The sequence below is a fragment of the Rosa rugosa genome, chromosome 2 (genome assembly GCF_958449725.1).
Source record: "Rosa rugosa chromosome 2, drRosRugo1.1, whole genome shotgun sequence".
Classification (NCBI taxonomy): domain Eukaryota; kingdom Viridiplantae; phylum Streptophyta; class Magnoliopsida; order Rosales; family Rosaceae; genus Rosa; species Rosa rugosa.
In genome coordinates this window covers 35,020,396-35,081,343 of record NC_084821.1, presented here as the reverse complement: position 1 = coordinate 35,081,343, position 60,948 = coordinate 35,020,396, and the positions used below count along the sequence as shown (strand labels likewise).

General features: G+C 37.1%; 3 protein-coding genes and 2 long non-coding RNA genes across 21 annotated transcripts; 4 read left to right on the top strand and 1 right to left on the bottom strand.

Moving 5' to 3' along the window:
- Positions 1-2,517: 2,517 nt before the first annotated feature.
- On the top strand, positions 2,518-5,035 carry LOC133733932 (aluminum-activated malate transporter 2-like). The gene is made up of 6 exons (XM_062161590.1): positions 2,518-2,868; positions 2,971-3,111; positions 3,201-3,473; positions 3,781-3,893; positions 4,043-4,186; positions 4,278-5,035. Exons 1-6 carry the CDS (start codon positions 2,607-2,609, stop codon positions 4,674-4,676), a joined length of 1,332 nt encoding a protein of 443 aa, XP_062017574.1. The 5' UTR covers positions 2,518-2,606; the 3' UTR covers positions 4,677-5,035.
- Positions 5,036-21,984: 16,949 nt separating this feature from the next.
- Positions 21,985-24,196, top strand: LOC133734748 (uncharacterized). The gene is made up of 2 exons (XR_009858548.1): positions 21,985-22,538; positions 22,693-24,196. It is a non-coding gene; the product is annotated as an uncharacterized LOC133734748 (long non-coding RNA).
- A 2,383-nt stretch (positions 24,197-26,579) lies between these two features.
- LOC133730543 (uncharacterized) lies at positions 26,580-27,277 on the top strand. Its single transcript, XR_009856660.1, has 3 exons — positions 26,580-26,625; positions 26,706-26,848; positions 26,921-27,277. It is a non-coding gene; the product is annotated as an uncharacterized LOC133730543 (long non-coding RNA).
- A 6,945-nt stretch (positions 27,278-34,222) lies between these two features.
- On the bottom strand, positions 34,223-37,212 carry LOC133730678 (aluminum-activated malate transporter 2-like). Its single transcript, XM_062158226.1, has 6 exons — positions 36,912-37,212; positions 36,186-36,329; positions 35,811-36,083; positions 35,554-35,669; positions 34,771-34,914; positions 34,223-34,669 (listed from the first exon to the last, which is right to left on the bottom strand). The coding sequence occupies exons 1-6, from the start codon at positions 37,210-37,212 to the stop codon at positions 34,223-34,225; spliced, it is 1,425 nt and encodes a 474-aa protein (XP_062014210.1).
- Positions 37,213-53,229: 16,017 nt separating this feature from the next.
- LOC133734662 (uncharacterized) lies at positions 53,230-57,719 on the top strand. Of its 17 annotated transcripts, none has more exons than XR_009858498.1 (11): positions 53,240-53,680; positions 54,085-54,207; positions 54,289-54,323; positions 54,414-54,525; positions 55,083-55,165; positions 55,814-55,867; positions 56,082-56,166; positions 56,439-56,516; positions 56,652-56,761; positions 56,958-57,102; positions 57,355-57,719. XR_009858498.1 is itself a non-coding variant. In XM_062162275.1 (6 exons), the coding sequence occupies exons 2-6, from the start codon at positions 54,221-54,223 to the stop codon at positions 56,092-56,094; spliced, it is 333 nt and encodes a 110-aa protein (XP_062018259.1). In that variant the 5' UTR covers positions 53,233-53,821; positions 54,085-54,220; the 3' UTR covers positions 56,095-56,208. The 17 variants fall into 17 exon arrangements, 2 of the variants coding, with proteins under 2 accessions (XP_062018260.1, XP_062018259.1); XR_009858500.1 differs by having other exon boundaries at positions 53,240-53,821; positions 54,414-54,493; XR_009858496.1 differs by having other exon boundaries at positions 53,240-53,821.
- The last annotated feature ends 3,229 nt before the right edge of the window (positions 57,720-60,948 follow it).

The window sequence follows — 60,948 nt, the reverse complement described above, 5'->3', positions numbered from 1 at the left end:
GGCTACTCTCCATTCTTGTTTGTCCTCGACTTTTTATTTCAACCATTGATTTCAAAATATAATGATTTCTAATGATCCACGTAAGCAAATAACTCTTAAGGGCTCAATTTTTGGCTTTTCGAATACTAACGATGTGGATCATTAGCAAATTAAGAACCCTTAAGAGTTATTTGCTGACGTGGATTGTTAGGAACCATTAGATTTTGAAATCAATGGTTGAAATAAAAGTTAAGGACAAACAAGGATGGAGAGTAGTCAAGGAAAGGATCCGAATTTGTATCGAGAATCTAAACCTAGCGGATCATTTCTTGAAAAAAAAAAAATTTAATAATTAATCTTGAATTGGGTCAATTCTTGCTGAAAAACACGTCCCCCACATTCCTAGTAGTTTCTTATTATCTCAGAAGAAAATATTCTGCAAAAATCAGCGAAGTGCATGACAGCTGAAATTATGATCGTTTCTTCAATTATTATTGATTTTCATGTTTGACCACATGTGGTTAGTGGCAGAGACCAAAATTTAAGCTTATTGGGTACACCCAAAATATAATATCAAAATAATTGATTGAGAATCGTTATTTAACTAGTATATATTATTGATGTTAATAAATTATAATAATTCTATGGCTGATATTAAAAAAATTTGGGATTTGGGGATATTGTGTGTGTATATTACTATATTATATGTTATTGATAATGATTACTAGAAATTGGGTCCAAATAAGGGGAGCACGTCATCAGAGCTTGGGTCCAAACTTGGGTCCATGCATCAAGTTTGAATTCCCAAAATTATTTATCTGATCGAATTAGTTTAAAAATTCTCTATTACCCCAGCGGTGAATGAACAGTACCCTCCAAGTGATTGGACGATTTCACCGCTTAGTCGCATTGCCTGCATAAATATCTCAACTCAAAACCTGATCTCTAGTCATTCATTCTAGTTAATATATGATATTAATATATTATTCTTTTCCAAGGATCTCAACTGGTCATATATATTAGATTAGTACACCGCACTGAAACGAAAATGCAAGCAGTAAGACTCGGATTCTAGCTTCTGGCTTCTTTTATACCTTCATCAATTATGATTGTAGAATACTAATCACATAACTCTTCTAGAATAATACTAATCATATTCTAAGATCATAATGGAGAAAGGAATAGAAGTAGTGTAATACTGGAATATTGGGGTTTCTCTTCACAAACAAACGAGCTAACATCATAATAGAGAAAGCCAGAAATGAATAGAAGTACTGTTGTAATAGTGAACTATTAGGGTTTCACTTTATATGCAAATGAGCTAGCTATACAAGCATATACACTTGCATATTTCTTTGTAATGGTACGTTTAAGCACTTTTACAATCCCGTTTTTCTGTTATTTTTATTTTCACTTCTCCTTTCCAACATGAAGATGGAAACTTTATTATTATTATTATCATTTTTTAAGGTGTTAAATGGAAAAATTGGGTGATCAGAAGTTGTCTAATTAATGTATGACTTTGTTTTAAGCTTTGAAGTTTAATCTCAAAGATGTGCGGGAGGTTCTACAATGAAAGAAAAAAACAAAGAGAGTAGTGAGACAGGATGGACTTGAAGACAAAACTCCCTACACAAAGTGACAAAACAAAATAATTAAAAGTCAATTAATTAAATAGCAAGCGCAATTTCCAGTAAACTGTAAAAAAAAAAAATTTATCATCGAAGACACATTTTTTTTGAAAGAGAAGTTGATATCATTAGATCAAACAGCAAAAAGGCTGTAGTCTATCATTATCAAAGACACAGGCATCATCACCCAGTACCATTTGATTTTGATTATTGTGTATTCTCAGTTGTTATGTGGTAAGAATAAGTTATGTGATAAGAATAAAATCAAAAATAAAAACCGCACTGCCCTTTCATGCCAAATACAAGCAAACTGACCCTCAAACTATCCTTGAGATGTTTCCATTGGCAAAGGAGTGCAGTCAAGGAGCTCAATTTCAACTATGTCATGCATAACAACCTCAATATATTATGCAGAATCAATTGATAATACCAGCTTGTATCATAATCTGTATAAACTAATGATGATCTACAAGTCTGTAACACAAAACATTAGTTTATATACCAAGGATAGAAATATAAAAGAGAAAACTGCATTTAGAAATAGTGGAGGAAGGTACATGTTGACTAGGGTCAAAACCCTAAAACAATGAGTAGTAATATGTGGGTTTTGAACGGCTGATGGGTAGCCTTGTTTGTCTCTCCTTGAGTCGATCAGATGAAGAACGCGCTTAGCTTGTGCTGGGTTAATAATTCATTGACAATTGAGAAGAATGTTTCTGGAACCTAGAAATATTTAAGCCGCCGAACTCGATTAATTGCTATCTTATATGCTTGTACCTGATCGAGTGGGAAGTGTATCATATTTTATGTGTGACATTTTGGCCTATAGCGTACCACGTACACACTTCTCACTTATAAATAGAACACATCTTTGCTCTGTTAAACCACTCTCTCTAATTCCTAGACATCTCACCCACCATTTACTTTACTAGCTAGAGAGCTGTCTTCTCTATCTTCTCCTGCGGCTCGCTTCCGGTAGCTATAGCACTGACATCCATGTCATCTTCAAATAATGACCATGATCAGGTTAAATCTGCAGGACTCTTCGAGAGGTTATGGGGGAAGATAGTTAAGTTTGGCTTGATGTTAAAAAAACTAGGGCAAGATGATCCAAGAAGAATTGTTCATTCTCTTAAAGTGGCACTTGCTGTTACATTAGTCTCCATGTTATTCTACTTTGAACCACTATATGACGGTTTTGGGCTTGCTGCTATGTGGGCTATTCTGACTGTTGTGATCGTTTTTGAATTTACTGTTGGTCAGTTCATACTTCATACATATAATCAACCATATTTCTATTCGTATAAGGATTTAAATTAATCTCAAAGAATCCATATTAAATCATTTGAAAAAATTTCAGGAGCGACGATAGGACGAGGTTTGAATAGAATGATGGCAACTTTAGTAGCTGCTGCTCTTGGCATTGGAGTCCATCGATTAGCAACTCTTTCTGGAAAGCAAGGAGAGCCAATACTTATTGCTCTCTTTGTCTTCGTAGAAGGTACATAATATAAGGATGATAAATACTAATTAGGTTATGTATGCTTCCATTTTATTCTATGTTTCATCTTGGTTTTGAATTTGGTGCAGCTGGAATAGTGACATTCTTCAGATTTATTCCCCAAATGAAGGCAAGATACGATTTTGGTCTGCTGGTATTCAACTTGACATTCTGCCTGATATCGGTGTCTGGCTATCGCGACGATGAGGTTATACGAATGGGATTCGAGAGAACAAATACCATCATCATTGGAAGCTGTACTGCTGTTGCTGTTTGTGTTTTCATTCGTCCAGTATGGATTGGCGTGGAACTTCACAATCAGATTGCTACCAACATGGAAAAGCTTGCCAACTTCTTAGAAGGTACATCTATCCAGCTATAAGCAATCAATAATTATGCTTTTTTAGTTCTATTATCACTTTTGTACGTGTTTTTATTATCACGCACATAGATATATACATGTAAATTAATATTATGTGCACTTTGTATTTAAAAAGTATCTAACTTTATTATTATTATTATACATATATTACATATATATGGTCTTGCATTTATATTTAACTTCGCCAAAACGATTCATGTATTATTTTTAGTTCGTTTTTACTACTACCAAGAAACTTCAAAGTAATTATCTAACAAGTTCTTGCATGTATAATTACTTAATTACAGGATTTGGAGATGAATACTTTATAGTATCTGAGAATGGCCAGACCAGAGACAAGTCATCTTCTCTTCAGGGATATAAAAGTGTTCTAACTTCAAAAAGCAGTGAAGACACCATGGTAAGAACAAATATTCAAATTAACTGAGAATATAAATTCCACATTGCATTAAAGCTAGTTTGCATGGTCCTATTAGGGTTGCTTTACTCATTGCAATCGGATTTCAATTAGGTTTTATGTTCTAACTTAATTTTTTTATTATTCTCCAGGCTAATTTGGCAAGATGGGAACCGGGCCATGGGAGGTTCAGGTTTCGTCATCCATGGAAACAATACTTGAAAGTTGGAACCCTAACTCGACAATGTGCGTTCAAAATTGAAGCTCTCAACAACTACCTTACCTCTGAAACCCAAGTATGATAAGCAAGCACTTTTACCAATTTACGTTGTTATTATATATACCATACATATGATCTGACTTATCTTTTGCTATAAATCCTTGTAGACACCTCAGGACGTTAAAAGCATAATACAAGGGCCAAGCGTGGTTATCAGCTCAGAGTGTGGGAAAGCATTGAAGCAGTTAGCAACCTCAATGAGGAAAATGACCAAATCACCCTCAAACGATCCCCACATTGCAAAGTCTAAAGATGCCGCTGAAGAACTCAAAGCTGTTATAAGATCAAGCTTGTGTAAACACCAAGATGATTCCCTAAATATAATAAAAGATGGTGCAGTGGCATTACTACTCTTTGAAATTATCACATGTACAGAGAAAATTTCTGAGGCTGCGCATAAACTAGCATCCCAAGCACATTTTAAGGATGTAAAACCTAGAGTGACACCGGTCCAGGAAAACTCGGGGAATGATGGGCCGCACCATGTTATTACGATTGAGGGATAATCACGCAGTTTACCCGAAACTGCTAACTCGCGATCGTCATTCACACCGTCAATGAGAAGTTCAAGAATGGAAGGGTAGATTGTGGATGCTTGAGCAGTTCTTTGTCAATAAATAAATTTGCTGGAAGCGCTTATTTAGCTTTTTTTGAATTTTCTTTCTCTCTCCCGTAGATGCATTTAGCATCTTTTCCACTGGAAGCTCAGAGGTTCAGTTCGAAGCGTTTCGTATTTGTACTCTCTGCAAATGATAAAATGTCACCTTTTGTGATCACAATAATCTGTCCTCCTTCCCAAATTAAATAAGAAAAAAAAAAAAAAAAAAGATAGAGTGGAACAATTCTTTTGTACTCTCATGCTTGGATACAGAAAATTATTGCACTTACTGTCTTACTGATAAATTAAGCATGCCCTGCTAGACCTGAAAGTTGAGAGGTGTTTAATTAACACCTAATTCCTCTCTCTTTCTTTTCTAATCCCAGCTCACCCATGCATGTCTGTAACTTTCACTGTGTTGGATTTTCCAAAAAACCAACAGACCACAATTCATAAGCACATCTAACCCCCTATCTATTATCATGATCTCTTAACAAGATAGAAGACGCAGGAAACTAATAATTAGATTGCAATCCTTGAATCACTTACTCTTTTCATTAAACTAAAGGGTTAGATTTGATGTTGATCTTTTATTTGGTAGATTGTTGTGAGCACGTTTTGATACTATCTAGAAGCTGCACTTTCTTCCTCGAACTGCTTTCATATATAGCATAGGTTAGTTAGTAATTATTCTTCGCCTGCAAGCTTTCATTAATTAACTTAGTATAGGGTTTCGTCAGTGAAGTTTATACTAGGGTTTTGTAAGTGAATCTTAAACTTCTCGATCATATGCGTGACTGCATGAGTAACGACTTTCTATATATATTGGTAAATGGTTTAAATTTCTAGGCGGTTATTTACCGTTAATGGATGCTCCTGATATGATACTGTTTAATACGTCAAAACTAAAATTGAGAGTACTTAACGTGTAACCACGATCATAGTCAATGTTCAACTGCTGCCTCATTAACTAATTCATTTTCCTGTCCTCTCGTAAGAGCTACCATACATAGTCCACCTCTGTCCCCACTCCCCACAATAGAAAAACATTGTCATTAAGCTAGCTAGGTTCCTTTCTGGCTTTGTTTATGCCATATTGTTCAATTCCAATTACAAATCTAATAATTTTTGTTGGAGAGAAATAGTATAAGATTCTTGAAATCCAACAAATAATTCTGTCAAGTAATAAAGAAATTGAACTTTGTGATATCCCCAACCTTACCCATTTAATTATTCAACGTCTAGAATGTAGATGATTTCTTTCTTATAAACCATAGGTCCATAGCTTACATCCAAATCTTGGGAATAAAGGTTCTCACTATTTGTTGTTGTTCCATTCCCAAGGAATAATTTGAAATCTCTTCCAGTTTTGATTTGTTGTCATGATTCGTAGTATGCATATCGACACGTATCAGATGCATCTGGAAATGTATCTTTTGACGATGTTTTTGATAGGAACAACTGCGCAGATACGGCCTGATCAAGAGATTAATTAACCCTTTAAAAAAGGAGTTTCATTTAAATCCTTGTCTCTTTGTTTTGGCAAGAATCTTGTCATGGTTGTTAAGAAAATTAAATATTTGCTGGTTTTATTTTGAGCACATTATATAAGGTAGTTCCCCAAAAAAATAACAAAAAATGTAATTATAGAAACCAGCAAATATCCTATAATTACGTACATTTACAAAAAATTGTACAATGTAATTATAGAAACACATGTTCGAGATATCTACAAGTTTAACAGCTGATTCTTCTGGGGTGGATTTCGTGATCCTATGAGACATTTGTTTCCTCTACTGATTTATTTTTGGTCAGTCATGCGCGCTATGTCATGACCGTTGTTCTCAAGTTATCCACGATTCATATCGGGAATATGTGGTCTTTGAGGAGTGGTTCACTTTCAACTTTAGGCTTTTCGTTTTTTACGAAGGCATGATATATACTTGATATGGAAAAGGTTCCCCTGCTTTCTTTAAAGGTGTGGGTGGCTGGGTGCAGATTCATGGTTTCTCCAGAGTTGCAGCTCGAGCAAGTTATGCTACTTTGTATAAGTTTTTTTTTTTTTTTTTTCTCACTTAGATGTAACTATATATATATATAGAGAGAGAGAGAGAGAGAGAGAGAGTCCGGATTATGTGACGCTATATTTACACATATTTTACATCTCTTGTGAGCAATTAGATGTAAAAACGTTTAATAGTTTGGATTTGTTGTTTGAATGATGTCAACATAACACCAAATGGTGTGGAAAATGACGTATATATTTTCAATCAAAAAGTTATAATAGATTAAACTTTCCATTATTAAAAGAAAAAACAAAATCAAAATTTGGAGAATACTGTTCTTATATATAGAACTGCTCACGATCAAAAGAAAAAGAAGAAGAAGAATAGCAGAAGAATAAGGACGCCAAACACCAAATAGTACCAAGAAAATAGACTGTAACCTTGAAGTACAGATAGTACCAAGCTATGCAATGTGTAATAGTGCAGAAGACCATCTCACATAAAGTAGATAGACCATCTCGTATCATTCAGGATGGATTACACAACTCGGTTTGCTGAAAAAGAAAACGGAAGCAAAACTTAGAAAGTGAATCATGTCAGATGCATATTACTTCGTTTTCAAAAGCAATGCTCCTCAGAAATTACAATTAATAAGATGGAGGACAAGAGCCAGTATGAATGTCAATTGTATGTGAGATCAGTAAAGATATGAAATACAATTTAAGCAAATTAACATTGCTTATGGAACAAGACATTGCTTAGAACTTGTGTTATGTATATACACTTAATTTATGTAATTAATCTAAGTTTAGACTACAATAAGCTTATGATATAATTCATTTTAAGACAAACTTATACGTTATTTAAATTCACATCAAGTTGCAGTTGAAAGAGCAGTTAAGGTTTGATAAGCAGTTGAGGAATTGTGGTAGTTTCTTTATGGATGAAACTGATTTGCAAGTTTGCTATACATATGTCAAATTGGTCCCTTCTGATGCACGTATGGTTCTTGTTTTAGTCCCATATACTAAGAGAACATAAGGGGTGAAATCAGGAGAAGGCTATCATGGACTATGGAAGTGCATAGAGTAAGTTTCTGTATTTCATGTTATTGTATTCTTGTTTTCTGCAGATTTAGGATTGATACAACATCTTCAATCCCAATATCAAAATATATGTTATGTTAAAATGCAGTAATTATATTAACAATGATTTGATCTAGTATAGGTTTCAGTTCATGTGTTTTGATTGAGAGCACAGTTTCTTCTAACAATTGGTATCAGAGCCACCATATTTAGATCAATTACATATAGAAGGAACTAACTGTATTAAAATTATGAATTCTGGGAATTTAATTGCTTTAATCTGCATCAAGTGATTCATATAATTTTGGTATATTCATGATCACAATGACTTGATCTGGAAATATACATTGATTTTATGAAATTTATGTGTTCTTATATATTGATTCATCAAAATATATACATGAGCTAGGTTTACATGTTTATGACTGAAATGTCAAGATTTAAAGATCTACATACAGACTCATATCAGTTTCATATTAAAAGCATACATACATATGTTCATTCATCTGTTATTTTGATTTTGTGATAATTGATGTTGACTTGATACACATTTACGCAAGCATACGTATCATTGTCAAGATAGGGAAATATTATGCCCAAAGTTATCGTACCACGGGGATTAGTGGCTAACCCACAATCCTTGGGGAATCGGAAATAAAGACACTTAGCAAACAAAGAAAAAGAAAATAAATAAAAATGCTACTCTAAGGCACCAAGCCTTAGCAATGCTCGACTTTGGTTTGCACCAAAGCCTAATCAAAACTAAGACCTAGTGATGACTATTTACAATGAGAGGGAAATTGTCACCGAAAATAGTAATTTGAATGTCTAATAACTAAAGTGCAAGAATTTAAATAGAAACTTTAACTAACAACTAAACTAGATAAAGAAAGCAAAGTAAGAAATGATATAAAGATGTGATTGGTAGTTAGGGGTGATTCCTAACCTAATTCAATGCTCTAGATGCTAATTTGATTTACATGCAATTTATTAAAGATGATAGAAGCCGTACCCAAGGCTTTTCAAGGCTCAAGGGCTGAAATTCCCTTTCATGGTATTCCTACTCCGGTTCAAGAGCCGAAGGAACTCACTTGACATGAATCAGAGCCGGTTCAAGGGTCACTAATTCACATAAAGAGGCTTAAAGTTCGAGGAATTAGGCAACCAAACTCACCATAATTGCGATCAAGCTAATCATGTAGTGAACCATGCTTGTACTTCCCACGAATATTAAATCGGGGTTCTAGCTCTAAAATCTAAGGATGTCATCCCCTAAATTTTAATCTAGAATTATTAAAACACATACCCAAGAGTTGACAATTCCTAAGCATGCATTCTAACCAATTATCACAAAACACAAGCATCCAATAATTAACAAATTTCATATATAAATTAAATTAAGCATCTATTACATCAAATTTGGATTAGGGCACGCAACCCTAACCCTCAACAAAATTTCTACTCACTACCCATAAATATATACATCATCAATTCCATCAATTTCATACAAATAAAAGAGGGAAAGGTATAGAAGAGGGAGAACAACCAAGACAAGTTACAAATGCTAAAAAGCAAACATAACAAGCCTTGGAATTATAATTTCTCCTTTTTACCCAAGTGGTGATTAAACCCCTTATGCTTGAAGTGTTTTCCCTTTGAATCTTGTGAAATTGATGAGAAGATGGAATTTTGGTGAGGTGGATCTTGGTGAGGAGGTGTGGATCTTGGTGAGGAGAAAAAATGGAGAAGGAGAGGATTTGTGGTGAGATGAGGTTTTCGGCAGAGGAAGAGAGAAATGAAATTTGGAATGAAAAATGGTGAGGTCTGGGCGTGGTGTGTAGGGTGTGTGTTAGGAAGAAGAGAGGAATAAGGATAAGGGAAAAATTCACCAACGGTGTCTGGACACTTAGGGGACTTTCAGAATGATACCTGAACTTACAAAGTTATCAATGTGATACCTGGACTCATTTTTTCGTATCAACGTCGTACCTATGACCAATTTCTGTAACGGCTCCGTGACGGAAATTGGCCGTAGGTATCACATTGATACGAAAAAATGAGTCCAGGTATCACATTGATAACTTTGTAAGTTCAGGTATCATTCTGAAAGTCCCTAAGTGTCCAGACACCGTTGGTGAACTTTTCCCAATTTTGCACGTGCGATGCACGTGAGTCACTTAATGAAGACAAAAGGACCGATTTACCCTCAAATTCTTTCTTTCTTTTCTTTTCTTTTTTTCTTTATTCTTCTTTCTTTCTTTCTTTCTTTCTTTCTTCTTTCTTTCTTTCTTCTTTCTTTCTTTCTTTCTTTCTTTCTTTCTTTCTTTCTTTCTTTCTTTCTTTCTTTCTTTCTTCCTTCTTCTTGTTTTCTGGTTTCTTCTTCCCCTTATTTGAATCATCAAGATTCAAATCATCTTGCTCGTCCGATTCCCACCGCCGATCGCCGATCAAACACCGCCGCTGCGTCTGAATCCACCTTCATGCACCACAAATGTTTTTGGTTCCCCCAACTTCAAATCCTATAGCAAATTGAAATTGTGCATTGAGGCTTCACCGCTCACTTCGAGTTTATCCCCGCCGCCGTCGCCAATGACTTGACCATAACAACCTCCACCACCGCACAACAACGTCGTCCTCCGCTGCTTCTCGATTGGGTTTGGGGATAAGGACTGCTTCTTCCTCCACCGCTAGCGAAATCGTGGAGGCTCAAGGCCACATTCTAAGGACCACCGGCCGGAAGGACCGCCACAACAAGGTTTGCACCACCAAAGGCCCCAGGGACCGCAGCATCAGGCTCGTCGCCCACACCGCCATTCAATTCTACGACATGCAGGACTGGCTTGGATACGACAAGCCTAGCAAGGTCGTCGATTGGCTAATCAAGAAAGCCAAGGCCGAAATCAACGAGCTCGACTAGCTGCCACCGTGGAACCCAAACTAAATTTATGTTCATACAACATTTTCTCCGACGATGCCGATATCCACCGCGCAGGACACGCAGAACGTGAGCCTCAATTTCTCGATGGTGGATGCCTCCGAGTTCTTTGTCTACTAATCGGCGAGGCATAATGGTGGGTAGCAGCGGAGTGGCGAAGCTGGTGAATAAGAACAGCTCGAATTTTTTGCAGGTGAGGATGGTGTGGAGGCCGAAGTTGTTAATCTTTGTCTGCCTAAAATTGCCTCTGATCGAAGTTGGGCTGGAGGCCGAAGTTGTCGGCTAAACCGATGAAATTGCAGGTGAGGATGGTGTGGAGGTGGTGTTGCATGTTGGGAACGAAGGAGAGGATGGAGGGGTGGGATTGGAGCTGTGATTTGAGAGTGGAGGGCTAGCGGGGTCTGAGTTTCTGATCAATGGTGTATAAAAGGGGGTCGGAGGAGAGAACGAGAGTGGTGGTGGTCAAGTCATTGGCGGTGGCGGCGGGGATGAACTCGGAGTGAGCGGTGAAGCTTCAATGCACAATTTCAATTTGATATAGGATTTGAAGTTGGGGGAACCAGAAACATCTGTGGTGCATGAAGGTGGATTGAGACGCAACGGCGGTGTTTGATCGGCGATCGACGGTGGGAATCGGACGAGCAAGATGATTTGAATCTTGATGATTCAAATCAGGGGAAGAAGAAACCAAAAAAGAAGAAGAAGAAAGAAAGAAAGAAAGAAAGAAAGAAGAATAAAAAAAGAAAAGAAAAGAAAAGAAAGAATTTGAGGGTAAATCGGTCATTTTGTCTTCATTAAGTGACTCACGTGCATCGCACGTGCAAAATTGGGAAAAGTTCACCAACGGTGTCTGGACACTTAGGAACTTTTAGAATGATACCTGAACTTACAAAGTTATCAATGTGATACCTGGACTCATTTTTTCGTATCAATGTGATACCTACGGCCAATTTCCGTCACGGAGCCGTTACGGAAATTGGTCATAGGTACGATGTTGATACGAAAAAATGAGTCCAGGTATCACATTGATAACTTTGTAAGTTCAGGTATCATTCTGAAAGTCCCCTAAGTGTCCAGACACCGTTGGTGAATTTTTCCCTAAGGATAATTATATGTGGCTGGACGTGGGAGGAAGGGATAGGATAATCAGCTTATGAGAGGAAGAGAGAAAGTAAAAGCTGGGCACATGAGATGAAGAGGAAAGGGTCAGCTGCTGACGTCATCATGATGTCAGCAAAATCAGATTTTTTTTTTCTTTTCTTCTTTCATTGATTCATTCACCTTTCTTCTTTCTTTCTTTTCCCAATTTTTCTTCCTTCTTTTCTTCCTCAATGTACTTCCACACATATTATTAGAGGTGGTTGGATTCTGGTCCCTTGATGGTGTTGACCACGGTTGACCCCCATTGACTATTTCGTCCTTTTATCGGAAACTCTAATTTTGCACAATTTTCTCACGTTTCTGCAATTCAGCTTATGTTCTATAAAATAAATAAAAATAGATTAATTAATATTAATTGACATGGGGATTTGCTTATTAATAGTGTTTTAGATATAATTACACGCATATAAATGCATATAATCAGATGTATGAACATGCCAATGCTATGACTGATATTAAGATAAATGCATCATGTGCTGCCAAAGTAGCCTAAGAATGCATTAAATGGAATTATCTGCATCATTCTGTCAATCTTTTGAACATATATGTGCTGTCAAAGTGGCTTTATGTCAAAAGAAAAGATGTCAAAGTTATGTTATTAATATTGCAGGTTTTGAAACTTAAAATTAAATTTGTACTGATTTCCAAAGAAATGCAGTTGCAGACATTTGGTTTTAAACCTGTTATATGTATATTGAGTGAATGAACATTCATATATCAATAGAGATTAGTACACCACAAAGGTTGTCAAAGTATTGAAATTGATAAAGCTTCATGTTGCTGCATATATACACTACATTATATATATTTGGGACATTCAGTTTATTCTAGTATTGAGTTACACTATATTAATATGTTTGATCATTTCACATGCAGCTATGCACTTTCCTATGAGCTAGCATCAATCAGATTGAACTTCTGAATGGCTTAAACTTTAAGAAATGGAAAGGAGACATAGAACTAAATATGGGGATATTGGATTATGACATGTGTTGAAAGAAGATCCACCAGTAGCATTAACTGAGAGTTCTAGCAGAGATGCAAGGGAGAAACATGACAAATGGTACAAGCATAACAAGATGGCATTGATCATGATCAAGAAAAGCATGTATGAGAATGTGAAGGGCAGTATACCTGATTCAGAATTGGCTAAGGAGTTCTTAATTGTATTGCAGAAAAGTTTAAAATTTCTGACAAAGCTGAAGTGCAAAACCTTGTGAGGTCCCTTGCAAGAATGAAGTTCAATGGCAAGACTAGTGTTAGAAAATACATTATGAGAGGTTCAGATATTGCTGCAAGGCTCAGAGGACTGAATATGGCAATTGATGACTCATTTCTTGTGTACATGATTCTCGACTCACTCCCAAATGAATACTCTCAACTCAAGACACTGTACAAGACTCAGAAGGAGAAATGGAATATCAATGAGTTGATTTCACTGTGTGTAGAAATTGAAGATGAAATGAAGAAGCAAGAAGGAGCAGAAGTGGCTGTGAATATGATGTCCAAAATCAAGTACAAGAAGAAATTTGGAACAGCAAGAACTTCAAACCTGGTACCACTGTAAGCACCTCTAAATCCATTGTGAAATCTGATCATGATAAAATGAAAAACAAACCTATAGGTGGCATTAAGTGTTTCTTTTGCAAGAAACTTAGTCACTTTAAGAAAGATTATGAAGGTTTCAAAGCTTGACTGAAAAAGAAAGGTAGTTTTCTTTCAAAATCTGTTTTCAATTTTGAGTCAAATGCTTTTGTAAATGACAACTCTTGGTGGTTTGACATTGGTTCCCCTATTCATATTGTTAACTCATTACAGGGATTGTCAGATATTTCAATCCCAATAAGGAATGAGACAAGGGTGTGTACTGGAAGTTGCCAAAGAGTGGCTGTGAAGGCTATAGGAATTGCCAAACTTAAGTTTAGGAATAATTATGTACTAGTATTAAACAATGTGTATTGTATTCCAAGTATATGTAGGAATTTGATTTATGGTTCCCAATTTGTAGCAAACAATGGTTTTAGCTTTTCAAGTAATAATAAATTTATGAATTTGATACGCTTTGAGCAAGCGCATAATTTAACCCTGAAAATATCGTTAGTAGTATAAGCAAATAGGGATCGTTCTATTCCGGGGATTGAGGGTACACCTGTCATTTTCAAACAATTAAACAATTGAAATTAAAACAAAGTATAATATTCACACATATATACACTATTTACGAAAAGGGGGTTATTTTTGATTTTTGTTTTCGAAAAATAAACTAAGTTAAGAAAACAAATAAAATACAAAAACATAAAAACACGAATGGAATGAGAGAACAAAGATTAAAACCAAAACTATGATTAAAATCGATTCAATTTCTAACATTGTTCATCAAAGTCATGCAAGAGGAGTTGATCATGTGAAACGTTAAAAGCAAACAATTTCCCATATTTTACTTTTCAATGCTAATTAATCTAAGTGAAAGCACAAAGACTAATCCTATCAAACATGCATTCAAGCCCTAGAAAGCTAGTCAATCATAACATGTTCAACGCAATAAACACCTAGAAAGGCTATCAACTCAAGTGTGCAACTTAGTATGAAAAAGTCCACCTAATTGCAATTCTCTTTGATTAAATCCGATTTTTGCACAAAACCTTTACTACTTATCGATTTAAGAACACAAAACTAAAAAGTTGATTTATGTTCTTAAATTCGTAGCACCAATCATATAAAAACCCTAAAAGTTTCGAACCATTTAAGATTAAAATACAAAAGAAATCTATCATGCAAATTTAATCAAACACTCACACAAAAGCAACAATGAATCGCAATATAAGAATCTGAAAATTCTCAATTAATCATAAAAATTCCAGAAATAATACTTTGTTCAAACATATATGTCAACTAGTTCATAACCAACGAAATTCAAAGCAAAGGTTACAAAGGAGAATCGGATTACACCGTGGATGATGATGAAGATGGATGAACGTTGTGGTCTCTTGAATCTCGAAAGCAAGCTTCAAGGATGGATATGGATGGTGATGCTCACGGCTTCTCTTCTTCTTCTTTGGCCTTGCTTGAACTCGTGGAGATGACTAGAGGATGGAGAGAGGGATGAACAAACTCACGGCAACACTAGGTATTTTTCTGATTTTCTAAAGTTTAAACGCAAAGGAGGGGAACCCTAGACGTCTTCATTGAGAGAGTATATATAGGGAATGAATTCCTTGCTCTCTAAGCCGTGCACATCTCTAAGAATCCTCACGGAAATTGCTTGACAACTCCACATAATTTCCTCCAATGGTAGCTTGCCACATAAGCCATATGAAGTAGTCCAACCAATCACAAAATTCCAATGTTAATTCCCTAAATAATCTTGCCGAAATATATAGAGATATTTTCTGATTTTCTTCACCAATTTCGGCAACAATATATTTAGAGAATATAGGGGACGAATCTAGACTCCTTTGAGAGCTTTTTGTGTTCAACACATATTCTCTTTCCTTTAAAAGCTCCCTAAGAAATCTCCATCGAAATCTCTTCTTATTTTCTGATTTTTCTCACGGCAAACCCTAGTTTCTCTCTTGCTTTGGACGGCAAACTCCTTCTAGGGTTAGTCTCCAAGTATATTTCTTTCCATAAAAATAGCCCTAGAAAATCTCAACCGAAATCTTCTAGGTTCTTCTTGATTCTCACGCCACTTTCTCTCTCCTTCTTTGTATTTTCACGGCAAACTCTCTTTAGGGTTTCTTCATTGCGTCACAAACCCTAAATCCATGGGCTTTTGTGGGCCTTTGATCCATTTGCCGAAAATCCACTTCATTCTTGAGAGTTCTTAGACCTTGTTGCTTCAACTTCAAGCCTTGTCATCTTCCAACGCCATAACACTTTATTTTTCCATTTCTTTTTCATAGTAACGTTGGAAACTTCATTGGTAAGCTTTCCTCCTTTTCGCAGGGTTTCCTGGTTGAAGCAGGAAAACTTCTTTTCTTCATTTCTGCTCATTTCTGTGGCTCATTGTTCCTCATTTTTGCTCCCCTTAACGTTTGCAAGCTCCTCTTTCCATTTGTGAGTTCATTTCCACTTTTTAGCTCCGAGGTCCTGAAAATAGAAACTAGTAAGAAAAATAGAAACTTTCCTAAAATGAAAAATGGCAACTTTCCTAAACTGAAAATGGAAACTTTCTAAAAATGAAAAATAGAAACTACAAAATAGAAACTTTCTACAAATAGGAACTTTCCCAATCGAAGAATGGAAACTTTCCTAAACAGAGTTTTATTAAGGAAATAACGCAAGAAATGTAGGGAAAAGCAAGTAAAACGTCGCATTAAAATGCTCGTATCAGAATTTCATTGGCTACTGTGAAAAATAAAAAAGTTTCAAATTTTATTGCCCAAACAGAAGCACAAGGATTGTGGAGTCATATAGAGCTACATTTTATGATGAACAGTTTGACAATGCAAGAAAAGATGCAGAAAAAGAAATGGTAGCAATCCAAAACACCAACAAAGTCTTTGAAGAATGGTTTGTGTACTAGGATTGCAAGGATTGCAGTGTCTTATCAATCCTCAACCAAGACTGCAACAACAATTCAGTTCCAGAAAATGAAGTACTTTTGAATCCCATTCAAGAATCTGACATTGTAGCACATCAAGTTGGAGATGAAGTGCAAGACATTGTTGAAGGTGTTAATGCAGCCATAGTTGCTCAAAATGAACATAGTGTAAACAATGAAGTGCACGTGTAGCAAGTTGATCAACAAGATGAGATTAATGCAGCACCAAATGTAGAAGTGTCTCAACTACAGCCTTGAAAAAATATATAAGGACCAGAAAATCAGCCATACCAGATGATTATAAAGTGTATTTAACTGTAAAAGAAACTTACATTGGAGATGAGGATGATCCATCCTCAGTTGCAGAAGTTGATCCAGCCTCAGATGCAGAAGCTATGCAGTCACTGAACAGCGCAAAGTGGAGTTCAGCAATGGAGGATGAACTTCAAAGTATGGCACAGAATGGTGTATGGATCTTGGTTGATAAGCCAAATGATTCTAAGCCTATTGGATGCAAATAGGTGTTCAAAACAAAAAGAGATGCAGATGGGAAGATTGAGAGATACAAAGCCAGATTGGTGGCTAAGGGCTACAATCAAAAGGAAGGAATTGATTATAATGAGACTTTCTCTCCAGTCTCAACCAAAGATGCATTCAGAGTTGTCAGGGTCCTAGTAGCACACTTTGATCTTGAGTTACACCAGATGGATGTCAAGACTGCATTTTTGAATGGTGATTTACATGAAAAAATTTATATGTTGCCGCCAGATGGATTTGCAGAAGATGAAAGCAAGGTTTGCAAGCTCAAGAAATCAATATATGGTCTTAAGCAAGCTTCCAGGCAATGGTACCACAAATTTGATAAGGCAATCACTCAATTTGGATTTTTGGAAAATAAATTAGTTGAGTGTATTTATCTTAAGACCAGTGGGAGCAATTTTATTTTGCTCATTCTGTATGTTGATGATATTTTGCTTGCAAGCAGTGACATTTATTTGTTGAAAGAAACAAAAGCTTTTCTGTTAAGTCAGTTTGACATGAATGACATCGGAGAAGCACATTATGTGCTAGACATTGAGATAACCAGAAATAGAAAGCAATATGCTCTAGGTTTATCTCAGAAAAATTATGTTGACAAGATATTGCAGAGATTTGGGATGCAAGGCTGCAAATCAGGTGATGCACCAATGTCTAAAGGAGATAGGCTACACAAGGGACAATGTCCTAAGAATGTGTTGGAAGCAGAAAGCATGAAAAATGTGCCTTATGCAAGATTGGTGGGGAGCTTGATGTATGCTTAGATTTGTACAAAGCCTGACGTATCATTTGCAGTAAATATGCTTTTAAGGTTTCAATCAAATGTAGGTCATGAACATTGGATAGTAGGAAATAAGGTATTAAGGTATCTGAAGAAGACTAAAAATCATATGTTGATTTACAGAAAGATTGATGAGCAAGAACTTGAGGTGGATTAAGGTATCTGAAGAGGACTAAAAATCATATGTTGATTTACAGAAAGATTGATGAGCAAGACCCTGAGGTGGAGGCCTACACAGATGCATCTTACAAATCAAACATGGATGATTTGAAGTCAACATCAAGTGACATCTTTCTTCTAGAAGTTGGAACTATTTTATGGAAAACTGCAAAACAGACCTTGACAGCAACATCAACTTTTTAGGCTGAGTATATTGGTATTTTTGAAGCAACAGAACATGCATTGTGGTTGAGAAATTTTATCTCTCATTTGAAGCTAATATGTTCTGTAGAAAGGCCTATGGTAATTTATTGTGATAATGCATCAGCAGTTTTCTTCTCAAAGAATAAAAAGAGGTCTTCAGGTTCAAGGAACATAGATGTCAAGTACGTACTTTGTAGTGAGAGAAAGTGTTAGAGATGAAGAGATTGAAGTTGTAAAGATTAGAACAAAAGATCAGTTGGCAGATCCATTGACAAAAGCCTTACCAGTAGCTGATTTTGTTAAGCATGCTGCAAGTATGGGAATTACAGACATCATCTAGTGTTGAATTACATGTCAGAATCATCACCAGTTAAGCGCGTTCTTCATCTGATCGACTCAAAACTAATAATTTGTTACAACTCACTACCCAGCGGAAGACTTAAAACTAAGAGCACCCTTCCACGTCCACGCCATCGAACGTACACCTCAGCTTTGATAATGATCACTCGATATTCAAACCTGCACAATAACCCCTACACCATAGAATAGTGCACCGGGAATGTAAACAACAAACCCGGTAAGCCTTTCAGCCCGTATGAGTAAACTCAAATAAAGTGACTCACGTCACGCATGCTTATAATCTCTCAATTCGTGAGATGAATTAAAGCAACAATATTTAATTCCACAAAACACAACCAAACATCAAGTTCATATCATATCATATCATCTCAACGACAAATCACACTCACTTCCCCTCAACATAAAGCATTTGTCAAAACGATAACCTCACAACTCATTCACAACTCACTACAAGTCTCAAACCACAACCGCACTTACAATTGAATTAAGTAAAATTAGTAATCCCTGCATTGAAACTTAGTTCAGGAGATCACATTAAAACAACAAAATAATTCATAGTAATCCCTGCATATAACTTAGTTAAGGAGATCACATGAAAACAAACAAAAGAATTCATAGTAATCCCTGCATATAACTTAGTTCAGGAGATCACATGAAAACAAACAAAAGAATTTATAGTAATCCCTGCATATAGTTTAGTTCAGGAGATCACATAAAAACAAACAAAAGAATTCATAGTAATCCCTGCATATAGTTTAGTTCAGGAGATTACATTAAAACAAACAATACAAAATGCAGTAATCCCTGCGTAGAAATTTAGTTCAAGAGATTACTTAAAAATCAATCATAGAAGAGAAAAAGAAACCAAACAATAGAAATGAAAAAGGAAATTAATTAAAGAAATCAACAACTCATGCTAAAACCAAGACTTCACCCTTCATCTCCGAATACACCATCTCACAAAATAACTCATTTCAAAACTCGACATCGTTACCTCAATCGTAGCCCGTCACCGCCTAGGGTTATGGCATCCGATACACTCAACCAATCGTAGCCCGTCATCCGCCTAGGGTTAGAGCATCCGATTCCCTCAACTAATCGTAGCCCATCATCCGCCTAAGATTAGAGCATCCGATTCCTCAACTAATCGTAGCCCATCATCCGCCTAAGATTAGAGCATCCGATTCCCTCATACCGGTCACTACGTCGACCCTAAATCCAAAATTCGTAACATACAGGATAACTTTCTCACCCCATGTTCAACAATTCATTATTCAACATCTTACGTGCGGAAATAAAAGCTTGAATAATAATCAATCCATTCCAATCATCTCATCACTCGATAACACGCCAATCAATATATATATTCCACGTAAATATATATATACGTAGTCATTCACGCAGGAATGACCACTAATACCAACTATAGTTTTATAAATTATACTTCTCAAAAATCATTTTATAACAAAACATTGTTTTAACTTACCCATGAACCGTTGTCGATCAAGTTCATATATTTTAAAACAAACAATTTGTTTTGAAAATGACTTAACAATTAAACAAGTAATTCCGAGTAATAAATAAATCCGTTCGTAAATGAACCACGTGAGATTTACTCACCTCCCAATCCTGCTGCGTCTTCACACAAAACCAAGACAAGCACAAAATCATCCATACTCCGCTCACACAATTCTGTCAATCACCTAATCACATCAAGGTCACACTCAATACCACACAAAACACACAATTCACAAAACACAATTATACGACGATCCACAGTCGGATCCTCATCCGAGACCATCCAACGTCTTCGGAACACATCTACGATCACTATAACAAAACTACAAGTCGATCGGACAGCCGAATCCTCGCGGATAGAAAGCCGATCGAACCGAAAACCCTAAAACCCTAAAACTTGGAAAATTCATAACATGCTCATACGATTTCCAAAAATTACAAACTATATATCGAAATGTTCGACGAGTAGATCGCACTGAGGAGCCGAAACTGCCCCAGAGGTGGCCGGAAGCCGCCGGAAACCACCGCCACCAAACCAAAGTCTAAATTTGACAAAACTTCCAACATCAAAGTTCTTCATCTCAACTCCAATTGAAACATTCATAACTAGCACAAAGTCAGAATCAAAGCCATTTGGCTGGAATTTACCTCGCAAGTTCAGAAATTCGAAGAACCCTAGATTCCCAATCTTCAAAATTCTAGCTCCACAGGTTGAATCGTTGCAAGCCGCTTGGAGGGAAGCATCAAGGTCCTATGGGCTGCAAAAGCCCTCAAGAATCACCGGCTATGGTGGCCGGAAACGTGATCTCCGATCTGGGTTCGAAGCATCGCCGCCGCCAAACTTCCCGGCCTTGCACCGCCCTCCACAGCTCGTTTCATGCTCCAATTCTTCCACAGACCTCAAGAGGGGACTGAGGAGAGCAGGATTCCCTTTGGAATCGAAGCAAAAGGTGGTCGGAGGAGGAAGAACGACACCGGCGAAGGTGAGGGGGCGAACTGAGGTCGGGACCGAAGAGAGAGAAAAAGTTTCCCTTTTCGGAAACTTCTGATTTTTCTGATTTTTTTCCTATTTAACCAAAATGGAAACTTTTTCCAAAGGTCATAACTTCTTCATACGAACTCCGATTTTCGCGTTCCACATGTCCACGAACTCGTATCGACGCGCTCTACAACTTTCGTGAAGGAAGTTCTCACAAAATCTAAACGTATAAAAAGTCAAACTTCGTAATCCCCTAAAACGTGCACTTCGAATAATTATTCGTCCGAAAATAATTCCACTCCACCCTCGAACTACGAAATCGTACAAACGAACACTTTATTAATCCCAGGAAATATTTAGGAATTAAAAACAAATTTCCGAAGTCTTACACCTCTCAAGAGTTACACCTCTCAAATGTCCACGAACTCGTATGACTCCAACTGAGCTCGTATTATGTTACCTATATGGAATACCATTGCATATATTGGTGATGAAATTTCTACCTAACTTATGTTGTATTAATCAACCATAAGTATACTACTTATACTGTATCATGAACTAAAAATTTCATTGAGACAAATAAAAATATTTTAGCGTGACCAACGTGTCATAGTATGTCATGTAGAATTATCTACATACTTTACATTGTTGTATGATAGAACAATAATTGCAAACCTTCCTAACAAGGAAATGATAATTTTTCGCATATTTGAGAGTTGTCAGTTTAATCGGACAATCCTCCCTCCATTAGGGGGAGAAATATCGTTTGAAAAATGTGAATTGGTGTGAGATTTTGGCTTAGTTTGGCATTGATTCCTGACCTGCTTTTAGAACTGCTTCTGCTTTTGGGTCTACTCTAGAGTGTTTGGTAAAATTTTCAAAAGCAGCTTTAGGTCCAACTAGCTTCTCCCCACAGCTGATTTTGAGAAGCTACCAATTGGTTGCTTTTGGAGCTGCTTCGGGGAAAAACACGGAGCAACAGTAGAAACTTAATGAAATTTGTTAAACTACCAATTTTGTCCTCCTCCTTTCCGGAAAATTACATTGAAACAAATAGGGTTCAGCTTTGATCTTCATCCCCTCTTTGCCGTCAAAACTACATTGCAACATCTGTTGCTCATCGAACTTCTCCTCCTTCTCTCTCTGCAAATTGTTGTGCTTGAAATTCCGGGGCAAGATAAGCCTCGCAAACTCCACAGGGTCCCAAACCACGAAGCTTCTTCCAGTAGAACCCCACGATATGATCAAATCCAGCGACGGGTCGTCCACCAAATCAAATGTCTTTGCACAAAAACGGCGGCACCGGAGTCTCCTGCAGACACTGAAGCGGCTGCGGCACTCCAATTTGGGATATGAAGTATATAGGTTTAAACCTCTTTAGTTTGGGATATGAAGTATAAAGGTTTAAACCTCTTTAGTTATGCAGTCACTCCAATTATATGTAGAGTTTGGCAGAGAGTGAACACTGCAAACTCTTGAAAGGTCGCCCATTTCAGTTTCAGGTAATTAAGCTCCTTCCTTTTCATCACTTCGACTTCCAAACTGGTTTTCTCTCTCCAATTCTATTTCATTTATTTTTTATGCATTTTGGGTTACGAAGAGCTTTCCTTTGTATAAAGATTGTTTTATTGAAACTGTTTGTATGTGCTGTTGCAGGTTGAACTCGCCTAGCACATTTATAATGGATTTGGAAGTTTTGGGATTGTTTGCTTGTTTCTGGGTTATTAGTATTTACGTTAGGAAAGATTTTAGAATCAGAAGTGATGAAGTTAGTGCTCGTAAAGTAGATTCTTCTAATATTGGCAAAGTAGAGAGATATGTATGATTCAGTATATGGTGGTGGTAGAATGGACCTAAAATACTTATTCATTTGATCTGTTTACCAATCTACCTGTACATGTTTATTGCATTACCATGGCTAATAATAAACTACAGCATACCTACTAGGCTAAGTAGGCATCCTGTATCAGTTGCATGAGTTAGCCATTATAGTTTTTCTTTAATCCTATATATTGTAATAGTTTCTTCCCTGACTGTAGCAAGTTCGTACCATCTTCCGCAGGATCCTAATTCAAAGCATCTAGGAACTATGGTTTGGGATGCATCACTGGTATTCGCCAAGTTTCTGGCAATGACTGTAACACTCTAGAGACTCTTGTAAAGTTCCCATGATTTTAGCTTTCACATGTTGCTATGTTCTTCTGGTGTATGAATCGTGTAGGTTTACGGTTTGAGTTGAAACTTTATGGGTCCATTTGAGTCCAATATTTGGATGACGAACGAAGAGCAAGATGTACTCATCCTTGAAATAGATCTATTATGCATTGATGACTTTGAATGTGATTACCAGAACATAAAAGCTATAAAGTCTTTACAAGTTAGGTCATAAAAGTCTCAGAATTATTGTTCTCATTAGACAATCTACAATTCTTTCTACAAGGTTGATGTACTTAATAACAAACATATAGTAACATAAAACAATGACAAACATATTTTGTAAGTAAATAATCAGAAATATTTTGCTTCCTAGGAATTATTAAGGTTATTCAGTTCACTAGTTTGGGGGCAAAAGGTAACAGTCATACTTCTTTGAAATTCAGATTGGGGATCCTGTTTGGATTGACAGAGCTATGTATGCGCTGAAGAAGTCGGATGGGATTATGGAGGAGGTGACCGAGGAGGAGTTGATGGATGCCCAAGTGGATTCTACTGGCATGTTTATATTTCCTCACACTGGTGTGGTGCTGGCGGCGTTGATTAAGCTCCAGATTTGGCCTGCCGGTTTGCCAACCCACCGGTTCAAGTGGGGCTGATTTTGGGTCGATATGGATGTTTTGAAGAAATACTTGAGTAATTCAGAGGCTCCAAAGCATTAGTTTTGTAGAGGGCATTGTGAGTGTGTTCTGCTCTACTGCTTCATGTACTCTAAATTTTATTCGTTATTTTTGCTTAAAGCGTTTAGGCATTGGTATTGTTCTCTGTGCGCTTTTTACTTTGGTGATTCAATGTAGGATGAGGAACTGTTTTAGCTTGTAGTGCTCAGAATATGGTGGAGAAGGGAGTCATTTATAAGGCAGCATTGCCAAATTTTGTGTATGAGTTCATTATCATATGAATTTCACCACATTTTTCCTTATAACAAGTTTTCTTTAGCTTCCAAGTCTCTACTTGCATTCTGTATACCACAGATTTCTCCCTTTCACATATTTTGCTGTGAATTGCTTGTTCCTTGCTTTGTTCGGTATCTGATAGTAAGGAGGAGAAAACTTCTGATTGCTTCCTTGCTTGCTGGAAGAGCAGTGCAATTGTTAGCCCCTTTGCCAATGGCAGCTAAGGCCTTGGCAATCAGGGAGGCAATTTACCTAGCAGGATCCTTTTCCAATGTAGACATTGTTTAGGGAGGATAATAAACATGAAGGAGATGGTTCGGGAAGACAAGAAATGGAGATGTTAAGAAATACAATTGCACTACTTAATTAGCATTTAGTTGCAAATTTCAAGTGAATTTAATGGTTCCCGTTGAACTATGGTTGGGAAATTAATCTAAATATTCTTGACTTATTTTGTGTAATAGTAAAACATAATATGCATATTGAAGGGTTTAAAGTAAATCTTTTATTTAGTCCAAGCAAAGATACAAGGATAATACATGGGAAATTTCTTATTTGGTATGGTTATATAATCAAAAGATAAAATTATGTATTTTAGTAGCATACCGTAGCACGTATGACCATTTTGGTAATTATACCCAGCTAAAGCACTTTTGTCTTCAACTTACCAAACACCTAGAAATTGCTTTTCGCTCTCACAGCACTTTTAAAAACAGTTTACCAAACACCTCAGCTGCTTCCTCTCACAGCAAGTTCGGAAGTGCTTCCTCTCACAGCAACTTCAGAAGTGCTTCTTCTCACAGCACAGCAATCCCAAACTAAGCCTTTATCAACAATGTCTCATTTTAATTTTTGAGAAAAAATCTTAGTCATTATCTTTTTTACCTAAAAATTGGTTTGGACTCGCCAATCACCAATGGATTTTCAATCCAATATTTATGAACACATAATTTGTGTGGTCAAATCTGATAGTCTTCCCGCTGTTAGGGAAAGAAAAGACTAATATAACGGCATGAATTATGTGGAATATATCCACTAAGTCGAATGTTTTAAGCTTCCTAAAAGGGAAAATTGTACAAGCCATAATGCTCTTCATGAGGTTATATGAAGATCCACATTCTTTAATTAATTTGTCATTCAGAGATAATAGATGCCCTAAAAGAGGCTCATGTACCTGATATGAATAGAGTTTATTATAGCTAATGCATGTTTATATGAATGTGTGACATATCTCTAATTGATGATCATTGATGATATCTCATCAAGGGCTGTATACTACCATGTTTCATTGTGTCGACAAACCATACTATTGGCCATATTGGAAAGAAGCAATTCTAATGAATTTGATTATTGGAAACGTGATGAAATAGTTAGACCTTATAACCCCTAAATTACAAGAGGGTGTTCATTACAGTGAATTGGAATCACCATGACACATAATTCTCTTTATAAAGACATGGGATTATCATTCTTCTCTAAGAGCATCTTTAGCAGACTCTCTATTTTGGCTCCTTACACTAGGCCAATAACCTCAACATACAACACTTTTTGCACAACGAAAAAAAAAAAAAGTGTTGTGTGATGAAGAAAAGTGAATCACACAACACGTTTACAAAACTTGCGTTGTATAAGATGGTTAAAATTCTGAACTTTTTAACTAGTAGATCATTGCACAACAGTTATAAGAATAGTTCGTTGTGTGAATGAAAAAAAAAATAGCGGCAGATTTCCCTCTTAGCCTAACTCAAATTTGGCTCTAAATTGGTGCTCCAAAGGACAACAGAATAGTTATATATGTTGTATGAGTGTAGCTTGCAAAATGTCATACAATAGTTTCTGTTTTTGTGTTGTCTGATCAAGGAAGATATATTGGCAGGTTTGGATGTGCCTCCAAAAACCACTCATTCCCCCCTTAAAATTGAAACTTTGATTGCATAGAGCGGGAACTTCCCCTCCTTGCTGCCTCAGCTCAAAATTAAAGTGTGCAGAATCAGACAACATAACTTCATTTATGTGTTATGTGATTCATGAATACAAAATAAAAAGAGCCAATTGCCAGGTGTTTGACAACTTAAGTTAGGGCTAGCAACTTGTGTATATCCTACTTCATTTATTTCAGTATACAAAACACCATGAAAACACGATTTCTTCGTCAGTCTCCTTCTCTCCCCGAAACACAGATACCTTCCTCTTCATCCACAGCCAACCCTCATCCATTAATCGAAGCGCGCCCAGCTACTCACCTAAGTGCCCAGTGGATTTCACCCTCTCTCCACTGAAACCCATTCCTCAGATCCCTAATCATCAATCGCAGAACAATGGCGAAGCAATCTAAAGCCAAGAAATCGTAGAATTTGGGAAAGCGTACCGTCACCCCCGTCCAGATCGCCTTCCTCATCAGCCAGTTTCTCTTTGATAACAGCTACACCGATTCTGAACTGAAGCCTCCTCACTCTTCTCTACATCTCCGATTCAAGAGGTACCCACTTCTTTTTCTCCATCAATTTGGACTGAAATCTTCTAATATTTTTCTGATTTAGGGTTTTTAATTTTTTTTAGGTGCCGAAGAGCCTGCTGAGTTTGTCTGAGATTCTGAAAAGTACAAAGCATTGGGGAGCAGAAGATGATTCGCGAAGCCAATGGCGACCCCAACAAGGCTAACAAGCCGTTCATGCGCTCCTCATCGAGCAACCCCAATAAATGTATATTTAATTGTCTATTAGTTAATTGTTCTATTTTATTGTTATGGTTATATGGTTGTCTTTTATTTGCAGATTGATTTCTTCACATAATAAACACCCAATGGAAACCAAGGCCACCCAGAGTTCATCAGTTGCTTCTTCTACGACGTCGTTTGGGAGCTCGAAGAAGACGGTGTGGGTTTGGACGGAGAGCAAGCAGGTCATGACGGCCGCCGTGAAGAGAGGCTGGAACACCTTCCTGTTTCAGAGTCAGAAACTCGCCAATGACTGGTCTTGTAAGTTGATTTAAACTTTCAGAGTCTATTTTGATCTGGGTTTTTGCTGTAAGCGTGAGATTTTGATAAAGGTGGAAGCTTTAGGTGGAATTGCATTTGGGTTTTGTTGGGTTTTTGCTGTAACATTGAGATTTTGATAAAGGCGTAAGCTTTCGATGGAATTGGATCTGGGTTTTTGTTGTGAATGGAATTTGAGTTTCATTTAAGGGTTTTATTTTGAATTTGAGCAGCGATTGCATTGATAGATCCTCTTTTGATCAAAGAGGGAGGGATTTTCGATAGCGAGAACACTAGAGTTGCCACAGTTGTTGAGGTTTCCAACCCCAAAGAGTTGGAAGAGCTTCAACCCGAAAACGGGTTGGCTGAGAATGTTGTTGTTGATTTGCTGGATTGGCAGGTGAGGTTTTAGATGACTGATTAGATAATATTGCTCCTTGCTGGTGCATTTAGCTTGTTTGCGTATGTTTTCAGAGTGAAGTTTAGCTAGTGAGGTGTTGTTTCTTTAGGTGGCCGACTAAAGGAGAGTGGAGGAGACGGGAAAAGGGAGAGGAGAAGAGAAGATGAAGAAAAAAAAAAAAAAAAAAGAAGAATCAGATTGAATAGATGATTTGGTGGTCCGATTGTCATCTATTGCTTTGAGCATATGAACAGTGTGTGGGATTGGTATGCTTGGTTGGTCCGATTATTATTGGTTGTTTTGAGTTGGGTGAGTGGCTTCTATTTTCTGGATTGTGTTTCTTTTCTTGATATTATGTTCTTGTTGATTGTTCTTTGATTAATAACATGGTATTGATTTCGGTGAGTTTAATGGTGCTAGTTTTCCATCTTATTCCTGAATTTGAAAGAAGTTTGGAATTTGGTAGACTTGAGCTTTGTTTCAATTCTATTTTTTTGTTCTTTTTAGTATTTGGGGTGAGTGACTTGTTTTTCTGAAATTGTCTTTCTTTTCCTGATGATATATTATGCTGTTCTTGGTTTTCATTATATACGTTTTCAAATTGGTTTTCCTATCATTGTGTTATGACATTGAGTTTGGATGTTTTCATTCCTGTTGTTTTTCATCTCTCTAAGTTTCATATATGTTATCTTCTTACCAGTAAGAGTAAGAATTGCTCAGTGAACATCTCCCGACAGTTATTCTTGACGGTTTGGGTTTTCTACGAATCTCACTCTTTGGTTTTATAAGTGGTGGAGTTTTGATGTTTATCAGATAGATAGCTTTGAAAACCAATTTTCTACTTCTTATTTCTTTATTCAGTTTGGTACCATGATTTGTTTATAGGAGAAAGTTGTTTTCCTCTTTGGTTCCATAATTTGTTTTTCAGTTATATTTTGAAGCTTTGGTTGTGTTTCATTTACTATGAGTTTTGGGAGGCAAAGTGTGTTTTGAATGAGGATTTTTGGGGGGTTTGATGCAGGGTAAAGTTCCTGAAATTTTCAGGTCTCTACAAGTTTACGGATGTTTCTTGGTTGTTCCTATTTTGGTTTTGCTTAGGACTGATATATTTGACTTCGCTGCTTTGATATTTTCTTTTCATTGTAGCAATTTCCCCACTGTGATATTACTAGGGAATTTGAGAGTCCGGTATTGATTAAGGATAATTTGGGTGCTTGATATCATATGATTTCACTCGTGTTCAGTTTGGGGTAGTTGGTTATATGATGTCTTTCAAATGTAATTTTATAAGTCTTACATTTTGTTATATCATTGATATTTTAATACATTGTTTTGGATTTGGTTTTAAGAATATGATTGTTATAAGCATGCTTTGGTACTTTTTCCTTAGTCTTTGTTATTAGGTTATTTGTGGTAGTTGTGATACCTGCATGTACCTTATACTATATCGATTCGATGTTTATAAGTAACATTGGTTGGTAAACATTAACTTGTATTAATCAAGTAAACCGGTTTCTAGTCATTTAGCTTCTATTGTCATTGTTTTATTGTGTGTTTGTCTTAATTTGGAAAACAAACACACATATTTATGCCAATTGTATTGTATTTTGCTTCTAGTTTCTACTGCAATTAACTTGTATCTACTTAAAGTAACCTCTGTTTTTGTTGAATATATAACTGATGGATATATCTACAAGTTTCTACTGCAATTAACTTGTATCTACTTAAAGTAACTTTTCTTTTCTTTTTTGAATATATAGCTGATGGATATATCTAGTTTGTCTGCACCAATTCAGGTCAAGCTGACTGCTTATTAAGAGTTAAAATAGTAATGTTTATGACTTAAAAAGAAGTCTTCTGACCTTTTTTGTTCTATTACAGAACTATACTGATGTGGGCAAGAAATGTACGTTTCGGCTTCTTAATAGAGGATCCGCTAAAGCTCTTGATAAAGTTGTGGAGTTAGATGGTATAAGAACTGGTCCAATTTGTTTTATAGATATGGCATTTTTATTACAAGAGCGCTAAGTATATACAAATTTGCAGTCTCCTTGAGTTATTGCTGCTATATTGATAACGTACAGTCTCCTTACACATAACTCATGAGTTAGTATAAGGACATGAAAGCAAGTATTATGAGGAGATTGTATTATATCTCTGCTTGCAATATAAAGAGGTCGTTTCAGAGCCCTTTATTGTTTTCCCGTAGTGTCTTCAGCTCTAAAATGACCACATGAATTGAGTTCCACTTTAAATTGTTCTAGCATATTGTATTATGTATTCTACTTGCTGCATTTTTAGATTAACATGAGATTAGATATTTTGCAATGTGATAATCATCTGCTCACATTCTGTGAGATCTCCAATACTAGGATATAAAGGGTCAAATTTCTGGTAAGTTTTTGCAGAATGTATAAAATTTTGCTAGGATGCATCTTAAAGTTGTTTTTGGACATTTGTATTTTCTTTTGCTTCAGCTAATAACATAGGTTGTGGACTTAACTAACATAGTAGTATCACTTTGAAAGTCCCAATTGTGCGTACATGTACAAATTAAAGTTCTATATTAATCCAGCCTATCCTCTTGCTTTTGCAGATAACTGAGATCCTCAAGCTAGTAAGAAGGCTTTACAGACTCATTCTAGATTCTGCAAAAGAGAGGGAAAATATTGATGGGCGCACCATTTTCTGCGTCTGCTGGCATATAATATTCACATGCAGCAGCTGCTCATATTTTTGTCAATAATCATATTAATTTTTGATGGTTTATTGATATTGATAATGGCATGGCACTAGAATGCTATCTTGTTTTGGAATAATTTGTATCAGTTTTGGATATCCCAAGTAGATGGGCATGTATTAGAATACTTTTTTTCTTTTAATGTTGGCTTGGATGATTGAGAAATGCTCCCTTTTAACATTTGATGTATATAGAATGGGTTGGATTACTCATTTGATGGTTTGTAATGTGTTTTCTTTCCAATTGATTGCGTTCATTAGGTAAAATGGAGCATTATTGTGCACAAAATATAGAAAATGAAAATGATTGTACAACAGTTTTATAGTGCGGCAATTCAACATTGTTTGAATACACAAAATTAGGCCATTCACACAATGCATTCATTACAATCACACAACGGTAAAAACTAAACTCTATTGTCCAAAACCAATTCACACAATAAGCATACTGCACAACTAAAGTGTGATGGTATATCAGACGACGGTGAAATTAAAAAAACTGTTGTCTGACTAGGCTTTCCAACAACAGCTTTGGAACAAGTTCTGTTGTCTGAAGGATGCACATGCCACGCACAGCATGACTGCGCGGCAACTGTGGCTGCCATCTGCCGAGAGAAGGCACAACACTTTTAACAAATAAGTGTTGACTGTTTGTGTTTCACACAACGGGTTTCCACCGTTGTGTCATTTTTCATCACACAACGCTCCGATACACAACGGAGATCGTCCAAATCACACAACGAATTTGGTCCGTTGTCTGTTAGCTTTTTTGGCCTAGTGTTAGCTATTTTGGAGAGCATGTTTCGCTTTTTATCTATTTTAGCAGCTGCACCAGACTCCTAAGAGCATCTTTAGCAATGCTAGACATTTTTTAGTCAAATTTTAGCTAAAGTAGCTAAAAAGTCATTTTAGCTAGCCACTTTAGAATTACGTCTGTATCAATGCTCTCTATTTTAACTAGTTTTGAATTTATATTATTTTTTAAATGAATATTAAATAGTTTAAATGTATTTATAAATTACATAAAATAATTTAAAATGAATGTTTTAAATTATGGAGAGCCTCATCCCGCTCTCTATATTTAGGAGCGAGATAGCTAAAAGTTATAATATAGAGCCACTTAGGAGTTTGGTGCAGCTGCTAAAATAGATAAAAAGCTAAACATGCTCTCCAAAATAGCTAAGGAGCAAAAATAGAGAGTCTGCTAAAGATGCTCTTAGGAGTCTGGTGCAGCTGCTAAAATAGATAAAAAGCTAAACATGCTCTCCAAAATAGTTAAGGAGCCACAATAGAGAGTCTGCTAAAGATGCTCTAAGTGGCTCTCTATTATAACTTTTTGCTATCTCGCTCCTAAATATAGAGAGAGCTCTCTATAATTTAAAACATTGCTTTTAAGTTATTTTATGTAATTTATAAATACATTTAAACTATTTAATTTTCATTGAAAAAATAATATAAATTCAAAACTAGCTAAAATAGAGAGCATTGATGCAGACGTAATTCTAAAGTGGCTAAATAAAATAACTTTTTAGCTACTTTAGCTAAAATTTGACTCAAAAATGGCTAGCATTGCTAAAGGGACAACTTTTCTATATGTACAGTGTTACATATAGTTGTTATATTGACGAGAGGCATATGGCAGGTTGTCTTGGTTATTATGAAGATGTTAAAGGCAAATTGCTAAAAGCAAATCCCCAAATTTTATGTGTCATATTATAAGCATATTTCTTAACCAAATATATCCTCAATGGATTCATATTGCCAAAGACAAGTCCATTAATGAATGAAAGAGCTTAAAGCTCATGGAATCAAAAAGTCTTAAATTCATATATACTCATTCATTTACGGTCAAAGTGACTTATTGCCTCAATGAGTACTATGACAAGACTAATAAATCAAACTGTAATCATGCTCACAATGTTGCAACACATTCTAACTTTCGAGAAGTTGTGAATTTATCTAGAGCTCCTATTAAGCCTATATGAAATTATCAATTACACAAATTGATATTTATGGCTAAGTATGCCATACTTAAAATTTCAATACTTGGAATATTGTATAAAGGTAAATGTGTCAAATGTTGTTCCTTTATATTGTTATTCTTTGCTAATATTTTTATCTATAATTTGAGCATATGAAATTGGTTCTGCTCTTATCATGTAAGGTAAAATTCATTAAGAATATCATAGTTTTGTTGGTATTGCCCTAATTTTTGTAAGAATTAAAATCCATTATGAGTCCTCTTTTATGCAAAACACACATTGTTAGTAGAATAGTAAAAATTTAGTATAGTTTTATTTGTTAGCTAGGAGACTTTTTTATAGTGTACTACATCTCTAATAGCTATAGGTATAAATAGCTGCAACAACTCCTATTTCTGTAACAAGTTACAAAAATACTTAATACCAATTTGTTGCTTCTTCAATTCTCTCTATGTCTCTATTTCTTATTCTAAAGCTAACATGGCATCAAGAGATAGGTTCAATCGGGATCGAAATTTTTTGCCGGCGACCTAGATTTTCTTCAAGAAATTGGTCTCACCTATGTAATCGACACACCAAATCCGATACACATGGTACATGTATTTTATTACATATGTGATTGAAGCTTATAACAATCAGGGGGAGATTCTCATCAGGAAGAGCATTCAAAATTATGCTATCTAGGACATATGCGCGTTGCACTCTTTTTATCCTTCAATCAAGGTTGTTTTTATCCCACTGGATTTTTGTTACCTGGCAAAGTTTTTAACGAGATAACATTAAGGGCGTCCAACACCATATCATTCATTGGTGGACATCGAAGGGGGAGTGTTGTAAATATAATATCTATGTGGCTGTTCACGTAAATACTCATTAGTTATGCCCTTATGATGTAAACCTTACTTCTATATAAAGGAGCCTAATGAGAATGAATGATACACTCTACCTCCTACTATATTTCATCTCTCTATATTCTCTCTCTTATTCTCTTATTTATAACACTATATATATATATATATATATATATTTTTTTTTTTTTTTGTTAGAATCAAATGTGGACTTGTCACACATTATCATAATGTATATGATAATTAGCTTAATGTCAAACCTACTTTAACATGGATACAAATTGTAATTCAATACTAGTAGCTTAATGAAACAGTGTATCAGTTCATTAAGGTTAGTAATCCAATTCTTGGTCTTCAAGAAAGGCTACAATGTAGTGATACATTAAGAGCCTAACTAGGAGATTTCACTACATTGTAGCCTTTCTTGAAGACATATGTCCTTATGAATTGCCTTGATGGAAGGCTTCTGAGGTTTAGTCATCCTATATAAATAGATGAGTTTGGTCCCTGTTACCACCACGATTATTTTGCATAAGTTCTGTCCATTGTGAAGTAAGGTTGGTAAGTAACAAAAGGCAGTACTGTAGAGATAGAGTCCATGCCAATAGTTGCTGAAGGTAGGTCTTAATCCTTGTGTGATTGTTTTCAAGCATGTCTGCATATTATAGTGAGCATGGTTGTATGATTTTACATAAATATCCTTGCATTGGCTTGTAACATAAGCCAAAGAGAAAATAAAAGAAGAACTAGAAAAAAAAAATAACTATAAGCTATAAGAAATTAAACTTGTGTGTAAACCATGTGTAATTAATACACAGGTGCAAAAATTGACCTTACTGTTAGTTTGCTGATTGTAGCGCAAAAAAAAAAAAAAAAGTTAGATTCTTCTAATGCATGCAAGACATAGGAGAGTTAATATAATTACTAGCTCTATAGTATATATATAAGAGAAATATTGTTATATATTCCTAGCTTTGAATCTTTTTTATATGGAGGTGCTGCTATATATATTCTCTAATCTTGAGAATGGATCGAAGACCTCTTTTTCTGGTAGTAGAGTCTTCCCTTGACCTAGAACGCAAGACTTATGTACTAACAATAACTAATACACCTAATATTTAAAGTTCCATATTTTAAACATTAGTAGTGATGCCATCTGAACTTCCATTTTTGGGTAGCCCCTCAGTTGAATTACGATCAATTGTAATAGCAACATGATATTCTTCAGAAAGCACTGGCTCCTGAAGTAATTGTGGTTGTTCAGTCTTGAAATGTGCGACGGATGCTAGTTCGTGAACTGCTTCAGCAATCTTCTCAACACAAGCTACGACTTCAATAAGAAGTGACGCCACCGCAGCAGATGGTATTGTTTCCAGCAGATTAGCATCTTTCCATATGCCTCTTTTGAGTGACAACTTGAGGCTCTCAACTGCAGCTTTTGAGCATGCAATGTGGGAATCAGCTGATGATGACCGAGTCATTTTCTTGAGGGCTGCTGCTAATTCCTTCAATGCTTTTCCGGATTCGGTGCAAATATCTATGCATGGTTCTTGAATTTTGCTTCTAATTTCAGCGGGCACCTGCATTAAAATGTCACTAGTTGGATTCACAAATTCATAATCATAACCTTAATGGTAGCAATGGTGTAAACTGTAAAGTAGGTTTTGGGTAGAATATATACTTGGATATCAGTGTTCAGGTAAGTGTTAAGAGCTTCAATTTTATAAGCACATTGCCGAGTTTGGCTTCCAACATTCAAATACTTCTCCCATGGGTGGCCGAACTTGAACCCGCCATGACCTGGTTCCCATCTTGCCAAGTTAGCCTGAAAAAATAGAAACAATTATTATATATTCAATACAGAACTAGCATTTAACCAAAACTTTATTTTATGGTCTCTGCTTTTGCTACGAATACAGAATAGAACAAAACTCTTTTCGTGGTGTAAATGATCGACCATTCTTCACAATATTGTCAATGTGGGATACCCGATCACAACATTTATAACAGGATATCAACTCTCATGGATAGACGAGATTTTTTGTATAAAGTTAACTATTTATTTTGGCTCAATATCTTACCGGATCTTTCATTTACTATATCAAATTTTCCTTCAGTGTCATTTGCAAAAAGTCAAGAAAATGCAAAACCATCTAATTGTGTAGGTTTAATAAATGGAGAAAATGATAGCTAGTAAGCAATCGGATAAGTGATTAGGGTTTGCTTATTTTTTTAATTGTTTTGGCAAGAAGAATTTTTATCGCGAATGAATTTAGAACAGATAGTTCGGATCAATGCGTCTAATATTGGGGAGTGTCCCAGAGAATGAAAAGGTTCGTATTATGGATCTAACTAGTTCAGTCAGGACTTAGGAGCTTTATTGTATATGTGTGAAAATAATTTAAGTTCTCTTTTTGAGATATAAAGATATTCCAGTACGTCCTCCTTATCTACATTTACTCACCATGGTTTCTTCAAGGCTTTTTGATGAAAGAACACTTTTATATTGCTGAAGAAAAGATTGATTATCACTTAATGACAACCCATTCTCTTTTATGATAAAGTATTCAAATCCAAATCCTGTAAACAACGTAAAAGTAGTGCTTAGTCAGTTGTAATAATATATCATATATATGTGTGCTTGTCTGTTGTCGAAGCAAAAGATAGAAAATAACAAAATGATTTATGAGGGAGGGGTCTTTATTTGGTATACACATGTACCTTCCATAAAATCCCCAAGCTTTTCCATGTTACCAGCAACCAAATTGTGGAGATCAACTCCAATCCACACGGGGCAAATGCAAATACAAACCATAATAGGAGTACAGCTTCCTATCGCAATCGTTGATAGCCTCTTGTGTGCCATGTCTAGTACCTGCGTTTCGCGGTAGCCAGATACCGAAACCAAGCAGAAGGTCAGTATGAATATCAACATCCCGTAGTCATACCTTGCCTTCAATGCGGGGAAGAATCTCATGAAGGTCACACTTGCAGCTGCCAAAGATGAAATAGTTATTTTATGAACATATTACGCTACTTAATTATGTGCCTCAAATCTCAATTAATTGGAAGCATATGTGTATGCATGGAACACACCTACAACAAAGACGAAAAATGCAATCAATATGGGCTCCCCGACTTCTCCTCCCCAAAGAGTTGATATGTGATGAACTCCAACAGCTAGAGCACCAGCCAGTAAAGTTGCCAACATCCTATTTATACCCTTCCCTAGGGTTGCTCCTGGAAAAATGAAAGAAATTAAGAATTAAAAGAGGAGAAACAAGAACTAATTGTTTTAAAATTGTTCTCTCCTTTAAGGCCAAAGTCACCAATACATGTGATCAGGGGCGTAGCTAGGATTCGACATGATGTGATAATAGTTAACTGGCTAGTTAGGTCGTTAGGGAAAAATATATATATGAAGTCAACCTTCATTGACAAAAGTCGATAAACAGTATAAAGAGTACTGCTAGGTAAACGGGAGTCGAAAGTGTACTGATATTTTGGTAAGATCCAATGCTTTTTAAAATCAGTTGGCGCAATACATAATCTTTTGCCCTTTTCTGATACATTCACATTTCGACTAGAAAAAACACTAAAATTTAACATATGATCATTTTTTTTTTTTTTAAGTTTATCAAGATATGATCGTCATTACATTTTTCACGCTTAAAGCACAACCACTTTATTTTTAATAACCTCTTAAGGGAAAGGGCATTTAACAATCACAATATACAGATATAGACATTTAACATCTATGAACAAATGCCTTATAATGGTGAAGATGACATTCTGAAATTACATAGAGTGCTTAGTGCTTACCAACTGAGAACTCAAAGACAACGATCACGGTCAAGACAGCCCACATTGCATCGACACCGAAGCCATCATAAAGCGGTCGATAGTAAAAAAAAAGAGACACCAACGTCAGAGCCAACCCTACTTTGAACGAATGCACAATCCTTCTCGGATCATCCTCCCCGAGCTTCTTCGCCTCCCTCGCCGCCTCCAGTACCTTACCCCATGACCTCTCCGGCACCGCCTTCAGCCACCGCACCACGCGACCGAAAGGCCCTCCGCCGCAGCTGCTGTTCTCCATATCAACAAAATCTGCAGAAGTCATTTCTGACTGGAAATTAAAGCAAAGCAATGAAAGGGAGAAGAAGAAAAACAGAGCTAGCTAGAATAAAGTGGTGGTGTGTGAAAAAGCTCGATGGTAGAGTCATAAATATATAGAGCTGATATGCAAAATCTAGAAGACGAAAGAGAGACAGATGTTGGTGACTCGAAATGTGCTGCACATGCAATCAACACTTTGATTAATGCGGTGGGGGGCGATTCGTACGGTAACGTACCGTACTAGGATGGTCAAACTCAGAAAGAGGTTCGGTTATCAAATTACAACCGTGTTTGGGGGAAGCGGTGTAGTTTGCATAAGGAGCACTTCTTATAAATAAGTACGTACTCATCTATAAATTACTGCAAGTAAACCTTGAGTTAGTGCCATTGATTCTGTCATGGGGTTCCATGAAATTGACAGATAGAAATTATAAGTTGACTATCAAAGTCGGGCCATTAATACTTGCAGAGAAGGAGGAACTGGATCTCTCGAATTAAGGGTATGGGAGTGCAAGGTGGCAAACTAATGAAGAAGGCTCCTCTTGTATAGAAATGAAAGGATTTCTCAAGGTCATTGATCCTTGTGCCACCATTGAAGACGATAAAAATCAGTTGGGAAAGGTGTCAAGGGAATGAGTTAAGAATTCCTTGGAAGAGGTGCAACGAAAAAACGTGGTACTTGATGGCAGGCGTTCTGAAGAGGACGTCCGCATTGTCGTTAAAGTGCGAACGCTCGGGATTTCTTCTCGATCAAGCGTCGACGGCGCAGCACCTCTTGCCGAACGAAGGCCAGGGGCATCTCGGACGGCCAGACCAGTCTGCAGGCGGGTGGAGTCGCCGACGAGTAGTTTGCAGCGCTGCCCAGAACCTTGAAGTTGCAGGCGAGGTCGCTGCGCAGAACCTTCGACCTCGATCTCCTTCGACCTCGATCGCTGCCCAGAAGCGGTCTGGGATGCCTTCGGCCTCCGTCCGGCACGATTCACGCCGCAATCGCCGTCTGAACGCTGCTGCAGCGTCGACGTCCTCACTTTAGCGACAGTGCGAACGTCCGCCCCAGAATATATATATATATATATATATATATATATATATATATATACAGATCCTATCCAGAGCGGAGCTCCGCTTTGAAAATTTACGTGTGAAGTTCGAGTTTTTGTTTACTTTTCGGTCGCACATCCACATCTCGACCGTTCAGTTTTTAGGTACTAGTGTATAGATCGTCTCTGCAAATTTTCAGCCAAAATGATGATCGTTAAGGCATTGATAACTGCCTTAAAGCTAGTACGGTTCAGGTTGACAGATTCAGTCTGTCCATTGGTTTAAGCGAGTTAGATACCTTAACGATCATCAATTTGGCTTAAAATTTGCAGAGATGATCTATACACTAGTACCTAAAAACTGAACGGTCGAGATGTGGATATGCAACCGAAAAGTGACCCAAAACTCGAACTTCACACGTTAATTTCAAAGCGGAGCTCCGCTCTGGATATGATCTGTATATATATATATAGGGCGCGCCCTTCCACTAAGGGATAGGGCATTAGACCAATTTTTCGATCACATTTCAGTATCTCAACTGTTCAATTTTTAGGTCCTAATGTGTAGATCATTTCTGCAAAATTTTCAGCCAAATCGGTGATCGTTAAGGTATCAAACTAGATTAAATCCACGGACGAACCAAATCTGTCAAACTTGAACCGTTCATACTTATAATCTTAAATCGCCATTTTGAATGCCTTAACGATAATCAATTTGGCTGAAAATTTGCAGAAGTGATCTACACATTAGGACCTAAAAACTGAACGGTTGAGATGCAAAAATATGATCAGAAAGTTAGTCTAATGCCCTATCCCTAGAAAAGACAAAAAAAAATAGATCCCTCACTAGAAGGGCCCTGTGTGTGTGTGTGTGTGTGTGTGTGTGTGTGTGTGTGTGTATACATATATATATGGACAGATTCGAACGGTTCTGGTTCGACAGATTCGGTCCGTTCGTGTAAATTGCAATTTTGGATGCCTTAACGATCACCAAATTGACTGAAATTTTGCAGAGGTGATCTATACATTAGGACCTAAAAACTGAATGGTTAAGATGTAAAAATGTGGCCGGAAAGTGGTCGAAAACAGGAAATCCGTACCGAAATTTCGGTACGGACGTCCGCACCTGAGAAATATCCTATATATATATATATATATATATATATATAAACCCTATATATATATATATATATGCATGCTTCTTCTTAACATGGTTGTTGGGATTAACTTAGAATTTCAGTTTATAAGATCAGCATAGTCCCAAAGTTAGAAAATCATGTATAACGTTAGTGGTATGAGTTTCTGCAATGTTAACTATACTCTATGACTATGGCATATTCTCTCATTTTCAAGAAAAACTAACCTAGCGGTAATGACTTTGGCATTGAGCACACAGGGCCCGAGTGTCGCCGTTTCTTTACACGTTGCACATCACTTGTTATGGTCAGTCATGATTAATTCTTGATGAGTCCACTAAACCGAACCTGAAGGAAACCATACCAAAAATTAGGGCTGGGCGCGGTTCGGTGCGGATCGGTGTTAGGCTAAAACCGCAACCGAACCGCTTCATTCGGTTGTGCTATATTTAAAACCGCAACCGCATTTTAAAAACCTACACCGCTTACTTCGGTTACACCGTTTTGCAGTGCGGTGCGGATCGGTTTCGGTTATGTTCGACTTTCTTTTCTTTTTGGCATATTTTCGACCAAAGTCGACAAATTTAACTGTCCTAAAATGAGTAACCATTACTATCAAAATATCAACAAAATAAAGTATAAACCACTCATAATCTGTTCACTAAATCAAGTAATGAACATTACAAGTAACCTGTTCATGACATCAACATCTCAAGTTCTCAACTACACAAATAAGTAATAACATTAACCATCTGTCAAACCTGCAGATCAACTATCAAATTATTCAAATATCAACAATCTGCTCCAGCTATTCAACATTTATAACCAAAAAGCAGTTTCCAAAATTAAATCAAAGTTCCAACAGTCTAACAATCTGTTTACAAACCAAATAGCTAACATGCAGCACAAACATAAATCAAAGTTCCAACTTCCAAGTTCCAGCAGTAAATCAAAGTTCCAGCAGCACAAACATAAAGTTCAAACTTCAAAGTACGAAACATTAAATTTAAAGTTATTACAAACTATAGTTAAAGAACTTAAAGGCTGCAACATCAAGTTCCAAGTACCAAACAGAAGTTAAAGTTATTAGTTATTACAAACCAAAGTTAAAGCAGTTCATACTTGACCCAGCTGGTGTCGCATTGGGAGTTTGCAAAGCTCTACTTCCCTGATAAGAAAGTAAGAAAAAATCAAATCAGTAAGATACAAACAGAAACAATTTGGGATGCAAACAAAATATATTACCATATTCCCAAAGAACTTAAAAACTCAATCTTTGACCAACTAAACCAGTTGGGATGCAAACATAACAGATTATCATATTCCCAAACAACTTAAAAACTCAATCTTTGACCAGCTAAACATAAACTTCCGATCAAAAATCACAACTTTCAACACAATTCACACATTCAGAACTCATTCATCAACTCATAACAACATACCCACAAACCACAGAAAGAACCAAGCCTTGACTTGGGTATTGACAATCAAATCAAACAAAATCGAAATCGAAATCTTTGACCAACTAAACATAAACTTCCGATCAAAACTTTCAACTCACAACAACATACCCAGAACAACATTCAACTCAAAACACAACATTCAGAACACAACATTCAGAACTCATTCATCAACTCACAACAACATACTCAGAAATGAACAGAAAGAATCAAGCCTTGACTTGGGTATGCCCAATCAAATCAAACAAAATCGAAATCGAAATGAAAATCAAGCTGAACCCATACCGATTCCATCCGGAGATGAGTCGAGATGACGTCTTCGGTCGGCGTTAGTCAGAGTCAGTGTCTTCGGTCGGCGTTCGAAGGCTGTGAGTCGAGAGAGAGAAGCGGAGTCATGAGTCGAGAGAGAGAACCGGCGTTAAAAGGCTGTGAGTCGAGAGAGAGAAGCGGCGTCGTGAGTAGAGAGAGAGAACCGGCATTCGACGGCTGTGAGTCGAGAGAGAGAAGCTGAGACTGAGAGTTGAGAGAGAAAAGAGAGAGGCGGATTCGAAATGAGGGAATGTGATCCGGTCAAAACTAGGGTTTTCGTATATGAGAGGCTGAGACTGAGAGCAATCAGGTGCAACGCAATGTATGTGTAACCTCATTTAGACCAATCAGAATTCGACAACTATTAAAAATAATTTTTATATAAATAAAAATTATATTAATTAAATAATATTATTATCCGGGCCGGTTCGGTTTTTTTCGGCCGGTTCACTGGCTAAACCCGGTCCCGACCCGAAGCAATCCGGTCCGGTTCAGTCAACTCATTTTTTCCCGCCATTTTCATCTGGTTCGGTCACCAACCCGGTTCGGCCGGTTTTGGACGTCCGGTTTGGTTTCTGCCCAGCCTTACCAAAAATAGGCATAACAAGCCGGTTTCAAATTCTTGAAAGAGAAAAATTCACTATTAGTGTCCACACTTTGGTGCCAAGGTCAATTTGATACTCATACCTACACTCACAATTCTACCAATGTGATACCTGAAGTCCTGTTTTAATATTTATATGATGCTTCCGTCCAACTTCCTTTAAGATTCCATTAAAATGATGACGTGTCAAGCACGTGGAGACCAAAGAAAGAGTAAATGACCAATTTATGTTCTTTTTTTTTTGTTAATTCATTTCTTCTTCTTCTTCTTCACATCCCAGATTTCTTCTTCCCCTCACCCGCCGAAGCAACTGCCATGACTCCATTCCCAATTTCTCATCCCATTGTTCCCATTTCTAAAACCCCTCTCCATAGCTTATTCTTTGTTTTCGATCCATTTAAACCCCCAAACCCACGAATCCATACACCAAAGTGTGGGTATCTCAGTTCCTCAATAATGTATGGATTTCTGAACTACTTCTTTGTAAGGATAACAATACCATAAGAAGAAACATACATGGCCCTCTCAACAATTGCATGTTTGTGAGAGTTCCTACATCTAGATATGTCAGATCCAAAGCAATGAAGGTTTACGGCCATGCAAACCTATGCAAACCAATTAACAAATCTAAGCAATGAAGGTTTACGGCCATGCAAACCTATGCAAACCAATTAACAAATCTGTCATGCCTTTTCTGCCTCTCTTAGCCCGGAATAATCATGGCCTTGGGCATGGCTGTGACTAGATATGATGCTATTAGAAATGCCAGTTGAGGAAGATGCACGGTCAAACTTCTGATAATCGCTTGAAACAGAGTGGTGGTGGGTTTGATTTGGAGAGGGGTTTTAGGAAGTTGGGGTTGGCGGAGAAGAAGTCCTCGTCGAGGGATCACGAGTTGGGGTTGGCGGCGAGGTCGAGGCGGGAAAGGAGGGACTTGAGGGAAGGGTGAGGAGGTTGGAGGCGAAGGAGGCCGAGGCTTGGCGGAAGAGCTGCGACATGCTGCGAATGTGGTGGAACAGCGGGTGGTGGTGGTGTTGATCGCCAGGCCCGACCCTGAGAAATTCAAGGCCTGGGGCGAAGAATAAAATTGGGCCCTTTATATTAAAAAAAAAAATCAAAAATTGGGCCCTTTATATAAAATTACTCGATTTGCTCCATGATTAATGAGACTTGGGAGTTGTGAATTGAGAGGAAGAAGAGAAGATTTAGAAGATGAAGAATTTGCGGAATAAAAAGTGTTAAAAAGTAACCGGGCTAATCTCCCTTATTCTCTTTTATTGACCCAATGTTGTATTCCTTCATTTTTGTCAAGTGGCAGCAGCTCCCATGTGAAGTTGTGAACTGTTCTTTTGTCTAGTTGTAGGGCCCCTATATGTTGCCACACGTGAATTGCCCAAGAATGGACATTCCCTTTTGTCTAATTGCAGCAGCCTTTTGAATTCCTGCTTTTCTCTTAATTTGATTCCCAGCAAAAAGAGACTAAGAGAGATTTGGGCCCTAGGCTATCGCCCTGCCTGCCCTGGGCCAGGGCCGGGCCTACTGATCGTCATGACCCAGTCTCTGATCGTGGTGTCTAACACCAGATCTGCCGCCATTGTTGGAGCTCAGAGGATTTCTTCGATTTCGGGTCTCTCTACTATCTATTCCGAGACTGAGTTGAGTGATCTGGTTTTGCTATCCATTTTAAAAAAAAAGAATTGATTATCCAAATCCCTAATTTTCTTCCCAACTCTCTCTCTCTCTCTCTCTCTCTCTCTCTCTCTCTCTCTCTCTCCCTCCCTCCTTGTTTGATACAGGACAAAGATTAAGTCATCGAATGCCATCGATTTCTTCTTCTCCCAAAAACCTCGAAAGCCTAGACCTTCCTTTTCACTCATTTCTCCTCCCGCCATAACGTCGATCGGGACAGAGAGAGGACACGTATGACGTCGCACCACCATCACCGATTACTGCAAGAGATTACTGCAGCACAAGGAGCTCGACTCCCGAGTTCGCGCAAGTCAGATTCGCATTCTAAACCCTCTTCTATCGAACTAGAAATGTTTCGAATTTGTGAATTTTTAGTCTTTTCGCTTATTTAGGGTTTCGATTCCGATTTTCAATTGAGCCGATTGGGTCCTAATTTTGTGCCCTAGCTGTTAATTTTGGTTGATGTAGTTTCTGGGCAATGGGTTTTTGTGTATTGTGTTATACGGAATTTGTTCGAGTCTAAATTGCATGCTTTGGATTTGCAGTGCAAGAAAACTTGCGATTAGCTAAGAAGGAGTTTGGGAAAACTGAAGATGATTTTAAGTCGCTTCAAAGTGTTGGTCAGATTATAGGGGAAGTTCTGAGACCTCTCGATAATGAACACTGTAACTCTGTTAAGTAAAGTTTTTATTTTAACAGGTACACATGGTCACTTTCAGTTATTGCTTATGTGTTCATCATTTGAGTCAAACTCAAATGAGGTTTCATCAATTAATTCTGCACTAGAGTCCAATCATGTAGCTTTAGCAGTAATGGCTCATAAACAGATGCCAAAGCAGTTGCATAAAGAAGAGGTATATGCTCTACATTAAATTTTCTTTTTATATATAGTGGAGATCGATCTTTATGTGTGTGTGTGTGTGTTTAAGCTTTAAAAGTATTTTCATATTGGCGAAATGTGTTTGTTCTTGGCAATATGTTTCATCATTTTATGTGCTCGAGCCAAGGTATGTGAATTGGTTTATTTTGAGAATCAGAAAATACTGTTAGCATTGAGCCATCCTCAAGTATAAGGGCCAAGTTCTAGAATAGGGAGATTAAGTAAGGATATTGAACCCAAGAGGATTGAAAAATCATTTCCTAGCTAGGGAAAACTAGAAAGAATGCACACAATTTACAGTTCACAAAACCAAAGCTCATTACAAGTTGTGGCAAGTGAATGATGTAATGCACAAATGGATAGTGAATGTTTGAGTGATTGGTTGGTTGACTAAACTAAATGCAAGAAAAGTAAACTAAGACTAGTAAAGCTAAGGTTGTAGAAAAATGGATGGGAGTTAGGGTTTGGATTGTCTACCCCTAACCGCCCTTGACGCAACAATGAAATTGAATATGAATGATACTAAACCTACTGTCCAGTTACCCTCTTAGCATCCAAATAAGACTACTAAAGCCTAAAATCCTTTATTAACTCTAATCGGATAAGTCTAGAGCTAACTACCTAGGGACAAATTCAATTACTCGATAGGTCTCAATCCTTTGCCCCTAAATGCATAAAGCTTAGAGTTTAGGTAACTAAGCAAGCAAACCAATCCTATATCTAGGTAATTTTAGCTCATTACCCTCACATGCACACATGGTGTGCTTTCATGCTTGTTTTTGCCTAAAGGTAATCAATCTCTTAGCAAAAACTTCACGTCATGGCAAACATATTAACTCAAATTAATTAGGTCTAAGTAACTACATTTAACTTTTGATTTTGCATGTGAAGGTGGCAACATGAATTTCATCAAATCATAAACAAAACATCAATTACAAGCAAGTTGGGTAGGGCCTTCAACTGTAGCCCCAACAAGTTTACTACTTACTCATAACTAAATAAACAAGCTACAACATACTACAATACATCAAGTAATTAAAGAGAGGTAGAGAGTGAGAAGTGACTATTGATAATGAAGATAGGCCTCCCATGTCATGGTGTGATGTTGTGGTGTTCTTAATGCTGTAGAGATGATGAATCCTTGAGTAGCTAGTGATCGATGGTTTGTAGTGTTGAGGTGGTTGTGGAATTGATGGGTGGTAGAATTAGTGGTGATGGAGTTTGGTGTTTGAATTTAAGGGATCGAGGTGGAGTTGTAGAGAGAAGATGGAGCTAAAGTGAAGTGTGAATGGATGAATGGTTGAAGAGATAATGAAGATAAGGTCTTCAGCCTCTTTTTGATAAGATATTATATCCCTTTGATCCCAAGATGTGCAAGAGATGCTCTTATACCCTTGATCCCCCAAATGGTCTCAAACTTGCAAGGTGACAAAATGACAAGGTGTAGGGAGATGTTTGAATTTCAAATGGTGGGAGATTCCCATAACCAAGGTCCTCCTTGGCTGGAGTAAGGGACCTCAATGAGTGGCGGTTCACGGGAAAAGTTCGCTGGAAAATTGATTTGCATTTTTCGCCCAAATTCCATATATTCTTCTCCTAGCTTCAAATCTCCGCATTTTAAGGCCCATTTGATCATTTTCTTCTCAATGAATGGTTTTCTACAAATAAAATAAAATGGATTAAAGAGGGTAAAATGCATGGAAGACAAATCAATTTCCATAGTTTAGGGGCACAATTGCATAAGTAATATGTGACTCAACAGATGCTACATACATGATGAAGTTGATTAGGAAGTTTCTTTCATTTTCCCCCTTAGTTTCTCAAATTATTGATTAATGGCAAAAGAAGTAGAATATGTCTTAACTAGTACTAGTTGATCAGTGTTGTTCCCTACATTGAAAAAAACCCCTTTAGTTCTTTCTTAATTAAGTTCGAAACTTTACCGTGAGATCTTGACATTTTCTTTGCCTTTTCATTTGTGCAGACCTCTTCTGGATACCTTCTACTTGTCTTGGAATAGAAATGCATCAAGAGGACCGCCTAAAATTTTAATCTGTAGTATTCCTATACATTTTTTTTGCTGAAGTTTATATGGTGTCATTAACAATTTGTGACCTTCCAGTTTAAATTCTTGTAATTTTATTAATGGCTTGTGCAAAACGATGTTAGTACTTTAGTCACTCAAATTAGAGACTTGGATAGGAAGAATGCATAACTGCAAGTGCAAAACAAAAATTTGGCTTCCATGGTAGGTCTCTTGTTTCTTTCCCATTTTTCACTTTAGGATAGGGTTTGGTTGCCTGATTATATCGTCGTCCTTGAGAGTGCGAACCGTTGCAGCTCTGCCAATCTCCAAAAGCCAGTTGAATAGGACAGGAAGGCATGTGCAATTGTTGGACAACCTGATCTAACACAAGAGTGGTTCTATCCATACCTCCATAGTTGATATCTAGATCTCCTCTGAAATTTTTATCCTCAAACTTCCAACTTTGTCCATCTTCCTTTTTCTCTTTTCACCTCTACAAGACATCACCCATCTCCCATCTTCCTTGAACCACAATCTCATATTCAAACACAAGATATCGATCTGAAAAGTTTAGCCATTGAAAACACAAAATTATACAATGAATTAGCCAATATTATCCTTGAATAACTGGTAGTTAAGAGCGTATTGCACTATATATATGACAAAACTAAACAGATAAAATTGAAATCTAAGAAAGTAAAAAGATACTTTTGAACGAGATGATTAAAGCAATGAATTAAGACAAAAAATTAACATTGAATCATCAAACCCAATTTTGAATTTTCAAATTAGATTATCCACTAAAAGAAATGAACACAATCAAATCAAGATTCATATGAATTAACACGAACACAATCAAATTAAAAATTCATATAAATGTACACGAACACAATCAATTGAAAACACTAACTCTAGGAGAGTGGATCGATCGAGGAGGTGTAGGTTGAGCATAGTTGTTTGTTTTAAATGGGATAGTGTTTGTAGTTTTTTTGTTCATGGTTAAAAGAGAAATATTAAAAGTTCAAAAAGTTAGGAGTTTCAAATGCTAACTTTAGAGGTATGAATAGAAACACTCCTAACACAAATTAAGAGTGGAACAAGAAGGCATGTGCAGTGAGAAGGAACTAAAGGCTGATATTCTTATCCTTATGAGTGATGTGAAGGGTCTCTACATGCAATGGGCCTCCAAGTGACACTAATTAGGAGCTTATTAAAACATACATAAAGGAGAGGCATCAATGCACAATCACTTTTAAAGAATAATCACACTACTGCAAAAAGTTAATCACACAACAGAACAGAAATCATCTGTTGTGTGTTTAAGTAAGCTCGATTGTACAACGGTATTAGGGATATTCTGTTGTGTGAATGTCAACAAAGTGATAACTTTTTTATCAAAACTACATTGCACAACGGAATTAAGTATTGTCCGTCGTCTGAGTGTTAAAAAATTTAGCGGCAGATTTCCCTCCACTTTGGAGTCTTGGTTGGCTCTTGAAACACTAAAATTTGGGCTACTAGGTACAACAGGTTTCATTATTTCCGTTGTGTGATTGAAAAACTAAGCACCAAAGTTTGAGTAAGCTTGCTTGAATGTCTTCCCCTAGATAAGCCTAGTGTAAGGTGTGGTCATTAGACAACATATTTAAGCTATTCTGTTGTGTGAAGTAGGAACATAGGCGGCAACATTTTGAGCCAAAATGCTGTAAGCGGCATGTTTCGCTCCATGTTTCCACATTTTGAATTTATGTAGTGCACTCATACGACAGTCGGTGAGGTTTCTGTTGTGTGAGTAACTTGAGTTTTTTGCTAGGTTTAATTGCCATGCCACATCGTGTCCAAAAGCTAGCCCTCTCAACCCTCTCTCTCGACATCAGTTTTACAATAGCCTCCACGAAACCTAGCCTCTCTCTCTCTCATTCCTCGCTCTCTCTTTCGTGAACCTCTCTCTCCATCAAGTCTAGCCATCTGCAAGCGTTTAACGATGGCCAGCAAGATTGGACTATGTGACTCGACTCGTTCTCCAACTTGTTTCGGGGGATCTCGAGCCTCTAGTCGTCGCCGTCGAAGACCTCGACGTGCAGCAGTAAATTCATTCTGTGCCAGTCGTCGTCCAAGCTCCACCAGTTTATGCTAAACGACAGGGCGTCACCGGTGAAGGACGACGGGAACGAGGCCTACTCAATCTGGCTATTGAGATTAGAGCTTTTTGGGTCTAATTTCAATTCTTTTCTGCTCCTGCAGGGTGGCGTTGCCAATATGGACGGCGGGAACATTCCAAGCTCAACTTCCCAAACTCTAGCGCTCCCAATTCTTCCACCATGCCATGGACGGCGTAGCTGGGCCTGGGCTACTTCGATTTGGCGTCGGCAACACAGTCAAGGTTAGTTTCTGCACCTCTTGCTCTCAAGTAATTCTCTTTCTTCTCTGTTTTAGTGGGTTTATTTCTTTTTGCTTATAATTCAAATTGAATATTGCACAGATGAAACTGCTCAGATTCTGGTTGAGTTCTTGGAGGTGGCAATCACATCAATTGTTTTCCTCAAAGGAATTTATCCTGCGGGTTTGCTTTATTCTCATTCAATCACAAAGCCCAGTTCTTGTTTGTGGTTTCTGGGAAAATTTTTGGTATTGGGTTTGTGTTTTTCTTCCATTATTTGAGGAACCTAGAAAGGAAAACCATAAAAGCCCATGTGTATGAGGGGTTTAATGTTTGAAATTGCTTGGTTTTTGGGTTGAAGGTGCTGTTGAGAGAAGGAAGAATATGAATTTGGTTGTTCATATAGCTCGGCACCTTGAGCTCATAGATTATATCCATTCTGCTGTCTGAGGACTTCTTCCTTTTATAAAAAAGGTGAGTCATTTGGGAACAAATTCCTTTGCTTTTGTTTTTTTTTGTTTTTTTCGTAATATATTGTCTTTTGTAATGAGACATGCTGTGCTGAGTTCCGCTTTATGTGACGAGAAGGTCTAAGCCACCAACAAGCTTGCTAGCAAGCACCAGAGGGTTCTACTTTCCACTTACCACATGCCCAAGTGCGATATCTACCAGGTACGACGTCGTTTCAGTAGCGAATAGGGTTTCCAAATTCCAATATTGAAATCAAAATCAGAAATTGGGTGCTTTTTTTTTTTTTTGGCTTAGCAGGAAACGGTTGGGTTTTAGGGGTCATGTACATTCCCTTTTTTGTTTTTTTTTCCTTTACCCTTCAGTTTTTGGTCCATTAGGAGATTGGGAGCTTTTGTTTCCATGTTAGTTACTGAAGGATTGACAACAAATTGTGGTTTGTATCGACAGCTATTGCTAGTTGTTATCATTGCTGAGATTCTGGAGAACAAGATTGGCTGTTGAGAAGAGTATGTTCTTATGCTTTGCTGATAATTGTTTTTTGTTTTTGGCATGTGTTGATGCTTTGATGAGGGAGGATGCAGGAGGGCAGCCAATTCAGAAAGCAAAGGTACATAAACTTATAAAGTTTTAATTTTTAGATGTTGTAGAATAAGTTTAAATTTTGGTAATGAATCGGGGATTTATAAGCAAAGGAAATCATTGTCAATGATGAACTGATTTCCTTTGAATGTTTGTTTGGTTTTCAATTGTTTCATTTTCTTATCAGAAGCAAGATATTCGTAATTTTTTAAACATTGTTTCTTTCTTAAGAGGTGGAGATGAAGAACGTGGTAGCGAGATCAATTAAGGCATGAAAGAGATGTATTAAAGTAGGAGCGAGATTCTGCTTATGAGAAAATTGAGGTACAATCAATGCTCATTGGATTGTGGAATTGTTGCTTATATGTATCTATCTCATATACACTGTTTTTTATTTTAGGGCCGTGACCACTTACCCAATTTTAGCCTAAAAATTGCCCACTTACTCCACTAAGAGTTTTTTACTCCCATTTACCTAATCTAACATCTATTGACAGTATTGCCCTCATTTTAATTAACAACTACTCCCCTCATACTCTCTCTCGACTCCCCTCAGCCTCTCTCTCCTCCCAGACTCTTTCTCTCTCTCTCTCTGTATTGTTCAACCACGACTCTGAGATCCCCACCTTCGGCAGCCAGCCTCAGAAACTCCACCTCATACTCCTTCACCGACCTCTTCTACTCCAAATTACACACGGCGGCGATGAGCGTCTCCGACCGGAAAAACCTCATAAACTCATACCTGAAAATTGACCACGGCGCACTCGCCGGGTACGGAGAATCGTACCAGCACATCCAGGGGCTCGCGTCGCCGCACAAGTGAGTGGCGGCGATCTTGACTCGGTCGACGGCGAGGATGTCGAGGTAGGTGAAGTGGCTATCGGTGGCAGTGAGCCAGTCGACTGCGTTCTCGTTGCCGGCGAGGCCGTGGAAGACGGGGAGGTTCTCGAGGGCGATGAGCTTGTGGAGATGAGACTGTGAGGTCTAGAGCTCGGTTTGCTTAGTGGAGATGGAGAGTGTGGAGATCTGAAGCTCATGGATCTGAGATTCCAATTGCTCTATGGAGCTCTTCGATTTTGCTTCACCGTAATCAAATTTTTTTTTTTTTGGTAAAATTGGGGAAGAATGCCTAGAAGGAAAGAAAAAAGAAAACAGAAAAAAAATTTAGGGGGCAATAATATGATTACAGGGTATTATTAGGGGGCAATAAAATAAGACGCCGGAATCCGGTCACCAGTCCGGTAGCCGGATTCGGGATTCCGGTGACCAGTTGCCGGATTCCGGTCATCGGTTGCCGGAGTCCGGCAAGGTCTCTGATGACTTCTCTCTCTAAGTGAAAAAGAAGGAGAGGGCAAAATTGTCCCAAAAATAAATAAAAAGGAAAAAAAAAAATACTTAATTGGGTATTAGGGAAATGATCTCTTAGAGTGTTTGGGTAAGTGGGCAATCTCTTAGAGTGTTTGGGTAAGTGGGGTTAATTAACCTCAAAATTGGGTAAATGATCATTTTCCCTTTTATTTTCTTTCAGATGGCTGATTTATCTGCTTAAGAAACAAGCACAAGATTTGAAGAGCACAAGAGAGTTGATGCAGGGCAAAAGTATCACTTTACATTTGACAAAGTATTTGATCAAGTGGCATCACTACATGATGTTTTTGTGGAAATATCGCAACTTGTCCAAAGTGCACTCGACGGCTACAAGGTGGATCTTTTTTCTGCATTTTATTTTGTGCACATTTTGGCTATTCGATAATCATGATATCTTCTTTTGTAAATACATTTTAGATTATGTGGTTTGGAATATTAAGCATCATTTAGACCCTCTTTGGCGGGTTCTTTTTACCTTCCTTCAATTTTAATATATACAAAAAAGTACTCACTCTTTTCCTGAAGGTCTTCATATTTGCCTATGGTCAATCGAGATCTACTAAAACATATACCATGATGGATAGACGGTTTAGGGTTGGAAGTAGACCAGAAACTCCAGACCAAAAGGGATTGATAACTCGGTTAGTAGACCAGATATTCCAAACAAGTCAATCTCTTCAAGCTCGGGGTTGGAAGTATGGGATGCAGGTACTATATGTTACTTTTCTGTCTATGACTCGGTCTAAATTTGCAGATTATTATAATTTATTAAAAATTAATGTAGGCCTCAATGCTTGAGATCTAAAACAAGATAATCCGTGACTTGTTATCGACAAATTGACCAAGTGGTGCAGAGTTGACAAGGACAGAAAGTGGTATGGGCAAACAATATACAATAAAGCATGATGTCAATGGAAACACACATGTAATAAATGATATCGTAATGGTTAATGGCATGGATCGTATAGGTATCGTAATTTCCCCACTCACTAATTCTTATGACAAACTGTTTTCAATATACTTCATCATAATGTATTGGATACTTGATTTGGTATCTCTTGATGTAAATATGTAGTTATTTGAATATCAGCCATTAACGTGGGAAGTTGATGGAACAAGATCGATAACTCGAGTAATTTAAATCAGTAAAACTATGTGTTATGCAACCATAAGATTTTGCATTGGTTTCATAGCACACATCTGATAATCGTGACTGTTTCTATTGGATATCTTCAATACAGATTTATAGCTTTGATGCCCCTTCAATTATATGATGCACATCCATTCTTCATACTGACATTTGAATAGATTGGACTTCATTGGAATTATAAAGCCTATATTCTGCAAGTTGCATTCTTCCTCTTTAAATTTTGAACTGGCTAATTAATATATGAACATCGTCAATTATTTGGCTTTTATGCATTCTTCTGTGTTCTTGGTTTCCCTTTTCACTATTCAAATTATCTGTGATGCTTATTTCTTTCTTTTCAAGAATTTAGGCATGTAGAAAGTACAACCACTACTACAAAAAGTTAATCACACAACACTAATCACACAACGGAACAGAAATCATCTGTTGTGTGTTTAAGTAAGCTTTATTGCACAACGGTACTTGTTATATTCTGTTGTGTGAATGCCAACAAAATGAAAACTTTTTTATCAGAACTACATTGCACAACGGAAATGAAGTAATGTCTGTCGTCTGAGTCTTACAAAATTTAGCGGCAGATTTTCCCTCCCAGAACGAGCTCACCAAAATGAAATTTGAACCATCACACAACAGCTTTTTGTTATCTGTTGTATAATGAAGTGTTGTATGAACTTTGAGAAATCCTACTAGGTACACCTAGTGCAAGATGCACAAATTTGTACAATAGATTGTCATGGTTCTGTTGTCTGAGCATGAAAGCAATTTTCACAGCGCGGCAAAGTTTGAATTTGAGAAAACCTATGTAGGCACAGGCGGTAAATTTTCCCTCCCAACGTGCTTTGTCATCGTACACCCACACAACGGTGCTTTATTTCTCTCTTGTTGGAGAAACATGAGACAAGTCTCCCACCAAACAACTTAATTGAAACCTTTACTCCCACCAAACCCGATAAGCGCTCTTACTCCTTGCAAATTAAACAGCCCCGTTTACTCCCTCCAACCAACAACCCATATACTCGAAATCAAACCCTAGCCCCTCTCTCTCGCTGTGCCCCCCCCTCTCATTTCACTCCTCGCTCTCTGCGATTCTCTAAGTCGCCGAGCTCTCTCAGTCGTGAAACCACCCCCCTTCTCTCTCCTTCCCCCTCTCTCCTCCGCGAAATCCCTCTCTCTCGTGAAAGCTCTCTCAGTCTCTCGATCTGAAACCATGACCTTCGTCTCAATCCATCGCATAAAACTATGGCCTTCGTCGTTTCAGCCGTCAAGCAAGAAATCCCCGAACTCTCCCGTCGTTTCATCCTAATTCTCCGACTTATTCGACGGATGCATGATGGCCATGGAGACGGTACCGACTTTAGGAGAGTTCGCGCCGGAGTCGAGGTCAGTGATGAATTTTGTTCAAATTGCAGACTAAGAAATGGTGAATTTCTAAGAAAAGTTGTCCTCTCAGTCCTCCCTCTCTCAATTCTCTCTCACAAACCCTAAAGCGGCCGATTTGGACCTCTCTCTCGCCGACAAAAGGTTTGTTTACAGAAATTGAAAGGTTCTGGGTTCTGGGTTTGTCATTGGGTTTAGGGTTCTGGGTTTATCATTGGGTTCTGCACCTGCATCTCTATGATTGGGGGGTACCGGGGTTGTCTCGACTTAAGATTTAGGATTTGTCTCAACTTTTATTTGGAATTGGGGGTTATCAAATGTTTCTAGATTTAGCGTTTGGATTGATTTTTTTTTAGATGGTTATATATTGTTTGGATTGCTATTGAATTGTGTGTTGTGAATTTCAGAACGCTGGGCAAAGCAATCAATGGCCGCCTTGCTTGTGTGGGTGGATTGTATTGCTTGGTAAATGCTTTATCATTTCTGCTTCTAAGAGAATGAAGAAGGCTGGATTGGTCGAAAAAAATATGGTGAGCTGGAAGTATGTTTCTAGATTGCAGTACTGCCAATAGCAAAAGTTTATACAATATATTCTTCGTGTTTTCTTATAGCTTCGCCGGCACATGGAAGGAAGCTGTTCACAGGGGTAAGGCAAAATTACACTTCTATTTTGTGTTCAAAATTGCATCTGGTATTATGGTGTGCCAAAGGTTGCTTACCTTTTTGTTTCTTGCAGCTTGTTTTCTCACTTTTGCTTCCATGTTTGATATACTCTCAACTTGGACAAGCGATCACTTGGGAGAAAATTCTCAAGTGGTAAGAGACAATGATTTGGAGCTTCTTTTGAGGTTCACTCTCTGCACATTAATTATATATGTCTATAGGATCGATCATCAATTGGAGAAAATGATTGTTTCCTGGAGAAATTGACAGATTGTGTCGAATATGTGAACTTGACAATGTGGTATATTTAATTGATTGTTTTCTGTCGTATTATAATTGAATTTAAGTCTCACTCGTTTATGTTAGTGCTGCCATCCTTATAGTACTCTCTTACTCCAAATTTGATTTGGATGTTAAATTATGGTAATAGCTATGATAGAATGAAGCCCATATTGATTTTGTTCCAACTTTTTCACACAATCACAATCAACTTTTTGGTCAAATTCTGGGCTTTGATATGCATAGGAATTGAATTTTTGGGTCATGTATTCCTGCTTCATTTTCTGGTTGTCTTCTGAGCTTTGTTTATAATAAATGCTAAAATAACAAGCAACATAATTGTTCTATAGGCATGGAAACATTGTATTAATGATATCATGCATGACTGATCTCCTTATTATATATTTGATTTAGAATAACTGATCTCCTCATTGAATACCTCCTTCCTTTTGTTCTTTATTAGGATTACCAGGCTATGGTGGCACAGCTTGAACACCAATTTCTACTCAGAAGACTGTCCTTAGGCTGGTGGTATTACTGTCAAGTGTGAGCTTCTCTTTGACAAATTTAGCCACTTTAAGGGTTCCTTTTTCTTTTCTTTATCAAAACTGAGTAAATTCTCTGCTGTGTAATACAAAAAGCTTCAGCTAATAATTTTATAGGTTAATCCGTGTCTTTATGTTACCTATTTTTGTTTGGATAATAGTAATCGCATAACTTTTGGCTGCTTCTTCATTTTTCAAGATGTTAAGACCCATTCTCGTGGTATTAATATGAAGTTACTGAAGTAGTTTCTTTACTTGCTCTAGCTGATTTATCTTTCCTTTCATTTTAAACAAAGAACTAACACACAATAAGAGTAGGATTGAGTAAACAAATGTTTACTGAAGTTCAATCTTTGTCAGCTCAAGTTGGGAAGCCAACTGGGTTGTTTAATTATGTCTAATTAGAAGAGTAAATAGAAGTACTGGGTGGATAGATATTGTTATTACACCTCATAAACAATTATTCACTTCTCATGACGTAGAACTTGCTTATTGTAGTAAAAGGAATTGAATTGGCAAAGTATATCCTGGAGTATGCTCAGAACTTGGAGAAAATGGTCATATTTCATTTATTCAAGGCCTGTTACAATGTTATGCTTTAATACGATTATTCTATGTTCATAGACAATTGTTTTCTGCTTTTCGGCAGGGGAAAAGTCGTCTTGAGGCACATGAACAACTTTGAGAACCAAGAGACATGGAGGTAAATGCTTTTTGCATTCTGCGCATTACCACTATAATTAGTAAAGGTATTGTGATGACATATATATGGACTCTCTCTAAACATATATCATTCTGTGTCAATATGCCACTAAATCATATTGAGAATGCCTTAGAAAAATGCTCTTGTTTCAAATAAATTTGACTATTTTCTTATAGCGCGCAATTCTAATAAGTTCTGCTTTCTTTGAAATTAGGGGGAGAGGCTGAAAAGCTTGTTCGGACACTTTTCATGGCTGCTATATCCTATCTAGACAGCCATCTGTAATTTTCACGGATGAGGTGCGCTATATTCCCAGAAACCTAGTTTTGGATTCATTTTTGGTAGGCACTAGCTTCCTCTGTTTCATCTTATTGGTGCTGCTATCTAGTATGCTAGTGCTTACATGTACTTCTGAACTTCATAATTGTCTAGGAGAAATTTAATGTTTGATTATTTGTGAGGTCATTGAACATTGAGGTCATTTTAACAGTTGCTGTAATACTAATTGCTATAGACATCCCAATTGGAATATTTATACTTGATCTGATTCTTCAACTCTTATCTGATCCAGTCATTACTCAGTTGATCCATGCATAGAAAGCAGTACCGGAATCAGCGGCTTTCAGTACCAGTCCCAGTAGTATCCTTGGTAAGTATATTCGTAGTATGCTGGATTCACAATTACTTCTCATTAATTGGGTGTCCACAACAAATTTCTTTACTTTGGTGTCTCATATCTTTTATCATTGTTTTCATGAACTTCTCTGCCTTGGTTTCGCTTCAGGTTGCCTTGAGGCTTTGCTTTCAGCATACGAGCTATGAGCTTAGATCTCCATAGTACTTGCCTCTTGATCCTCTCAGTTCTTGAATCCTTGATCTCGAGCTCAGATTCGGGTAATTTCTCTTTTTTCTTAATATGTAATGGGGTTAATTTACTTGCATAGTATCCAGAACAAGTTCTAAGTTTTTGGTTAGTAATTAAGGCAGTTCTCAGTTTTGATTTTGTTGCTTGCAGTTCTGTTTGGTATTTGTTGCTTGTAGTTTTGTTGTTATTTTCTTTTGCTGATTACTTCTTCTAAATATATTGCAGAAAAACTAGGGCCTTGTGTACAATGAAGGAATTTGATCTCATTCCTCATGATCCTAAATCTGTAGAGTATAATGCAATTGGAAAATGCTCTCAATCAGAAAATGCTTAAGTTACTTGGTGTTTCTTCAATGTTGCTGGTTGCCTCGTAAGTTATCAATGAAAATTGGGAGGGTTCAGCTGTAGTTCTTGCTATGCATTTATTATGTTGAGTTTGATAACCTATTGGACTCGTGTATGTTCTTTCTCATTTAAGTTAGCTAGGATTCAAGTTAGTTGTTTTATATATGAATTAATGTGTAATATATGATCCAAAAAGATACTAATTTGTTCTCTCTGGTTTGTTTTTTTTTATAGCACATACTGATTTGCTAACCCATTTGAGTTGTCCAACTTGCAGGGTTATTCCTAGTCCTTTTTCATATGACACACAGACTATGCCGGTATATGAGAGTGAGGACTGGGAAGGATGCCTCCACTGCAGTAATAATCCAAAGCTCAAGAAGCAACATAAATGAGTTGGAGTGGGATCTTAGAGCTCGAGAAGCAAGTACTATGGATTACCTCCTTTCAGCATGTGAGCTACCAAGTTTGATTCATGGGTCTAGCTAGCAGCTAGGAATAGCTAGGGATGCTTTTGATTCATGTGTAGGTAGCAACTAGGAATGCTTTCTTGTTTGGTATATTATCTAGTAACTTGAATGTTTGGATGTTTGAAAAATGCTACTTGAATGATATGGATTAGAGTGTGGTTTTATATGGTAATATGGAGCATTATTTTTGGAAAGAGATTCCAAGTATGAATTACATAATGAACAAACAACAGCTCAAAATAATGTTGTGAGAACCAAGCTCAAACAACAAACCTTATATTGCTCACACAATGGTTGATACAAAGAATTTGTTGTGTGAACTAACAACCAACAACAAAAGAAAACAAAGTTCTGTTGTGTGAGATTCATAACACACAACAGAAATGAAATCATCTCTGTTGTCTGAGTAATCAACAGACAAGGGAGACAATTTCACTTTGGTTGTGTGTTATTAATCTCAGACAACAAAGAATAAGTAATATCGGTTGTGTGTTACATATCTCAGACAACAAAGAATGAGTTATATCTGTTGTGTGTTATGAATCTCAGACAACGGCGAATTCCTTCTTCTATTGTCTGAATGTGTCGACACATCCCCGCGCATGCCATGACAGGCACATGCCTGCGCAGAATTCACACAACGGAAACAGGTATTCTGTTGAGCAAAGTATTGTCACACAACGGTGAAATCACCGTTGTGTGATTTTTCAATCACACAACACTCGTTTAGACCACAGTGAGGCTGGTCATCACACAACTCCAAATATTTGTCGTCTGATTAACTTATTGTAGTAGTGAACGCTCATCTGAAAGCTAAAGCTCTTAATATTTTACAAAAACTAAAAGCTATGTTTGTCCCCTTGTTAGAGATGATCAAACTTGAATCTAGCTCTTAGAGTTTTTCTCATTGAATTTCTGTTTTGTACATTTTCATTTAGATGAGTTAATTTTTCTATTGTAGGTATTGTATGTATCATGCTCTTCTTCTGCAGTATGTGCTACTTGCGAAGCTTCACAATAAGCTTGGAGGTGATGCAAGTCAGAATATAGTGCACAAGATGCGTGATAAAATGGCACAGGAAGGTTTTGTTGATTTCAGAGGATATTGTATCAGCTTTTGATTCATGTATAGCTACTTCAGCATGATGAATTTCTGCTTGTGCTGATAGATATGACATGAAACAATTATCAGCTTTTGATTCATGCATGCATGGGTCTAGCTAGACTAGGAATGCTTTCTTTGTTTGTTTGGTAGTTTAATTATCTAGTTTGGATGTTTGGTTGTACTTGACAAACGCAACTCATATAGTTACACTAATTATATGGATCAATGTGGCTTTATATGTACTATTCATTTGGTAATATGTACTGTTCATTTGATAAGGCAATCCTAGTTGTCCAATGTTCATTCATACAACACAATGCAAAATAATGTGTTGTATGACTGTAAAAGAGTTCAAAAATAAGGCTTCTCCTACAACAGTTACTGGATGTTAACCAATTTGATTACAATATTCACACCACAGTTAACCAAATATAGTTGTTGTGTGAACTAACAACCAACAACAGAAAATAACAAAATTCTGTTGTGTGAGATTCATAACACACAATAGAAATAAAATTATCCCTGTTGTCTGAATGAATCAACAGACAAGAGATATCATTTCATTGTCGTTGTGTGTTACTTATCTCAGACAACAAAGAAAAGTAATATTTGTTATGTGTTATGAATCTCAGACAACAAATAAAAAATATAATTGTTGTGTGTTATGAATCTCAGACAACAAAGAATGAGTTATATCTATTGTGTGTTATGAATCTCAGACAACAGCTAAATTTCATTTTTTGTTGTCTGAATGGCCATGTCAATGCCGAGGCATCCCCGCGCATGCCATGTCAGGTACATGTCTGCGCAGAATTCACACAACAGAAATAATTATCTGTTGAGGAAATGAATATTGCACAACGGTGATTTCACCGTTGTATGATTTTTCAATCACACAACACTACTCGTTTAGACCACAGTGAGGCTGGTCATCACACAACTCCAAACCTCCGTCGTCTGATTAACTTATTGTAGTAGTGTCAAGAGTGGGGCGAGGGGGAATGACAACAAAAGTAAAGGATGCTATTGATGTAGCTTCTGGTGGCATCCCTGTTGTCATCACAAGGTGTTGTTCTAGACTTGGTTGGTTACATTTTATGAAATTTTGTTAGAAAACTAGTTTGCTAATGGAATGACTTTGTTGGGTATATGGATGAATGTTTTGGATGTTTACAACAGTGAATGTGTTTTGGATATGTTGTCATTTGGAAACCATATATGCAGAATATAGGTGTTATGAATATCTCTCAGACCATTCTATTCCAACTAAAAACTATTGTCCAAATTGATCACCATAAAATGCCTAGCAAAAACAGATGTATGGGCCATCTAACGATAATAAGGACTAATGGCACATTTACTTACTTGGAATGAAAATAATCATGAATCGGAGAAAACTGGAATGGGAGAAGAAAGGAATCGGTATTGATTCCAGAGGACTTGATTCCTAAACCCATCTCCCCCCTTCGTAATCAAATTCCTGAGTATTCAGGAATCGATTCCTTATAAGGAGGTGGGACCTACACCCATTCAGATTCCTTCATGTGTTAGTAAATGCAGGAATACTTTTACCCGGAATCATTCCAATTCCTTTATGTGTTAGTAAACGCAGGAATAAATTTACCCCGTAATCATTCCCTCCCATTCCAAGTAAGTAAACATGCCCTAAAAGAATAAGAAAGCAATAGTCCAGCAAAACAACAAACAATAGTTTTTTGAAGAAACCTATTGTATTAAAAATGGATAGACAATAGCATTTTTTTATTTTTTTTAAGGAAGCTGTGTAAGATCTAACTTAGAGCCCTTACCCGAATTTATTAATAATCAAGAAAAAAAAAAAGATACATAGCAAGGGTGGCTAGACCAAACATTGTTAAGAGAAAATACAAAATTGCAAAGTACAGATGATAATTCCCAAGGAGTTGGGAGTATATAAGATCCTTGAGAATTAGAGTACGTTCTAGGCCAAGACCACTTCCAAAACAAACCTAGTACTAAAAGACAAGAAAAGGAGGCACTTCTTATCTTTTCTGATTGTTCCACCCATAAAAATAAGGCAACCCTTCCACTATGGAAAACGATAATTTGAAAAACCCAAATAATCAACTTGTAGAAACTTGTGGAGCTCACTAGGAGGATTATCATACCAAGTAAACGTCACATTTAAGATTCTCATATTTGCCATCTTGTCAGCTACAACATTACCTTCTCTAAAAATATGACTAAATCGAAAATTCATTTGGCGTGCTTTAGAGAGACAATTGCGCCAACGAACTCTTAAATTCCATGGAGGAGA

Coding starts and splice junctions, on each gene's coding strand:
- LOC133733932 (XM_062161590.1), top strand. CDS start 2,607: ATGTCATCTTCAAATAATGACCATGATCAGGTTAAATCTGCAGGACTC. Junction 2,869..2,970: donor CGTTTTTGAATTTACTGTTG/GTCAGTTCATAC, acceptor AAAAAATTTCAG/GAGCGACGATAGGACGAGGT. Junction 3,112..3,200: donor TCTCTTTGTCTTCGTAGAAG/GTACATAATATA, acceptor AATTTGGTGCAG/CTGGAATAGTGACATTCTTC.
- LOC133730678 (XM_062158226.1), bottom strand. CDS start 37,212: ATGACTTCTGCAGATTTTGTTGATATGGAGAACAGCAGCTGCGGCGGA. Junction 36,084..36,185: donor ATTTTTCGTCTTTGTTGTAG/GTGTGTTCCATG, acceptor CATCTTTGGCAG/CTGCAAGTGTGACCTTCATG. Junction 34,915..35,553: donor AAAGCCTTGAAGAAACCATG/GTGAGTAAATGT, acceptor CTATTTTTTCAG/GCTAACTTGGCAAGATGGGA.
- LOC133734662 (XM_062162275.1), top strand. CDS start 54,221: ATGTTTCTAGATTGCAGTACTGCCAATAGCAAAAGTTTATACAATATA. Junction 54,324..54,413: donor GAAGGAAGCTGTTCACAGGG/GTAAGGCAAAAT, acceptor TGTTTCTTGCAG/CTTGTTTTCTCACTTTTGCT. Junction 54,494..55,082: donor TGGGAGAAAATTCTCAAGTG/GTAAGAGACAAT, acceptor GTTCTTTATTAG/GATTACCAGGCTATGGTGGC.